The sequence below is a fragment of the Chenopodium album genome, chromosome 17 (genome assembly GCF_948465745.1).
Source record: "Chenopodium album chromosome 17, dcCheAlbu1.1, whole genome shotgun sequence".
Classification (NCBI taxonomy): domain Eukaryota; kingdom Viridiplantae; phylum Streptophyta; class Magnoliopsida; order Caryophyllales; family Amaranthaceae; genus Chenopodium; species Chenopodium album.
Genome location: NC_137850.1, coordinates 28,627,207 through 28,699,295, shown reverse-complemented (window position 1 = coordinate 28,699,295; position 72,089 = coordinate 28,627,207). Strand labels below are relative to the sequence as shown.

The following is a 72,089-nucleotide window of genomic DNA, read 5'->3' as shown; positions in this document are numbered from 1 at the left end:
AAGAGCCAAGGGGCAAAAAGGGAGTACTTGTAGGGTGTGATGATGGGGTTAAAGGTTATAGGATTTGGTCTCCATCGAAAAGAAGAGTTATACTTAGTAGAATTGTAGTCTTTGATGAAAATTCTATGTTTAACTCTAATGTTCAGTCCATAGTCCATAGTTGTATCAGATAGTGGTAGTGTTGACAAACAGGTGGAGCAGCAAGTCACTCATGATGAGAGTAATAAGGTACTGGAAAAAGATGTTCAACACGAAAATACTAAAGCACCAAAATCATCAACACCAAAATTGAAAAGCCTAGTCTAGCTCTGGAACGTTTTAAAAGAGCGAATTTTGGGAAACCTCCCGATAGATTTGGTTCTGAAGAGATGGTGGCTTATTCACTATAGGTTGCCGAAGAGGTGAATGTCGAAGCAGTTACATGTCCGGAGTCTACCCATTGGCTTGCTGCAATGGGAGATGAGATGGAGTCACTTCATAAGAATAAGACTTGGGATCTTGTTCCTAGGCCTTTAAGGAGAAAAATTGTTACTTGTAAATGGGTTTTCAAAAAAAAAAGGAAGGGATGACCCCTGCGCAGGGGATTAAGTATAAGGCTTGAGTAGTTGCAAGAGGGTTTACACAAAGAGAGGGGTAGACTACAATGAGATCTTCTCACCTGTGGTCAAATACAATTCCATCAGGGTGCTGCTAACAATGGTTGCACATCAGGATTTGGAGTTTGAGCAACTAGATGTGAAAACAGCTTTTCTACATGGAGAGTTGGAAGAGGATATATACATGACCCAACCCGATGGTTTCCAAGTTCCAGAAAAAGATCATATTTGCAAGTTGAAGAAGTCTTTGTACGGGATAAAGCAGTCTCCTAGGCAATGGTACAAGAGGTTTGATAGCTACATGATAGAGCTAGGCTACAACAGGAATCCGTATGATTGTTGTGTATACTACAACAAGTTCACAGATGGGTCGTACATCTACTTAGTTCTGTATGTAGATGATATGTTGATAGCAGCGGAGAACAAGTCTGATATTCAGAAATTGAAGGGTCTTCTCAGAGTTTGAAATAAAGGATTTGGGTGCGGCTCGAAACATATTGGGCATGGAGATTTATAGGGATATGGCTCAAAAGAAACTTTTCTTATCGCAAAAAGGCTACATTGAGAAATTATTGTCGAAGTTTGGCATGTCAACAACGAAGCCTATAGATACTCCAAGCGCGGCCAATTGTCACTTATCAGTTGCTTTTGCACCAAAGTCCGCTGAGGAGAAGGAGTACATGTCTCGGGTTCCCTATGCTAGTGCAGTAGGGAGTTTGATGTATGCTATGGTTTGCACTATGCCGGATCTTGCACAAGCAGTCAGTGTTGTCAAGAGGTTCATGATTGATCCTGGTAAGGAGCATTTACAGGTTCGTTACCTAAGAGGTACGTATGAAGTTGGTCTCATTTATGGTAATGGTGTGGCGTGTTTAGTTACAGGCTATTCAGATTCTGATTATGCTGGGAATGTTGATGGTAGAAGGTCTATGACTGGTTATGTGTTCACTCTTGGTGGTTTAGTTGTTAGTTGGAAAGCTACTCTCCGGCCTTCAGTAACTTTATCTACTATTGAAGCAAAGTACATGGCCTTGACAGAAGCGGCCAACGAGGGAATCTGGTTAAAGGGACTAGTTAGTGATCTAAGTCTACATCATGATCAAACGGTAGTATATTGTGACAGTTTGAGTGCTATATGTTGGCTAAGGATCAAGTGCATCATGAGAGAATTAAACACATTGATGTCAGGTATCATTTTCTACGAAGTGAGACGAGAATTAAGGTGAAAGTCTGCTTATAATCCTGTTGATATGTTCACCAAGCCGGTTCCGCGAAGAAAGTTTAAACATTGTTTGAACTTGCTCAATATTTGATTGTAATCTGGAGCTCAACGGAGCTAATCTGGAGTCCTACGGGGAAAATCTGGTTTGGTTGTCTTTCGGGACAAGTCTGGTTGCAGGAAGAGCCTGGGCATTGTAATTAATGCGTCTGGTTATCTAGTTTTGTGAGAGGATTCAAGTCAAGGTGGAGATTTGTTGAAATAATGCCTTGTATCGGGTTTAGGAGGAGCGAGCTATAGCTCGGTAGTTTCGGAAGCATATGGAGTTGTGACGAAATTGGAGCTATAGCTCCTATGCGAGTGAGCTATAGCACACGAAGATAGATTGGTTCGACTACGCCCAGTGATAGCTCGCTTTGTAGCTCGTGAAGGTCGAAGGTGAGCTAGGGGCCGAGCGATAGCTCACTCGATGGTGAGCAAGAGCTCTCCGTTTGTGCACAGTGGAGCCCACACGATTCCTTAGGGTCAAGTCTGGTTGCAGGAAGAGCCTGGGCATTGTAATTAATGCGTCTGGTTATCTAGTTTTGTGAGAGGATTCAAGTCAAGGTGGAGATTTGTTGAAATAATGCCTTGTATCGGGTTTAGGAGGAGCGAGCTATAGCTCGGTAGTTTCGGAAGCATATGGAGTTGTGACGAAATTGGAGCTATAGCTCCTATGCGAGTGAGCTATAGCACACGAAGATAGATTGGTTCGACTACGCCCAGTGATAGCTCGCTTTGTAGCTCGTGAAGGTCGAAGGTGAGCTAGGGGCCGAGCGATAGCTCACTCGATGGTGAGCAAGAGCTCTCCGTTTGTGCACAGTGGAGCCCACACGATTCCTTAGGGTTTCGTGAGTCTTTTTTATGCATTTATCTATCTTATTTGGGGTAGCTATATATAAACCTAGTTAGGGTTTATTCATAGTTTAGTCAGGTGATAATTTACATTATCAAATATGTAATCTGGAATTCCTCATGATCAATAAAGCTTTTCTCTCGCTTGCCCGTGGACGTAGCGAACACACTGTTGGTGAACCACGTAAATCTGTGTGTTATTTATTCTTGTTTTGCATTCGTTAACTTGTTCTTTCTCACATCCGTTATAACAAGTACTCCCACCTTCGGTGAAAAAAAAAATTGCATAAATACACAATATTAGGATGTCAAGTCCTAAAACAGTAATTATATCAAACCTATTGATTTTATTGGATTGTATAACTATACCACATCCTAATTAGATTTGGGCAATGTGACAACTGATTAATTCATATACATGTTTGAGAATTAGAGAATTTTGAGAAATAAGAAAAATCCTGAATTCACAGTCTACTATAGAAAATATCTGTCCCAGAGGCTGAAGGGCTTCCTCCTCAAGTTCTATACATAGTCTCTTTAACTGGCAGTCTACTATTAGCTAATGTAACAAACATTTGCTGTCATAACAGTCAGTGCAGTGATACAATGATCACTTGTCTGTTACTAAATACTCAGTAGGAGCCTTACACTAATATACTCCAAAGTGTTGAAGGTAGATGAGCCTTCACTTACTTGGTTGCTCTACAAAATCACTCACATTCCATATTCAGAGAACAATTGATAACACTTCAGAACACGCACCCCTGGCGGACTTGTAATCCATGAAACTATGTAGCACCTCAGCATAAAAAATTCTCAACAGATAAAAATTAACACTCCTAGTGTTTCTCTTTAAGCAAAAATAAAAAATCATACAATAAAATTGAAAATGAAAGAAATCAAAATATTAAAGCTGTATGCCACACCAGAGTACCATTGATAGGAAGAAAACTGCCATCATGTCAAATCTATGACATGTCACAATTGGGATGTCAAGGAAATTGAGGAATAACTAAAACCTTCACTTATTACCAAAGGCATTTCTTCTTCCACTATGAAGTCTTCATTTAAATGTCACCAACTTCGGTATATGCAAATTAATGCTGGTTTTTGCGGTTAACATATTTTTCATTCCTGGCTTGATGACAAACAGACCTTACCTTATCAATATAAGCTCTTCATCCATGTGGGAAAACCATGAGTCTAAAGATGTTTCAGAATAAACTCTACCAGATAGGGAACTATTCTCCATGTCATTAAATTAATCACCCCTTTTTAGAATTTAAAACATAAACTATATTCGAAAATAAGTTGCAAGAAATTTAGATCCCTCACATCATGTCTCTTGCCTTCTCATCCCCTAATCTACGACTCTCCCTCCTCTGTCTATTAAAAACCTCCCATCCATATACATTGTAAGAAGCCACACAAAAAGGGATTACAACCAGTGGCGGATCTTGACAATTTTTCTAAGAGGGGGCCAAAGTATTAATTATACAAATACCATAATACTTATATAGTAAAGTATATTATTACCTTAGTATTATTAATTATTATACAAATACCATAAAAATAAAATAATCATTGATATAATTCTATTTCAATAAGAAATTAACCTTTGACACTACTTCCATAACTCAAAACTTCAAATGGTGGATAGATAAAACCGTATTATTTGTTATGAGACTTATGACTAATAAATAAAATTCAAATAATAGCTAAGTTCATAAACTAAGACAAAAAAGTCTGGCACAACAAAAAAATTGAAGAGGATCTAATAATTCAAGGCATTGGAATTTTGGATAAAAATAATGCATAAATAGAATAACAAAAGGAGATAACTAAAAGGGTAATATTGTAATTTTGTGTAGTGCAAATAGCTACAGTAGTAATAACGTGTGAATCATTTGCTTTGGAATTTGTGAAAGAAAGATAAAGTGAAAAAGTCATATACTATAGTATCACTAGTATGACATATACTCCTAGTAAGCTTGGAGTTTGGTACTAACTTTTTTAGGTGACTTTTGGGATTTTACTGGACATTGAATATAGAAACAAATTTGGGCCAAAATTTGAGTGGGGGCCAAGCCCTTGCCCGCCCCTTCAAAGGTTCGCCCCTGATTACAACACTTCAAGCCTCCTTATCGGAGCCTCACTTGGTCTCCTTCTTACATTACTAAATCATCTTAACCGATTCTCTCTCATCTTGTACTCAATCAATGTAACCCCCTACTTTCTTCCAAAAGACAACCCTTGTGATTTTTGAGTCTATTTATCCTTAATTGCAACAACCTTTAATTGACATATCCATTCACAGGGTAAAACCAATCATCGCATCTAAACTAAGCACTATGCAGATTTCACTCCAGGGGGAGCGTAAGGATATCAAAGGCAAAGTATCAACTTCATTGATTATTAATAATGGAAAGGTGTATCATGCACTTCCACTATGAGACAAAAACACCCTTAGTAACATGCAATATATACTGCTCAGCATTTATCCATTTGTAAAGATGGAAAACTTTTCATTTGGAGATGTTTGGTTAGCTAAATTTCTTGAAAGCAAGAGAAGATTGAGCTCCTCCAAAAGGACACTACATCTTTTACCACATCTAAATAACCTATAAGTTGATCCGTTACAATTTGTTCCGAAGATATAAAAATTATTGCCAAATCCTAAAGCAATAGGTAAGTTTTTCAAAAAATTGTATACTAACACAACAATAATGGTGGAAGGAATGTATCTATCATTATCCATCCATCCCTCCCATTCCATTCTCATCAAATCATCATATCCGACCACATTGGCAAATTGTCAGTGATTGCAAACAAACAATTACGCGAAATAGACCAACTCATAAAAAATCTACAGAGTTAAGAGCTAGCTAAAAGTGGCTCTTCAGATAAAAAAAACATCTATGGTCAAGTTAAGACTTAAGAGTATCAAGTACAAACATTCAATCAAAATCAAGACTAATTCTATTTCTCTCCCGAAACTAAGGATTGCAAATTAGAATATTAGTTCCATAGATGAATATATTTCAACATTAGAAATAGAGCTAGTACAACCTGTACAACATAGCATTTTCCCTTATAATGCTCATCAAAAAATAAAACAATTTCCTTTATAATGGCTCAAATAAAAATTGGTAAAACCCTTTTATAGTTTTGTTCATACTAATTAATGCCCTTTAATTTATCCAAATCAAAAGGGCATATTTAAATTGACTACCAATTGACAAGAAACACATAACAATTCTTAATAATACTTCAAAACCCAATAAAATTAGACAATATTAACAACTTTTAAAGAGTATTAATTACCTTGAAGCATACTTGCACTTTCCATGACCTGCAAATTCCCAAAAAAAAAAAAAAAAAAAGAAAAAAAAAACGTAGTAAAAAAAATAACAATTCACAAAATTAGAATGTAGCTTTAAAAATTAAGAAAAACAACAAAAAAAAGAAAAAGAAATTACTTGGATCAAGAGCAGTAAGAGCAGCAGTGTTACTAAAGTTGCAAGTCTCTTCACTCATACCATGCTTAAGACAATAATCATTGAAAGCATAAGAAGCCATATCAATAAGATCATTTGGATCATAACAAGGCCCACCATTTTGGATTGGGCCACAGCTAGCACCACCTGGCCCACAAGCCCAATCCAAGGCCTGCTGAAGTGCGGAATCCTCGGCGTTGTTCTTTGCTACACACCATAGCTGCTGCTGCTGTATTACTGCTTTTTCTTCTAATTGGGCCTTAATGGGCCGAAAGGTTACTGCTAGGAGGAGAGAGAGTAAGAGAGAGAAAGTGATGATAAAATTCGCCATCTTTGTTACTTTGAGTTTGAATTCAGGTTTCTGGTTTATTTGTAATTCTTTCTTGTTGAGTAATTTTTTTTTCTTTTTTGTGCTGGGAATGAGCAGTGAGCAGTGACTAGTGGAAAAAGTAACCGTTGAAGTGATGTAGTTTCGGACAGACAAAAGACATTTGATTTCTGAAAATTGTTTTATGGACGGTTCGTGGTTTTTATTTGAAGGGGGTTTCGCACTAGGGGAGACAATTCGGGTCAAGTCGGGTTGGGGTCATATTTCGGGTCAATTTCGGATTATATTTAGAAACTATTAAAAATAGGTTAAAACTTAATATTATCACGATAAATGAAATTTTGGTCAAATCGGGTCAAATTCGTGTTGTTCGGGCCCGGGTAGGTTCGGGTTTCTCTCGGTAACTTCGGGTCGGGTTCGGGTCATGGATTAACGGCCCTAGTTCCTACCTCCTACTACAGTGTTCTTTGAGAGTGGTCGTGGGCTGTGTGAGTAACAGCCTGGATAAATTATTACAGCTTCTTGGTTACTTTTTTCGTTCAAGAATAATTGACACATTTAAAGTTGTTATATTTGTCAATTTTATTAATTTGACCACTGAGATATACGGAGTCCTGCGCATGAAAAACTAGTTTTACTAATCTTAATTTTGGGCTATTAATGTTAAGTATTTCATTTTTGGGGCGGGAAAAATTGTCATTAATAATACAACCTTTGGGCCTTTTTTTTTTTTTTTTTTAATAACACAACCTTTGGATTATACCTGAACAATACAACATTTAAGGGTTCTCAATTTTGAAACAAGACGAAAAACTTGTAACCAGTTAAACAGGTTGGCTATGACACGTGTCATCATATAATTGGTAACTTCTTTTTTTCCCCCTTTTCTCTTTCTTCTTCCTTTCTCTTTCCCTCCATACTTCTGGCTACATTTGTTTTGGGTGTTTTTGTCCCTTGGGAGAGTTACGGCTCGAAGACTAGTCCAACTGCGCCTAAACCTGCAAAACAACGGAGACTCCGGGTGGTTGGAGCTCCGCCTCCGATGATCAAGTTAGAATGTATTTGGAGAAGGTAAAAAGGTGCGGAAAGTAAAAGAGATCTTCTCGGATTCCGAAATCAGGTGTTTTCTCTGATGTGAGAGAATGTAGGGTAGGTGTAATAAATGATTGAATGTGTCCCAAAAATGGGGGATATCTCCCTATTTACAGGGTCATTGGGAAAGGTGCCTTCTCTTAGGTCATTCTGACCTAGATTTGGTGGCTGCGCCGTTTTACAGCGTTCTAGGGAATTGGGCCTTGAAGACCGCAATTCTAGGTATCTAAGGCTGACACGTGTCTGAAAGGAATGGTGTCCTTCGAACAAGTGTATTATTCTGATAGCGAGTTCAGAATTATTAGAAAGCTAATATATTCAGTAAGGTCAAGTGATCGGAATGCCTGGGTGGAGGCCGCTTCTGATCAGTAATATTAATATAATTAATATTACAGCTTAATCTTGACTGAAACATTTGGGTCACACCCAAGCAAATATATGCGAACCAACTCGACGAATTGATTCGGAAGAAATTAATTCGTCGCCTGAGTGTTAAATATTTAGACGTCGGTAATTCGAGCTTAGAGCGTCGAAACCGATCGTCGGAAGTCGAGTCTAAAATGATAAAAGACGAGACGCGCAAAATAATAATAAATCGACCATATTCCCGAAAATACCCCTAGCATCGGTGTGCCCCGAGCATCCGAATGCTAGGGGCAAGACGAGCTAGCACACCGTGCTAGCAGCCCCGGCCAGCCGCGGCTAGGCAAAGCAGCAGCCTCGCCGTGCCACGGCAGCAGCCGCAGCCGCACCAAACCGCAGCAGCAGTTGGTGCAGGCTGGGCTCGGGTCAGGTGCGGGCTGGCTGCGGGCCACGTGCGGGCCGGGCTTGGGCTTTGCTCGGGTCATAGGGCCATGAATAAGGGGAAGCTTGGAATATGGAACTAAGTGGGAGAGGACATGTGGCACAAGGAGAGTATTGAGTGGGGAGCAAGTATGGTCCCCTACTCTCCATGTGGTCCTCACCAACCCATCTCACATGGTAATGCCACTTGTAGATTTATTATTAGTTTGCAATTTTAATTTAATTTAGCTTTAAATTAATTTGTGGAATTTCATGATCCCACATTGATGGGATAGAAATTCCCACTCATACTTTCCTCTATAAATACCAAGCTTGGGATTTGGAGTAAAGTGCTTGAGTGGGAGTTAAAAAGAGCATTCCATAATTTTTGGGAAAACTCTTAAACTCACATAACACTCGGGTTTGGGTCGGACCTTGCTAACCCCAAGGTAGTAGACCTTAAAGTTGTGTTTGCCCATTTGTGGGTGGATACCGTCGGAGGCGCGGCACTTGACGTGCTAGTAGCTTTCAAGTAAGAGCCCCGGGTTTTGGGCGAAGCTCGCTTCGAGGGTAAGATTCGTTATCTTTTCTTTGTGAATATTTATTTATGCTTTGTGATTTTAATTATTGCGAGTGGTTCCTCGGGAAGGGGTTGTTTCCGCGGTGAGTCGGACTCACCAAAGCCAACAGTGGTATCAGAGCCCCGCTCGTTTATTTTTATAATCATGTTTTTCAAGATTTATTTTTGGCTTAATTTCTGGTTTATGTTGCTAATTAGATTAGTAGCTCGGTTTTATTTATTTAATCCCGTTTTTAATGTCGAATTTGGCCCAGAACCCAGATTTTCGCCCAAGACTAGTGAATTTTGGGTGGAAAACGTGTTCTGGAAATGGTTTTATCCTGTTGGGACTGTGATTTTAGCCAAATTCTGACCAGAAATGCCTTTTTCGAGGGGTTTTTCGTTTTTGACGAAAAATTTTAAGTCTTTTCTAACCTTGATATTAATGGCATAAATTGTTGATTATATGGTTGATTATTTGCATAATTTTCTGCACTTTTATGTCCCCTTAAAGCACACTTACTTGGTAGTATTTGATGCTTAAAGGTTGATTTATTTTCACATAATTGCAAACTAATTGCCTTTTAGTGTGAAAATTTTATTTTTGAGGCTTCCTAAATGTTAAAGATTCAATCTTTATTTATGATAAGTGATTGAAACTTTGAAAACCACTAAATTCCATGTTATTTTGAGTTGAACTTTGTTGTTTTAATCATTTTGAGTTGATTAGAAACATAAAGTTTCGATTTTTGTGATAGAAATTTGGTTATCTTCATGTTGGAAGATATAATTTTCAAGGATTCACAAATTTTAGATGTTGGAATTTTCATTTGAACATTAAAGTTCATATTTTTCCAACTTCCCTTTACTTTGTCAAATTCTCAAGTTTAATTTAAATTGATTAAATTGAAAGTGAGAAATTGCCTCAATTTTATTTTGCACCAAGCTAAACCAATTTAATTATAGATGGTTCTTGGAATTATTTTGGTTATTGCACTTTGAAAATTTTATTAAGTTAGACTTGTTTAAAATTTTACTTTGCTTACTAAATTAGTTCTAAAATTAATTTAGAATTAATTATTTTTGTCTCGCGAAAAAGGGATCAAATCCCAAGGTAGTGGCACGCAAAACAAGGCAATGCACCACCATGGCGAGCCGGGCTGCACAGCAGCCCGCATGTGGCTGCCACGGTGGTTGCGCCGCCTAGATGGTGGGCCACACGCGTGGCAGCAGCCACGCACAGCAGCAGCTCACGCGCAGCAGCAGCAGCCACGCGCGGCTGTGCTGTGGCAGCGGCTTGCGGCCGTGTGCCGTGGGCCGTATGTTCGTGGTCTTGGCGTGTGCGTATGCTTGGTGCGGTGAGGTGACTAGCCGTAGTAGGCTTGATGTTAACTATTTTGCCGTTTATTTATTTTAATTAATTTTGTTAATTTTAATTAAAATTTTGGAGGCTAGGCCTCGGGTTTATTAAGCGGCATTGGCAAAATTTCATTTTGACAAGTTTGGGTGCTACCGACTTAATTAATTGGATTAATTAAGGAAATGCGGAATTTAGTGGGAGCTTCAATTATTAATGACGTAATTTACATAATCGGTTAAACAACTTTGACTAGTTTAATTAGGCGTGTTAATCGGATTAACCACCTAGATTAGTTACTAGTGCGCGCGTTGTTTGAATGCTTTTACTTGTTGTTAATTTTGTAAATTGCATGGGCCATTCACAATTAGTGAATGGATGAATGGAATATATTCTCTCTCTCTCACAGGTTTTATGAAATGGCAACTAGTGGGACCCGACTAGGATAGAAAATACGGACTACGTGCCGTTATGTATTTTTGTAAATCTAAATACGGTCTACGCACCGTTAAGTATTTTTGTACTTTAATATTTAGATTATTCCTAGTTATAGACACTAGTTTTTGCATAGTTTGGTTAAGTCTTGAAGACGGCGTATCTTGAAAGACAAAGCCTTGAAATGCAAATGAAGACCTTTTGAAGATATGAAGATTTCAAGGGGTCATGCTAGTTGCCAATATGCATCTATTATTTCGCTTTATATTTTATGGTTATATATATGTGTGTGAAATATTCGTTAGATACATGTTTAGGTTTTCTTGATGTTGCGATGATTAGTTAAGTTCACTTAAATCAACCAACATAGAAATCCTAGGTCCCTAATAATATTGAGTAAAACTTGCCTTTCCAAAACAACACTTACTAACCGGACGATGGTGATGGTAGGCTACGCCAAAGCGAGGTGCCATCACTCCTCTAAGGGGCATAAGGCACACCGGGTGTGCACGTTGGTTTTGGTTTAACTCATCGGTATGAGTGAGGAGTCCTCACATACCGTGGCAAAAGAGACACATCGTCAAAGATGCATTAGATGCGACGATTGTCTAACCAAGAGTGGCTTAGAGCCATTAGCAAGGCAATGCTTACCGAGAAGATTGAGTGTTTAAGACAAGCCAAAGCATGCTTAACCACTCTTTGTTTCTTCGGATCTTGGAATCGCCTTATTTTCACCAAATAGGGACAATTTTTACGTGTAAATAAGACGTTAAATAAGTATTGAAAATTTGCATGAATAAAATTCAATCTTATTTAAGTATTTTTTGAATGGTTTTTCATTAAAATTCTTTCAATTGTAGAATCATGTCTTCAACCTCAAACAACCAGTTTTCATTACGCTCAATTCTCGACAAGGAGAAGTTGAGTGGTACCAATTTCCTTGATCGACAAAGGAATTTGCGCATCGTTCTTATGCAAGAACAGAAAGAGTATGTCCTTGATGAGGAAATGCCTGAGGCTCCCAATGAGGAGGTAACTCAAGCGGCCCTTAACCGATGGCAAGTGGCCGATCGGGATGTCAAGTGCGTAATGCTAGCCACTATGTCTCCTGAACTTCAGAGAACCTTCTTCGAGAAGCAATCGGCCTATGAGATCATTTCTGAGTTACAGAATATGTTTCAAGAACAGGCTCAAACTGAAAGGTTTGAAACCCACAGGCAGATCCTTGAGACTAAGCTCAAGAAAGGAGAGCCAGTCAGCCCACATGTGCTCAAAATGATCGGATTATTTGAGAACATGGGAAGGCTTGATGCGGGGTATTCAACCGAAATGGCTATTGACATCATTCTCCATTCCGTTCACAAAGGCTATGACCAGTTCAAAATGAACTACAACATGCATAGCATGGAGAAAACCCTCACCGAGATTCATGGGATGTTGAAGCAAGCTAAGCAGACTCTCAAGGATGAGGGAAAGCATGATATGCTCATGATTAAGAAGGGTAAGCCGTTTAAAAGGGCAGGCAAAAAGAAGAAGGGCTTCAAGGGGAAAGGGAAGAAGAACTTTCCGCCTAAGCCGAAAGCTACCAAAGACAACAAGGAGAAAAAGGTAGCATCTTCTAAGTCTAATTCCGAGTGCTTTTATTGTAAGAAGAAGGGACATTGGAAGAGAGACTGCCTCAAATTCAAGGAAGATAAGAAGAACGGAACCGTTGCTTCTACATCAGGTATTTACGTTATAGACTTTAACTTCACTAGCTCGGCTTCATGGGTATTAGATACCGGATGTGGCTCACACCTTTGTTCCAATTCACAAGAACTAAGGAACACTAGGAAGCTAGCGAAGGGAGAGATCGAGCTCCGAGTAGGAAATGGAGCAAGGATTGGTGCTATTTCTGTAGGATCTCTCAGTTTGTCTTTGCCCACGGGGCTAGTTTTGGAACTTGACAATGTTTATTGTGTTCCCAACATTACCAAAAACATCATTTCAATTTCGGCGTTGGACGCCAAAGGTTTTGAATTTCGAGTTAAAGACCAAACATGTTCATTTTATCTCGATAATGTTTTATATGGTACGACACATTCAGAAAATGGTCTTTATGTGTTATCTCTAGACAAAGAAATTTATAACGTTAATAATCCTGCAAAGAAAGCTAACACTACACAGTCTAGTCAAACTTACTTGTGGCATTGTCGCCTTGGCCACATTAACATCAAACGCATCAAGAAACTTCTACAAGAAGGTATTCTTGACTCATTTGATTTAGAATCCTTTGAGAATTGCGAAGGATGTTTATTAGGCAAGGTGATAAAGCAACCATTCTCCAAGTTAGGAGAAAGGGCCGGTGACTTATTGGGACTTATACACACCGATGTATGTGGACCAATGAGTACACCCGCAAGAAATGGTTATCGATATTTCATAACCTTCACGGATGACTTTAGTAGATATGGTTATGTCTATCTAATGTCGCACAAATCTGAATCGTTTGATAAATTCAAAAGAATTTCAGAGAGAAGTTGAAAACCAACTCGGCAAGAAAATCAAGGCACTTCGATCGGATCGAGGTGGCGAATATTTGAGCCAAGAGTTTGATGACCATCTGAAAGAACATGGAATACTTTCAGAGTTGACACCTCCGGGAACTCCTTAGTGGAATGGAGTATCTGAAAGGAGGAATCGAACCCTGTTAGACATGGTCCGATCGACTATGGGTCTTAGTGAACTTCCAATCTCTTTCTGGGGACATGCACTTTTAACTGCGGCACTCACACTGAATCGTGCTCCGTCAAAAGCAGTGGAAAAGACTCCATATGAATTATGGACTAATAAACCGCCAAGGTTGTCTTTTCTCAAGATTTGGGGATGCGAAGCATATGTCAAGAAACTCATTTCTGACAAACTTCATCCAAAATCTGATAAGGTTTACTTTGTGGGTTACCCAAAAGAAACCAAAGGGTATTACTTCTACAACAAATCCGAGAACAAAGTGTTTGTTGCTCGTGATGGTGTCTTTTTGGAGAAGGAGCATATCTCCAAAATGACAAGTGGGAGGAAAATCGAACTCGACGAAGTTTGAGAGGACGAGCAACAAGGACAAGTTTACAATCAAAGTGCTTACCAAGCAGCTGTTGACGTTGGTCAAACTGATAATGCAAATGCTCAGTCCATTACCCTACGTAGGTCGACTCGGCCAAGATCTCAACCTGACAGATATCTCGGTGTTGTATTAACCGAAGATCAGGACATCCTAGTAGTGGATGGAGATGAGCCGGCAACCTACAAGCAAGCTATGACGAGCCCTGACTCTGCAAAATGGCAAGAGGCCATGAAATCCGAAATGGACTCCATGTTTGAAAATCAAGTATGGGACTTGGTTGATTTACCTGTAGGTTACACACCTATCGGATGTAAATGGATTTTCAAGATGAAAACCGACAAAGATGGAAATGTATTTATTTACAAAGCAAGGCTGGTAGCAAAAGGTTACAGGCAAATTCACGGCGTTGATTATGATGGAACTTTTTCTCCAGTTGCCATGCTTAAGTCCGTTCGAATTCTTCTAGCGATTGCTGCATATTACAATTATGAAATATGGCAGATGAACGTCAAAACTGCCTTCCTCAATGGGATTTTGGAAGAAACTGTGTATATGACACAACCTGAAGGTTTTGTCGACCAGAATAATCCTAAGAAGGTATGCAAGCTTAAGAAGTCCATTTATGGACTAAAGCAAGCAAGCAGAAGTTGGAATCTGCGATTTGATGAAGCCATCAGTAAGTTTGGTTTTATCAAGAATCCAGATGAGTCTTGTGTCTACAAGAAGGTCAGTGGGAGTGACATCGCCTTCCTAGTCTTATATGTCAATGACATTTTGCTCATTGGAAATAGCATTCCATTGCTGGAGTCTGTAAAGACTTGGCTCGAGAAATGTTTTTCAATGAAAGACTTGGGAGAAGCTCAGTACATATTATGCATCAAGATCTATAGGGATAGATCAAAAAGGATGATTGGAATGAGTCAGAGCACTTATATCGATAAGGTACTGGCTCGATTCCAAATGGAAGGAGCCAAGAGAGGGCACCTACCCATGTCACATGGCGTAACCTTAAGCAAGAAGCAGTGTCCAAAGACACCTGATGAGCGAGAAAGGATGAGTCGAATTCCGTATGCTTCTCTTATCGGATCGATCATGTATGCCATGATATGTACTAGGCTGGATGTATCGTATGCCTTGAGTGCTACGAGCCGATACCAATCAGACCCAGAAGAGGCGCATTGGACTGCGGCCAAGAATATCCTGAAATACCTGAAAAGGAACAAGGATAAATTCCTGGTCTATGGTGGTAAAGATGAATTGGTTGTTGAGGGATATACCGACGCAAGCTTCCAGACAGACAAAGACGACTTCAAGTCGCAATCAGGATACATATTCTGTCTCAATGGAGGAGCGTTTAGTTGGAAGAGTGCAAAGCAAAGCACAACCGCTGATTCTACAACTGAAGCCGTGTACTTGGCAGCATCTGAGGCAGCCAAGGAGGCAGTTTGGATTCGCAAGTTCATTGATGAACTTGGTGTTGTACCCTCGATCAAGGGTCCAATAAACCTCTATTGTGACAACAATGGAGCTATTGCTCAGGCTAGAGAGCCACAAGAACATCAGAAGGTCAAACATGTCCAGAGGCGATTTCATATGATTCGGGAATGGAAGTCAGAAGGTAAAATCAGAATTTGTAAAGTTGGAACGGATGACAATGTAGCCGATCCACTGACTAAACCTCTGTCTCAAGTGAAGCACAACAAACACATTGAGGCAATGGGAATCAAGCATGTTGCGAACTGGTTTTGAATTCCATTTATAGTGTTTTTAATCAGATTTTGAACAATGTTGATGTAAGGCACCATGATGAACCATTCAGTTTTGGAGTAATTAAAATCTTCATGCAATTTAAATCACTCCGTCTTTATTTAATTGTGGTTTATAATTAAATAATGAGTCCATTCGATTTTAATAAATATTCAAAATAGGGTATCAAGTCAATGGCTTGGATAAAGAAACACCTATTAAGTGAATGTTGAATATTTTAATCGAAAATTATCCCTAATCAAGGTCGTATTTTGTGGACAAATAATGACCATAAGAGATTAGTGTGTAGTATGATTTGTAGCACCGTTTCTTGTGCTATGAGGATACAAATCATTTTCATAGGTATTGGTTTAGAACCATACTGGACAGACCTATGAGGATGCTTTAAGAGATTAAAAATCGTCATAAGTATTTTCTCATTATTACTATCGGAACTCTTTCCTTTTGACCATGAGTAGTGGGAGATCTCTTGTTTGAGTACTGATCCATTTTGGTATTCGCCAAACGTCTACCGTAATTGGGGATTATAAAGACGGATATCGGGCGGGTGAGTCCTCTTAGTAAGAGAAGCTACATTACAAGACTGGAAATGTCCCCCTACTAACAATAGGGAACATGTCTTGTTGTTTACAAGGCCTCTCGAAGAGCGAGACTGTGAAAAATGCATGGCCGTGCTCAGATGGATTTTAGAAATCATCTGCTTATTGACAGTCAAACTCGGATTTCGAGAAACACTTCTGGACGTAACAGAGATGACTAGTAATCTTACTCTGTAGTTCATGAAGAGACATGAAGAGACATAGGATAAGGGCTATACACTAAATGCACACTTGTCCGGAAGGACAAGTGGGAGATTGAAAGGAATGGTGTCCTTCGAACAAGTGTATTATTCTGATAGCAGGTTCAGAATTATTAGAAAGCTAATATATTCAGTAAGGTCAAGTGATCGGAATGCCTGGGTGGAGGCCGCTTCTGATCAGTAATATTAATATAATTAATATTACAGCTTAATCTTGACTGAACCCTTCGGGTCACACCCAAGCAAATATATGCGAACCAACTCGACGAATTGATTCGGAAGAAATTAATTCGTCGCCTGAGTGTTAAATATTTAGACGTCGGTAATTCGAGCTTAGAGCGTCGAAACCGATCGTCGGAAGTCGAGTCTAAAATGATAAAAGACGAGACGCGCAAAATAATAATAAATCGACCATATTCCCGAAAATACCCCTAGCATCGGTGTGCCCCGAGCATCCGAATGCTAGGGGCAAGACGAGCTAGCACACCGTGCTAGCAGCCCAGGCCAGCCGCGACTAGGCACAGCAGCAGCAGCCGCGCCGTGCCACAAGCCGTAGCCGCACCAAACCGCAGCAGCAGTCGCACAGCAGCAGTTGGTGCGGGCTGGGCTCGGGTCAGGTGCGGGCTGGCTGCGGGCCACGTGCGGGCTGGTGCGGGCCGGGCTCGGGCTTGGCTCGTGGCTTGGCTCGGGTCATAGGGCCATGAATAAGGGGAAGCTTGGAATATGGGAGTAAGTGGGAGAGGACATGTGGCACAAGGAGAGTATTGAGTGGGGAGCAAGTATGGTCCCCTACTCTCCATGTGGTCCTCACCAACCCATCTCACATGGTAATGCCACTTGTAGATTTATTATTAGTTTGCAATTTTAATTTAATTTAGCTTTAAATTAATTTGTGGAATTTCATGATCCCACATTGATGGGATAGAAATTCCCACTCATACTTTCCTCTATAAATACCAAGCTTGGGATTTGGAGTAAAGTGCTTGAGTGGGAGTTAAAAAGAGCATTCCATAATTTTTGGGAAAACTCTTAAACTCACATAACACTCGGGTTTGGGTCGGACCTTGCTAACCCCAAGGTAGTAGACCTTAAAGTTGTGTTTGCCCATTTGTGGGTGGATACCGTCGGAGGCGCGGCGCTTGACGTGCTAGTAGCTTTCAAGTAAGATCCCCGGGTTTTGGGCGATGCTCGCTTCGAGGGTAAGATTCGTTATCTTTTCTTTGTGAATATTTATTTATGCTTTGTGATTTTAATTATTGCGAGTGGTTCCTCGGGAAAGGGTTGTTTCCGCGGTGAGTCGGACTCACCAAACCCCAACAGTGTCTGCTGATAATTGGCCCAAGTGGACCTGTCCAGGCTTGACACGTGGCCCTCTCTGATTGGTCCACATGTCTAGGGTATTTTTACCCAAAACATTTTCCCCTCACAGGTATCACGTGGCGGGCCACGTGGTGCATGTGACACGCGGCATTCCGGGAGTGGTGAACAGTAAAAAGACCGTTCACCTTCTGGGGGGTGACGGGGAAGCCCCCGTTTTACCCCACTATAAATTGGGTTTTACCCTCCTCTCTTTGCTCTCACTTTACTCATTTTTACCTCTTAGAGAGAGAAAGAGAGAATTCTAGAGAGAGAGAGAGGCTCTGCCCTCGCCTGTAGCGAGTATCGAAGCTTCCGTCTGCGTTTTTGAGGAAAACATTCGGTCACCGTGTGTAGCAGTTTTCAGATTTTCCAGAGTTAAGATAAAGGTAACCGCCTCCACTCTCCTCCAACTTTTTATACTTTTCCCGTTTGTGTACTTAGGCTTCCAAAATAAAAATGGACTCTTCATCGACACACACGGCACCCCCTAGGCCTTTCAGCCGATCTCCTGGTACGGCTAAATCTAGAACCGGGGGTGCCTTTTCTGGACATTCGGACCTGCTTTGTTCATCCCCGAATCCCTCCGTCTCTGTGTCTATGCAGGACACCATGGCCAGAGTCAAACAGACGGCTATCAAGCCTAGGAAGCGGGGCGCTCAGGAAGTGCCCGCTGATAAGATTATTCCGGATGAGGAATATGAGGGTTCGGAGACTAGGATGCTTCCTAGAGATCTTGCTACCATGAGGGGTAGCCACTACTAAAATTCGGCTAAATTGCGACCGTTTTTCTACGACCGTCTGAAAAACGGTCGCAAAATATGAAATTTGAGACCGTTTTATATGCGGTCACAATATTACGACTGCTTTGACAACGGTCGCAAATTTGCGACCGTTTTTAGCCTTTTAGACGGTCGCTAGGATGTTTGAACAATTAAAAATAATTCTAAATTAAATAAATCGTCTGCGACCGTCAAAGACGGTCGTAAATGTCATAATCTGCGACCGTGAAAGAGACGGTCGTAAATGTCATAATCTGCGACCGTCAAAGACGGTCGTAAAATTCATAATCTGCGACCGTCAAAGAGACGGTCGTAAATGTCATAATCTGCGACCGTCAGAAACGGTCATAAAATTCATAATCTGTGACCGTCAAAGACGGTCGCAAAAAGCTTTTTTTTTATAAAAAAAATTCGGGTATATATGCCACCCATCTCACCCCAACCCTAATTTACTAACCCTCACGCCGCTCCTCTTTCTCTTTCCTCTCCTCTCTTCTTTTTCTTTCCTCTCTCCTCTGAATATCTTATTTCTTTCCTCTCTTCTTTCTCTTTCCTCTCCTTCCTTTCTCTTTCCTCATCCTCCATCTCTTTCCTAAGAATTGAAGAATCAGAAGTTGATAAATTCGCTGCTCGTGTGAAATATTTTTCCTCTACGCTTCTCTTTCAAGCTTCGCTTATGGTGTTGATGCCGACGCTTGCTCTCTCCTCCGCGCTGCTCGTCACGACTGCACACTCGAGCCACCGTCACGACCTCCACCGTCACAAGAACGAACCTAAAACAAGTCAAGGTTTTCTAGATCTGATATTTAAATTAGGTAGATTGTAGATCTACTTTTATTGTTTCTAATTATTTCTGATTATGTATAATTGTTATATTGTAATTTTAGTTTATAAAATTTGAAAAATTTTCATTATTGTTTCATTTCGAATTTATGGGTGATATTTTGTATTTTGTATAATTGTTTCATTTCGAATTTATGGGTAATTTTCTGTATTTTGTATAATTGTTTTATTTCAAATTTTGTGGGTTTTTTTTTCAATTTTTGATAATTTTGTTGCCGGTGGTGGTGGGTAAGGGTGGTTTTGGGTGGGCGGTGTTTGGTGGGTAAAGGTAGTTTCGGGTGAAAGGCAGCTGGTGGTTGTGGGTTGAGGGTTTTTCGGGTGAGAGGCAGTTGGTGGTTGTGTGTTGAGGTTGTTTCGGTGAGAGCAGGTGGGTTGAGGTGAAGTGGCGATGGTGGTTGTTTGGGTGGGCGGCGATGGTGGGTCAGTGTTTTTTAGGGTGGTGGTGGTGGTTTGGGTGGGAAGTGATGGTGGTGGGTAGTAGCGTTGGGTACAGTTGGTTTGGGTGGTGGGATAACTGGCTGTGGGGTACAGGATGTGGGTTGGTTTTTTTCTTTTTTTTTTTAAAAACTTTTTAGCGATCGCCTTTGGCCGTCGTTAATTCTCAAAATTACGACTGCTTATAAAAACGGCCGTAAAATTTAATATTTGCAACCGTTTCCCTTGCGGTCGTTGAAAATATTAAAAACAGTCGCAATAAATCTACGACCGTCAAACAGTCGTAATAATTTTTTTTGCGACCTAGGAAATAACGACCACTCCTTTACGACCGTTTTTGCTATTTTCTGCGACCGTTAGAGGCGGTCGCAAAAACCTTAATTTTTAGTAGTGGGCTTCCGAGCATTTGCGGATGCTCATCCGGTTGGGGAAGGCTGGAGAATAGAAGTTCCACCTGCTAAGGCAACGATTAACTGGGAGGACAACATTGAAAACGCCGACAGCTGCTTCGCCTGTTATGAAGCCGTGATTAGAGCTGGCCTTCACTTTCCCCTCAACAGGGGTATTAAGAAAATTTTGAAGGGGTATGATTTAAGAGTCTGGAAACTTACCCCAAATTCATGGATTAGTATACTTAGTTACATCGCCGCCTGCAAATTTCAAGATATAGAGCCAAGTTTTGCGGCTTTTGCTCATATGCACTACATGAGCCAGGCACCAAGTAGGTATGGGGCATGGTACACACTAACCACCCATCCGCAGTACCTGATGTCCTTGACAAACCGTCCAAGTGGACCGGCTGGAAGGAGAAGTTTTACTTGATCTCCTTGCCCAAATTAGGACACAACCGATTCCTACGCCGGTACAATAAGGATCCGGCTTTACTTGGGTAGAAATGCGCCTTCCCCGCATTCCATCGAACAAATAATGGAGCCCGGGTTCTGTGAGACTACGACTGAGCCGGATTCTTTGAAGGATGAGGCCTTTCTTTCCGCCTATGGCCTTAGCACCATGTTCCCACAAGGTAAATTCACTGTACATCCGGCAAACTGCCATCTCTATTGATGCACTAACTGTTTTATTGGTTTATTTAACCAACTATTTCCTTGCCTTTTTGCAGAAGAAGCGCTGAACATGGTAGATCCAAGTAAGACGCCTGCTAAATCGGCTGCTCAGCTGAGCAAGGAGCAGCTGCTGGAAAAGAAAGTCACCTTGGAGGCCAAGGATTCTAAGAAGAGTAGGGTAAGACCATTTGCCATGCTTCCTAGCTTTTGTTTTAACTTGATAATTTTCCGGCTATAACCCTTTCTCTTCATTTGCAGAGTAGGAAGAGATCCATTCCCTGCTCCATTACCAAGTTGTTCAAGCGGTCGGGGAATGAACTGATAAAAACCCCGGCTAAGACGGTGAAGAAGAATCCTTCACAATCAACCCCTTCAACCGACCCAGATCATCCTACAACCGGGGGTAAAAGCCCTGCTATGCTGAAGGCTATGAGCGAAAGCTTAGAGCACGCTACTGGGAGATAGCCGGATGCCTCTACGACATCGAAGAGTGGCGAGCCACTCAATGTTGCAGTCGGCGCTGCAACGGCTGAAGGGGGAGAGTCCTCCCAGCTCAGAGCCCAAGGTAAGACTCGTATCGAACTCCCCTGGCCGCATGACTTCATGCGAGCCAAGACTTGAGTCAGCCCCTCTGGAGGTTCGATGAGCAGTCGCCATGAATTGGGTATCGCCTGTGCTGCTTTCTCACCAAGTAATTCTTTTGGTGTAGATGCTCCCTTAGGGCCGCCTGACGTCTAGGAGTTTGCCAAGAGGATGGTGAGGTCTCTGACCAGATCAGATAAGAATTCAGTGCCTGATGTGCAGGCGGTGGACTTTGACAAAATCTAGAGCCTGCTGGCTGAGGTAACTTAGTATTCACTTAGTACTTCATTCTTTCTCCTTTTATATTTTCAGGAAATGCTGAGGGTAGACGGGCTAAGAGTCCCCTTCAGGCGGAAGCAGGACTAGGTAAATGATGTTAAATAGAGGGCCACTCAAGCTTTCAACTCTGCTGAATATAGTAAAATAATGTGTGATGTAGAAATTAAAGCAGTAGAGTTGAAACAGGAGGAGCTGATTAAAAACTTGATGTCTGCTAATGACGCCGCCAACAACCGGGCGTCCAAGCTTGAGCTGGAGCTGAAAAATGCACAGTCAGATCTCAAGGCATTAGAGGGGGCTGATCAGGAAAATGTCAAGCTAAGGGAAGATGTCAGCCAGCCGGGGGTTGAGCTCGTTCAGCTGAGGAAACAACACCGAGAAGAAATTGCCAAGGAGCAAAGCCGACTGGTTGTTGAGAATGAGCGGGACACTGAAGCCCGTCTGAGGATTGCCTGGAGACTGCTCCACCCAACCATTGAGTTTGAGGTGTTCAAGTTGAGATATGATTACGCCACTGCGATGTATGACGCTCAAGTTTTGAATGAGCAGGCTATGCCTCCATTTAAGGCACAGGCCTTAGAGTAGGGCTTTGAGGTTTCAGGTGATGAGGAAGAGTCGGGTGCAGATCAAGCTGATGAAGTCCAAACTGATCCAGTCCCAGCTGTGTAGAACGAAGCGAATCTCTCAGTAGGCCAGGACTAGCCGGAGCAGACTCAACAGCCCTAGTTCAGCCACCCTTGTATTTTCTGCGGCAGTATGCCAACTTATTTTCTCCGGCCTGTGAGCCGAGTATGCTTGTTTTTACCGACTAAGGAGTCGGGTAACAATTTTAATCTTTTTTCTTTCGGATGTATATCCGGTTAACAATATTACCCGACCTTGATCAGCTTTGAATGAAATTTGCCGACTGAGTCGGTTTGCTGAATTTGTTTCAATTTTTGCACTTAAATTTTGCCATTTTGCCTATCTTTTTTATAGCATGCGACATTCAGTATACCGGCTACTCTTGCCCCTGGCGGCTGTGTGATTGGTTTCAGTACTTTCTGTGATTAATTGACTTGGGAACTTTTGATACTTTAAAGAGTATGAGATGTTCCTAAGTCAATCAATCACAGTAGTGATTGCCCCAAACCAAGTACACAGCCATCCACACACCCAATAAGTAGCCGTTTACCCAGCCGGAGAATTAGCTGTACTATAGCCCTTCTCCTCCGTCTGGGATATTCGCAATCCAATTAAACTGTCTTTTGATAAAGCAAGAGGCAAATTGCCGCCTGTCACTTGATGAGGCAGGAGACATATGGTCCGCCTGACAAATGGCCCCCAGACGGCTTAGGGGCCGTTTGGGGTACCTGCAGTCCATTACACTTTATCTGTTTGCCCCATTGGGTGGACTTGTACAATTTCGTTGAATAGTCTAAATCAGAACTTCAGTCATCAACCAGCTGATGTCATTAGACATCCGGTTTTTGAACTTAATCATTCTTTAAACTATTTTGGTCAGACGACTATAAGTTGACTAATTAGGTCGTTCAATCTTTTCCGTCTACATGAATACGTAGAGCACTTGGTTACCCGGATGGGAGATACTTTCTACGACGATTCCACCCGGATGGGCGTCGCTGGACGCCTTTCTCATGTTGGAGCAGACGAATTTATAAAATAAAATAACATCCGACCATTGGCCTTATAGTTTGAACATTAATTTAGCCACTAAGTTTTTTACTTAGTTTAACTCATTCAATTGACCGTCTGTGCATTGCACAGGCGGTATTTGATCATTACGCATGTATATATGCGAGTTAATTAACAGGATTAAAAACAAAAGGAAACTTTTTTCATTGATAGGATTTTCATTTACAAAAATTTACAAATCTCAGAAGTAGTACTTTTTCAAGTTGTCTACATTCCAAGTTTTGGGCAGCCGCCTGCCGTCTGGAGTTTTCAGGTGGTAGGTGCCGTCTCTTACTTTTTCATAGATCCGGTAGGGGCCTTCCCAATTAGGAGTTAGCTTTCCATGCTCATTGACCCTACCGGTTGCCTCCATCTTTCGTAACACAAAATCCCCAACTTTTAAGGGCCGTTTGTGCACTCTTTTGTTGTAGGCACGTGTCATTCTCAGATGGTAAATCTCATGGCGCAAGACGGTATTGCCCCTGCACTCTAGGAGTGAGTCTAATGCTAGCCGCATGGCCTCCCAGTTTGCTTCTTCATCATATAGCATGACTCGTAAAGTCGGCTCGTAATGTTCAATGGGCAAGACGGCTTCAGCACCGTAAACCATGAGAATGGGGTTTCACCGATTGCCCCTTTTTCAATTGTGTGGATGGCCCATAGGACATGAATTAACTCTTCAGCCCATAAGCCACCGGCTCTTTCAATTTTCTTTTTGATGCTGTCTGAGATGAGTTTGTTGAAGGCTTCAACTTGGTCGTTTGCTTGGGGTCGGCTGACTGATGCAAAACAATATGAGATCCCTTGATCTCCCAACCAAGTCTTGAGCTGAGGCGTCTCAAATTGAGGGCCATTATCAAACAACATAGACATATGTACCCCATACCGGGTGATGATGTTCTTCAAGATGAAAGAGATGTCATCCTTTGTCTTGATGTTTTTGACCGCCTCTGCCTCTACCCACTTGGTGAAATAATCCACAACCACCAGAATATAGCGCTTTCCACCTGGTGCAGGCGTATAAGGACCTAGAATGTCCATGCCCCATTTACCAAACAGGCTGGGCTGTGGATTGCTGTCAGGTTAGTTGCCGGCTGATGGATGAGCCTGCCAAATCTTTGGCACTTGTCGCATTTTCTGACCATCTCCATGGCGTTTGCCTCAAGAGTGGGCCAGAAGTAACCTTGCCGCCTGGTCCTGACAGCCATGGATCTACCGCCTATGTGGGAGGCTCAATATCCCGAGTGCAGATCTTTGAGAACTTCTTTCCCCTTTTCTGGGGTAACACACTTCGGCAACGGCTTTAAAAAACCCGCCTTGAAGAGCTCTCCATCTTTCATCTCGAAGTTTGCAGTACGCTTCTTTAATACGGCCGCCTCCTGGGGTGAATCAGGGAGCGTGCCGTCTGTCAAATATGCCCGGATGCCATCCATCCAGGTAGAGCTTCGGTCAAGTATTCCAATGGGTTCTTCATTAGATATACTCCGTTTTCCCATAATTTCCCAGAAGACAGACCGAGGCGTATCACAAGAGGCGGAGGATGCCAATTTTGACAGAGCATCCTCCTGGTCGTTTTCAGACCTGGGCACTTGACTTAGATGAAATTTTTTAAGATTCCGGCCTCAGCTTTGACCGCGTGCAAGTATTTGATCATTGCCGGATGGGTGGCTTCATAATCACCATGGTATTGGCTAATGACCAGCTGAGAATCTGAGCAGGCGTCAATTTTTGTTGCCCCTGCCGCCTTGCACATGCGGATACCGGCTAGTAGGGCTTCATATTCGGCCTCATTGTTTGAGGCCTGGAACTTGAACCGTAGTGCATATTCATATTTATCTCCTTCCGGAGACTGACAGATTATGCCTGCACCACAGCCGTTCATAGTAGAGCTCTCGTCTACATACACTTTCCAAACCTGATCAAGGTTGTCCGGAGCAACCGGCCTTGTCATTTCGACAATGAAGTCGGCAAACGCCTGATCCTTCACTGCCTTTCTTGGTTCGTAGGTGATTTCAAGACTTTGCATTTCAATAGCCCATTTGAGCATTCTGCCGGATGACTCCAAGGTTGTCATTGGCCTCTTGAGGGGTTGATCTGTATAGATCACAACCGGATGTGCTAAGAACTAAGGTTTCAACTTCTTAACAGCCATGTAGAGAGCAAGGCCAAAATTTTCAACCATGGGGTACCGCAGTTTGGCATTTCTAAGCACATGGCTAATAAAATAGAATAGGAGCTGAATACCGTCTCTTTCAGTAAGGAGAACGACACTGAGGGCATGATTTGAGACGGCTAAGTACATGTAAAGCGTCTCCTATGGCAGAGGGCTAACAAGCCTTGACAAAGAGTGTAAATGTTCTTTCAATTTCTAAAAGGCCGCCTCAGTATCACCTCCCCATTCAAATCTAGTCTTCTTCCTGATTGCTTGGAAGAAGTAAAGGCATTTGTCACCTGACCGGCTGAGGAATCTCCCAAGCGCAGCCAGGCAACCGGTAAGCCTCTGAGTTTCCTTAATAGTACGGGGTGACTTCATGTCAATCACTGCCTGTATCTTCTCGGGGTTAGCCTCTATCCCCCTTTGATCAATCAGGAATCCGAGAAACTTCCCAGACTCAACACCAAAAACACACTTCTTGGGATTTAACATGACTTTATGCCGCCTGAGTGTGGTGAATGTTTCTCGGAGATCAGCAAGGTGATTCGTCTATAGTTTGGATTTGACTATCATGTCATCAATATACGCCTCTACATTCCTCCCAATCTAATTAATGAAGACTGTATTAATCATTCGTTGGAAAGTAGCCGGCGCATTCTTCAAGCCAAACGGCATCACTGTATAACAAAATAACCCTTGATCAGTGACGAAGGTCGTCTTCTCTTGATCTTTTTTCCACAGGGGAATCTGGTGGAAGTCGGAGTAGGCATCCATAAAACTCATCAAGGCATGCCCAGCTGTAGAGTCAACCAAACTATCGATCTTTGAAAGCGGGTAACTGTCCTTTGGACATGCCTTGTTCAAGTCAGTGTAGTCTACACACATGCGCCAAGTACCATTCGGCTTCTTTATAAGCACCACGTTCGCAACCTAATCAGGGAAGTTATATAGCCGAATGAACCCGGCGTCTATAGACACCAAATTTTGATCTTACCTTTGTAATTATCATTATTAATTATCTTTTATTATTATAGTTATCGTTTTCTTTGCAAATAATAATTATTAGTTTGCTAATTATTTTTATAAACTTAATGACGCTCGTTTTATTATTTAAAACAAAGAAAACGAGTAATAATAATGATTTTTATTCATAATTCTCAAAATACATGTTATAATTTGTACTTCTAAACTACTAAATTATAAAATATTGAAGTACAACTGACACTACATGCATTTCTACCCTGCTCCACCGAAGTAATTTTTGGGTTTTTACTTATGGATTAACAAGTAAATTAATATGGCCATTAGGAGGACCACTAGCCCCACAATGTACATGAAATACACCCTTATCATCCTCATGTCTTCCTCAAATGTAAAGACAGGCTGATCTTTTTGGTTTTCTTGAAACATGGTGTTTGAGTTTAATGGTGGTTTTTGTTTGATTTTTTCGGGTAAGGAGGAAGATGGAAGAAGATAAGAATTAAGTGGTGAGTGGAGATTTTGGATAAGGGTAATTTCTTTTTATAGTAAAAAGTAAGTATTTTAGACCGTATTTTTGTACGTATATGTATAATAATCGTATTGTATAAAGTACAATATTTTTTGTCTCGCCAGGGGAATACGTCATTTTCCTTATAAGCAAGTATCGTTTAACCCTTTAGAGTATAGTAAGTATATTAATATGTTCACTTAGACTGTTAGAGTACTTTTTTATTTTATCTAGTAATTTTTTGTGATTTGTGCACTACCCTATTATATGACCAGTTTACATAAGCTATAAAGTCCACTACTCTAAAAACTCATGTCCAACCAATATAGGGAAATGACAAACACTCCCACACCTAAATGGGTACTATATGTTGTAGTGCTAAAGGCACCTCCTTTTATGTACGTTTGTTATAATGTCCTTGTCTTTTTGTTCCGTAGTTAATACTTGATCCGATAGATTTAAGTTCGGACCAAACCCATCGATATTTATCTAAGGATAATTCAGTATTGTGTGGATAGGAGTAAAACAGGTTGATAATGACCGGAATATATAAGGAAGCACAGTATATTATTGTTACTTATTGGGGTATAATACGAACTGTAAAGCATATGAATTCATGGAGTGGCAGAAGATAGGAATGCTTGAAGTTTGTATCAATTCGTGAAATGGGAATGAATATGGAGCAAAAGTAGTGGTTTTTAACAATCAGTTACACTCCACTATTGTGAAGCTAGTTTTTAGGATCTTGCTCCCCTGGTTTCATTCGTTACATTCCTTTTTTTTTTCTTTTCCTTTTTTTTTTTGTGTTGTTGTTGGAAGTTCATGCGTGATTGCATGGAACGTACTGACATTCTTTTTTTTTCCTTATTATTATTATTATTATTTATGTTGTATATTTCAGTCTAGTTTGTGTATTCCTTCTTCAATTTTGATAAGCAATTGTCAATAGTGAATTAATGTTACCTTTTTTTTATTCCCCGCGGTTAATATTGTATCCGATAAATTTCAATTTGGACCAATTGTATCAATATTTATCCGACGCTAATTGGGACAACTGCATTTCATACGCGTCATATATTGTATTTCACTATTCAAAACACTATGCAAACACTATTTGGCACTGTTCCAAATAGTAATTTATGTTATGATAATTCACTTTGCCGACGTGAATTTGGCTTCCGTTTTATTTGTTTTTCTGTTGTTTTGATCTAGTTTTGTATCTTTTGTCTTTGTTTTTTACGACTATGATAAATATAAATTTGTGTTTTAGTAGAGTAAAGTAAGATAAGAGTTCACCTTTTTTTTAAGGTCATTCGGTCAAGGGAATATATTTTACTCTTGACCACCTTAAATTTATGTTGTATGACTTAATATTGTATGATATATTTTCACATTGACCATGTCAATCTTATGATTTCATATGATCTACTTTTTTAGTAAGGGTTATTATTTGAAATGCTCGTACGTATAAGGTTTTGTCGTATGTTCAGATATTCTTGGGTAAATTTATATGTACTATCTAATGAGGGCAGGGGTTATTTCTTTTTTTTTAGTTATTCTGAAATTATTTTTGTCCAACCCTATTAGTATTGTAACCTAATGTCTGTGTATTTTTTAGAGTTGACATCTCAGAGCTGACTTTTTTTTTTATTGTATAAGTGTTGTTTTAACACCTTGGTGAGTATAATAGTCACTAATTAAGTGTAGGTACTCTTTTATTATATACCATATTGTGAGTATTATTTTTTTGAGTTATGACACGACTTGGTCATATATATATATATATATATGTATATATATATACTTACCATGGCATTTTAGAACCTTTTTATTATGTGAATATTAGAGTTTATTTTATTACGGTTTTCTTTATTTTATCAGTTTAAGCGTTGCAAAACAGATTAGCAAGTTTGTTACATGTAAAACAAGAAAATTTAATATCAAGATTCTTATTATTACCAAAATCTTGATATTTACCAAAATAATCCTTGAATTTTAATTTATTTACTTTATTTTATTTACAAATTAACCCCTTTATTTTCCTATAAATACCCCCCTAATTCTCAAGTTTTAAACACACCAAAATTCTTACAACTTCTCTCTCTAAAAATTCTCTCTAAAATTCTCCTCTAATCTTTGTTTTAGTTAAAATCTCTCTAATTTAGCTTTATTATTAAGTTATTAGCTTATTAAAAAGCATCTTATAATTAAGTTGCTATTTTTATTTAAGTACTGTTATTATCTTTAATTCCTATAAATAAAAAAACACAAAAATATTTCAAGTTCAAGTATTGTATTATTATTATCTTTGTTAAAAATATTAGTTTAATTACTTAAGTATTCCTATTCTATCTTAAAATAAAAAAAAAAGTTTATTTCTTAAGATTTAGCTTTATTTTTTCAAGATTATTTTCTATAATAAAAAAAAATCAAAAAAAGTTCTTTAGCTTTATTTTTGCATCAATTTCTTTTAATATCTCAAAATTCCAAAAAAAATTACTTAGACTCTTTAATTTCATTTTAACTAAGGAGTGATCATATTTTCATCCTTGATAAACCAAAGAGGTTATCCAAAAAATTGCTACATCTAGCTCAAGGTATTATCTTCAATCTTTTCTTAATTTCCTTAATTATTATTATGATGCTAACTAATATGTTTTTTTTCCATGTGATGTTACCAATAGGGGTAATGATGATATTAGGTGCTAAATTAGCCCTAAATCTTTCATTACTCCACATTAGAAAGCCAAGCCTATTGGTAAGGTGATAGGTTATAAAAAGGGGGGTAATTGCATCTTGCATTGCATCTCTTTCTAATGCATTTTTAAATATGGAAGGTTAATACATTCATGTGTCTGCCTAAAGAATTTTTTTTAAGAATGATTTATTTCTTAAAGTGAGCTTAAAGACCTAATGAATTAAGAGTTTATGTAAAGGTTGTTCAAGAGTAAGGAATTACTTACCACGTCCCAAAGATGGCCTATGAAAGAACCTTTACAACCAGAATCAGTTCCAGTTCTTTAGCTCAAGTGATAGAACTTTTCAAGAGCTTTCCAACCATATCTCACAATAATTTTTTCGATTTTTTTATGATTTTTAATGATTTTTTTTTGGTTCAAGCTATCAAAAAGATGAAATATGCACGTTTTTTCTCTTAATTGCTTTTTTAAAATTTTTATTAATTTCTTTTTAAGAACCTAATGGTGGTATGAAACCTATATTACACTATATTATATATATATATATACTTCTTAACTTATGAAGTTTTAATGAAAAAGTCTTTAATCTTTTTTTAAAAATGATTTTAGAAGTAAGAGTTTTAACAAGCCTTAATTCTAAGTGTTATTTTAAGAAACTTTAATCTTATTTTAAAGATGACTTCAGAAATAAGAGTCTTTAATTCTAAATGTTGTTGTTTTAAAATCTTTAATCTTATTTTTTTTAAGATGACTTCTGAAATAAATGATGTCTTAAGGACTTTAATTTTCTTTTAAGATGACTTAAGAAATATAAGTTTTAACAAGCATTATTTTCTTTTATAATTTTGTGAACCTTCTTATTTCAAACCCTTTTGTGAACAAGAATGAATCATAACTTTGATTGTTTGTTTTTAGGTAATGATAGTTAATATGAGGTTATGACCTCATTTCCAAACATGAGGTTAAGATTAATTATTTAGTTGTATAAGGTTGTAACAATTATCCTTCTCCATGAAAATAAACTTATATCCCATCATAATTACCGATGGATTAATTGACAATCGGATATGATTAAATAGTTTATTGTTCCCTTTTATTTGGAAGTAAGGCCTTGACATGTGTCGTGCTTTATTTGGCCAATTCCATTAAGCCTAAACATATAACCCTTACAACCTTACAAAAATTCCCCTTGAGTGAATTTAAACCCAAAGTGAGATTATATAGTGAACCCTTACAGTTTCACTCAAAAAAATACCTTGACCCACTAAAAAGTCGTCAATCGGGACGCATTTGTTGAATTGTCTTATTCAAAAGACATTTTTGGTGATCACTAATCGAGGTGATTTTCCTCAACCAAGGTGGTTCATTTTACTTTTATGAGTGAATCCGTCAAAGATCACTAAAATCCCACTTACAAAAATGACGTTTATGTAAAGAACCCAAATTAAAAACCCGATGGAATTGGTTATCTAAAACATGGCATTTGTCCGAACTACGAAGGTTTTGATCCGTGAGTGAATTCAAAATCTCACTATGATTGGTACGTAGTGCAACTTTGGTGCTCAAACCTACCTTGTATTAATTATTTTTTTTTTATGTGGTTAATATGTCTTAAAACTTGATTTTTGACAACGCAATAGTAAGAGCCCGTTCCATAGAACGGAAAAGAAGACGAGTTCCAGACGTTCGATTCTCTTAACCTAAACCCCGAACCCCGTGCCTTATTTCTTATTATGGAGTTAGCAGTTGATTTTTATTAAGTTTTAATTTCTTAAAATTGACTGTTCTAAAATCCGTCCTTATTCGGATAAAAATAAGGTGGCGACTCTAAATTTTGTTTATAAGTCTTATCAGACACTTAAGTGGAACCTTTTATAGACTAATTTCTGTCCATTAAAAACCAGGTACCACAGTCTGGCGACTCCATTGGGGACTTTTTTTTTTAAATGTGTAGTGGTTTAAACCTGAATTTGCGTTGTTAAGTGTACTCATGTGGTCATTCATCATTCATCAATTGTCATGAGCATGAGCATTTTTTTTTTCCTTTTCTTTTTTAGGCCGACACCTCTGCCTATTGGTAAGGTCGGATTTAGACAACAAAATTAATGAATTAAGGGCGTAAACCTACATCCGTGCGCTACTGCAATCGGCTCTGTTAGGAACGTCCACCCTCGGTGTTCACAGTTGGAAGTGATACGAGGCCACTTGGTTAATAATTTCCTCAAAATGGATTGACCTTTAGATTAAGAAACATGTGCATCAATACATACATGAAGACTCTACGGTCATTTGTGTTAATGATTCATTTGTGTTGTCATGAAAGTTGTTTTTTTTTCAACAAAAACTTGTTTTAAGTGAATTTTTTTTAGAAAGCTTACTTATGGACCCAACAATAAACTAAGAGTTATCCTTAGACCTTCCCTCATATGATCTCAAGAGAGTTTAACTTTCTAAGACTACTAACACCACATGTGGTGCATTTTAAGCAATGCCAAAATCTCCTTTTAAAACCTTTTCAACTTAAAGAATGGTTTAATCACTATCTATGAATTAATATATGAGTTAATGCTCTTTTCAAAGGAAAGTCTTATACCCCTCAACACCTTGAAGGTTTTCTTAACCATGTTCTTGAAATTGCAGTTTACTTGTTGTTTAGAGACCGAGATATGGATACAGGAGCACAAATGTGTATTGGAGGACAACGTTGGGGTTCTATCCACCAGATCTACTCTAGGAGGTGTGAATCACTAAGTTCTATATATCATCAGCTAAAGTTACAGGGTTTCCTCAAGTCAAAACACAATAACTACATTATGCCGTCTCCTGGGGCTGACATGGGAAAGTATTGTAACTATGGTCATGACTACGGACACAATACAAATGTTTGTAGTGATCCGAGACATGCAGTCCAACAACTCATTGATGATGGGAAAATTCCAATTCCAAGATCGTGGACTCCACCTACTCTACGATTTACCGATGCAGATTAGCCGAATGACTACAGTAATGACTGGCCCTTGTCCATTACCTTGGTATCGGATTGTTACAAGGTCTCAGGAATTTCGGTAAATAGAGAGTCCACATTCAACATCTGCAGCAAAACGATTCTCAAGAAATTAGGGTGTGAAGACGCTCCTTTAAGACCCTCAAAAAAGGTGGTTAGAACAAGCGATCGCACTCTCATGCGGGCAGTTGGGGAAATCATCTTACCATTAGGATATCATGATTGGGTTTGTAATGCTGAGTTTCAAGTAATCGATGACTCGAAAAGCCTCACCTTTACCCTGGGAAGATCATGGTTACAACACATAGGGGCAATTGCCTCTGCACTCCATCAGAAAGTCAGATTTTCAGCCTCGGGTGGCGTAATAACCATTCATGGGGATGCAGTCTTACCGCACACGGCAACCACGGTGTGTAATATGGCGAGCTTTGGGGAAGGTTCGACTTCGAGACCAAAGAAGGAGAATTGTGAAAAATCATTATGGGATTTACTATCAAATTCCTCAATGTATCATGGGGCTTTTTGTGATTATCTCAAAAGAACAATCATAAACGCCTCAACCCCTTTTAGAGATTTGAGGGAAATCTTCAAACTTGATCCGCACCAGGTCAAAGACGATTTGATTAGAAAGGGTTTTATAAATGACTCACTGGATCATGCAATGATATGTCACAACATCAAGTATTATCATGTTCACATTGATGAAGAATCTTCCATTAATATGTGCCCGTGCCATACATTTGTTGATTGGGAATTCGAGGAAGAGGAACTTAAACCTGTAACAATAGATGATTTTTGTAACAACGATTTATATGAAAATTTATGTGGTAAAATTGATGCAATTGTTAAATACAAAGGTGTAAGTTTCACCACAAGTTTCATAATTTGTTATATACCAGTTCCCTATGATATCAAACTTGGTCAGGCTTGGATTTACCAATTTCATCCCCTTATGTTAGTTCAATACCAAAAGACGCCGGCCCAACTTCGTGAATCCTTGACCTTCCATGATGGCTCTAAGATTTTAACTTTAAGGCCTGAATCTCCAAATGATAAAAGCCCGCATCCAAAATTTTCCACTATAGAACGATCCAAGGCCTCTCGCCAAGAAAACACTGCCCCCCATTCTCGTCAAACTAGCCCAGAATTATTGTATGATGTGCCTATCCATGAATCAATGTATTCTCAAAACGTATTTAAAACCTTAGACGATTTTCACTCTTCCTCACAAAAAGGGAAAAATGTCGAACATCACGATATTGATCCAGGACTCACCTTTACAGATAGCGATTTACCCCCTAATCACTATCCTAATGAACCACTGCATATCACTCTTCCACACGGTGTAAGTTATATTAATCACATTTTGGTTGACACCAGATCTGATGTTAATCTTTGTTCCCGAGAATACCTGTACGAGATAGGGTACAATGATTTACATATCATTTACCGCTCCATTCTTCTCAGAGGTTTTGACTAATTACCCAGGGAAGTGACGGGGTCTATAGTCTTACCTTTGGTACATGAGAATGCTCTGTTCAGCATAGAGTTTATGGTAGTGGATTTTCGACTCTCATGCAACTTGTTACTAGGGAGACCATGGCTGCACGGGTGTAAAGCAGTCTCGTCTAGCTTACATCAAAAATTAAGAATGAGAGCGTCATGGGGCATCATCACTATATGTGGTGACTATAGCAGGGGAGCCTATAAAGGAGAAAGCTCGTCACTGTATGGTGGTTGGATAAACACCATAAGCACAGCAGGTTATTGCATAGAAAATAATGAAGCTGTTGAAGTAATAAGGCGCCCACCCTTTGCAAAAAGAACAGTATATTTTTCTATTCCGGAGAATGAACTGGACAAGCCAAATTGGATGCCTAATAAGGCAAAGGCCGATGATATCCGAAGGAGGTTTAATTGGCTTTACGACCAAGATATAGCAGTTCCTTGTGAGGGGGTTGAAACATCTGCAAATAAAGTGGCATCTCTTCGAGAAATCATGGAACCCTACATCTTCCTCGACAACATAGACCTTTTTACAACGGAATAGTGCAGAGTAGTATGTAAAGCATGGGCATCATGGATCTTGGACAAAGAAGATAACCCTTTCTATGTTGCTAAACGGAAAGCTGCTTGGGAAAAGCGACTTTTGACCGGGGAAATAGATGCATGGTAGTGTCATTTTCATTAAAGTTATTTTTGTAAAAGTTTTTTTTTGTTGCGAACTACGAGCGACTTGATCCCTGAAAAAAATGAAAAATTAAAAAAAAAATGAAAAAAATCTTGTAACAGGGTACGTAGGCAGCTCGCTTTGAGTGCAGTCGCAAAAATTTAAAAGTTGGTTTCCTTATTGTGTCGAACTACGATAGGCCTGATTTCCTAAATCACATTACACTCAGCACATTTCCGCACTCAGGAATACGTAGGCAGCCTTCGGGCCCGGCCACTAACAGTTTGTTATTGCTGTAGGATTCACTTATTTATTTATTGATTTATTTATTTATTTTACTTTCCTTCATCATGAGGTGGAAAATAGACGAAAAAGAACATTAATTCATATTTACATAGTGATATAACCATAACAGTAAATTAAAAAAATACATAATGCAAAAGTCAAAAAGGCCCTAATTGAATCTCAGGAGACGGTGGAGCTTCGAACACCTCTGTTTGACCCCAAGTAAACCCTTGGCAATGATCAACTATAAGGCAGACTCCTTGAAGCATGTCTTGAGGGGAATGTCGAATACTAACTTCCCAACCACGAGAGCGCATTAGGAGTAGTATGTCGCATAACTTTTGCTCGGTATTTGTTGGGTAGACATCAAGCCTAGACAGAGATGAGATGAAGCGGTTAACGTCCATCACTACTTCTAATTGTTTCACCTCTAGAGAGCGAGCCTTTTGCAAACCATTTTGCAGTAAATAAAGCGAGAAAAAGGAAAAGCTAGGTCCTCTAAGCCTTGAACCAAAACCAAACTTCCAAACATGCCCGGGTTCTCGCAATATATACCCACCTCTACATCCATCTGAGCCATCCGATAAGGCTGCTAGAGATAGAGTATGAGGATCTTCTTGTGACCAAGGAGTAGTCGACAATGCCTTAGTTAATCTATCTATTATTATGAAGAGACTCCTTTGACCTATTGACCATAAAGTCTCAGGGAGACGAGATACGTAACGCCTATGACGCGGAGGTAGTTTTTGAAGATAATTCTCCTTAGATTCTCGATAGTTTGAAGGACCACCCATCATCATTGTTAAGTGATTGTAGGTTATGAAGTCTGATATACCCAACCAGGGATGATTAACTGAGCTTTGGGGTGGGCCTCTCCCTTGGCGTGAGGAAGTCCCAGAATAAATACTGCGAGGGGTATTGTAAGCCGATATGGCTATTGATCCTTCAGACAATCGAGTGAGTGAAAAGAAACACGTGTCACTCCATAGGAATAGAGTTGATGGGAGATAATTATGCCCCGCGAGAATACAAGACCTTGTTACATCTATGTTTTCAGAAACCTCCTTGCCAATTGACAAATTAGAGATAAATAAGACCAAACAAGTAGGAATATGGGTCTTGTGTAATAGGGAGATATTATGTAATATTTGACTCTTATAGTACCCACGAGCATCCCAAAACAGTAACCTGAGAGATGAGTACATAGGAAGATTAAAAGGGAAATGTGATGGCAGGTTCGGACTCTCTACGAGTTGGCTAGTGAATGGGAGGTTTTGTTGGCTTATAGTAGCTATGATAGGGTAAAACGAGTCTTCAGAGAAACGTAGAAATAGAGACATAGCTAGCACCATTGTATCTGCCACAAATAAGGAAAGTGACTCTGGAGAGTTATTTATCTCGAATACCTGGGGTGGACCAGTCACTAGTGCAAGTTTCACTTAAGGAACTGAAGGTGGGATAGCTGTAGAATTTTGATCATAAGGGAGAGAGAGGTTTTTCCTAGAAAATTGAGATGGATGATCTTCTGGCCGTATTGAACTAAGAATCTCGTTGCGTTCTCTTTCTCGTAACTCTTGGAGGGAGGAGCGCGAAGTGTCAGAGAAGAAGTGAATTAAATCTCTAACGCGTGAGGCATTAGGATCCATAACTTAAACTTAAGCAAAGTAAGCAAAATCTCAAAAGAAAACACTTGAGATTTTAGAGAGAGAAGAAGTTTGGGTGAATAATCCTTGTTCAAGTTTTAGTTTTTTATAAGCCAGTAACCAATGGTGTGTTCAACACGCAAGGAATCTTCGTAGTAGGGTCCAATATTTTTTTTTTAATTTTGAAAAAAAAAACCTTTCTTTTTTTAGAAAAAAGGGGTGTTCATTTTTTTTTTTAAAAAAATCTTTTATTTACTTCTTTTTTTTAGCTTGTTGAAGAAGTTTTTTTTTGTAATGTTCCCTTTTTACCTAGGAAATCCACCTGGACCCGCACAGGATCTAGGCTTGTCCGGCAAACCTCTTTTCACAGTTTACAATCCGATTCAGTAGCCTTCTCACCGGGTCATTCGACGCCAAGGGAAATTCATTCTCCACCACCAAGCGAAATGTTCGAGATTCTTGGCCATGAAAGTTCGCTAAACCCTGATCCATCCAATGATCTTCGAGGAATGATGCGAGCTATCCTTGATCGTCAAGATACTATGGAACAAACAATACAGAGTTTGTTAAGACAGAGTGCAAGTGCTCCTCCTCCTCACCATGATTCAGAGGTAGCTTCACCATTGCATTTAGATGATGGAAATGGTGATAGAGAAGCTCCTACCAAAATTGAGGAAGATATTCTCAGGATCAAGGAAGTACTAAAGGGTATGACCAAAGCATAACCTTGGTTTGATATTCATGGTCTCACCTTATTTCCGAAAGCACGACTGCCACCTAGGTTTAAGATGCCGAATCTCACGAGATTTGATGGTACAGGAAGTCCCACAAATTTCTTAAAATTATACGTAGGGGCTATGAGTCCTTGGGGTGTTGATGAACCTTTAATGGCACAATTGTTTCAGCAATATTTAGATGGGGCTGCCGCTCATTGGTTTCTTAATCTGGAAAATTCAAAGAAAACTTCGTGGGCCGATATTGTGCAAGAATTTTCTAGCCAATACAGATATAATGAAGAGATCGATGTAACAAGGAGGGATTTGGAGACAACTGCACAAAATCCTAATGAGACGTTTTCCGCCTTCATTACTAGATGGAGAAACAAGGCTGCAAAGATGGTGAATAGGCCGAATGAGGAAGAACAATTACAGATGATAGTGAAGAATCTTCTTCCCGTCTATCAAGGACGAATGGCTTTCTAGTATTTTTCGTCATTTAAAGCCCTCATATCAACAGGAACTTTGGTAGAGGATGCCATAAAAAAGGGAGATATCAAAAAGGATGAAGAGAGCAGCGGTAGCACCTCTTACAATCCTAAGTTTGGGGGGGGATAGGAAAACCAATAACAACAACTCAATACCCTCAAAACCAACAAACTTGATACACAATATCGGCGCCGCACCAGCATTCCAACTCAGGCCGCAGAGGAATTTTTCTCCTTTGAACATGACCTATGCTCAAGCTTTCTCCAAACTAAAAAAGGCCAACCTTGTTCAACCTTTAAATCCAAGGCCACCCCCTAGAAACCCTCCTCCCAGTTACAACCCAAACCAACACTGTGAATTCCATCAAGGGCCTGGGCATGACATTGAAAATTGCACAGCATTCAAGCACCGTATTCAAGATCTAGTAGATGGAGGAAGGCTTTCAGTTGGGGCACCCTCTGATAAATTTAAAAATCCACAACCAAGCATCACTAATAATCCTCTCCCCAATCATAAGCCTCTTGTCTTTATAAACACCATATCCACTACCAATAACCAGATTGATCCAACATTACTAATGGTTCGAAATACCCCTCAAATGTATGAGATGCCATTATCCGAGAATTATGTGTGTGTTGTGTATGATCACTCCACTCAGCAAAAGGTCAAGCTAGTGCCATGCAAGGGTTTTGATGTGATCTTCAATAGAGATTCGTTCTCCGATGTCTGCGCCACTATAGGATATGATGGGGCATTTTGCCTAATAGATGATGAAGAGGATGCTCTCTCGTTGTTGTCAATGGCTAAGAAAAATGTTGGGGCACACCTTAGTACCCCTAGTAATTTTCAATGTCCGATCTATCTTGATGATCTTAGTGATGATGAAGATCTATATGTGGCCCATTCGACTCGTGCAGGTCGTCATTTTAAACCTTCATATCTTGAAGATGAGAACCCTGTGGAAGCCTTGAAAAGGAAAGAAAAAGACAGGGAATTAGTAGAGGTGAATAAGGAAGAAGATGATGCTATTAAGCGCATGAAGGAGGTTAATGCAAATGTTTCTATATGGAAGTTACTGACTCATTCACAACCTCATCGGGCCACTGTTCTGAGACATCTCAATGAAGTTTCATTTGATGCATCCATAACACCGGATCAAATGGTAGGACTTATTCATGGAGCCGACCGCACTTTAATGTTTACCGACGATGATCTCCCAAAAAGTGTCAACCATAACAACTCTTTGCACATAACTGTGAAATGTCATGGGCGGACAATACCTCGGGTACTTATTGACAATGGTTCTGCCATCAACGTATGTCCTTATCGAGTTATGACGAAGCTCGGTTATCAAAAAGAAGATTTGACACCTTCAAGACAGGTTGTTAGGGCTTATGACAATGTCAAAAGGGACGTTTTGGGGTCAATTGAGTTACTTCTGGAATATGGACCAGCGGCTAGAAATGTTGAATTTGTGGTAATTGATATTGAAGCGTGCTTTAACCTTTTGCTCGGTAGACCTTGGCTTCATGAGAATAGGGAGGTAGCCTCTACCTTACACCAAAAGGTGAAGTTGCTCACAGATCATGGTGCAGTGACACTTGTAGGTAATCCAGAAGTTATGAATGTTTCTAGTGTTGGAAAATCAGTGCTCCATTTAGATGAAGAAGAGGGTAGTGGATTAGACGGATTCACTATTCATAATATTGGATTTGATTCAAGTAGCTAATGGAAAGAAGAAGAAGAAATGGAGGAATATCCGGAAGAAGACTTAGAGGAAGATCCGAAAGAAGAAACTGAGGAAGATCTAGAAGAAGAGCTTCAAGAAAATGACAATAATTCTAAGGTTAATCCCCAAGGAGCTAGAGGTGGAACAAACTGGTCCAATGAAGATGGGGTAGAAGAGGAGCCTAAAAATTTAAAAGACAGCGATCCTTGTTTTAGAGGAGAATCTTGGACAAGTAATTCCTTTAAACATGATGAGGTATCTCGGAAGAGGTCTAGGGCCGAGGATTTTGATTTTGATTTTGATGTCCTGTGTTATAGAAGGTTGGTATACCCGGAGGAGTTGATTCTTTTCCCTAACTACAGGCATGGAGATCGTTATCTTAATCTTCCTCAGTTTGAGAAGTTCAATGGGTTGGGAGATCTTATTCTCCATTTATACAACTTTGTGAACACCTTATACCCTTTAAATGTTCCAGAAGAACATTTTCCTATGTTGTTTAATAGAAGTCTGGGTGGACCCGCATTATCCTGGTATTATACCTCAGGGGTAACAAGTAAAGGCTCTTGGGGAGAAATAGCTCAAGCATTCAGTGACTGGGCATTTGAATTTCGACAGACTGACACCGAAAAACTGAAGCTAGTGAATATGGAGCAAAGTGACCGGGAATCATTTTCACATCTCTTTTCAAGATGTTCTTACATTCGGGCTCAACTTCGTTTTCCCATAACTGATCGGGAGTTTATGTTGATATTGCTAAGAAAGTTAAATGATTTATATTATCGACATATGGTCTCCATCAAATACGCCGATCTCTCGCACATGGAGAGACATGGTTACGAAATTGATGCCTATCGACTACAGGAAAGAAGGCCTAAGGTGCACCCTCAAGGTGAAAGAGCTAACAGGAGGATATTCACTCGAATCGACGAACCATTGAGTGTGGTGTACGATCGTTTGAGCAAAAAGGGTATTCTTCAGGCAAAAAGCTATGTGTATTCATTAACACCATATGGACCGATATGAGACAATATTGCAGTTATTGTCATCTATATGGGCATAGAACAGATACTTGTTACGACCTTAAATGTGCAATCCAGGATCTTATTGATCGTGGGATCATCACTCCGGCCCATCCTAAGTCTAGCGCACCAGAGACAAGCCCGGCACAGCCACAGGCCTCTCAAGCTGATTTGTTCCTTCAACTACTCGAAGAAGGTTGTATCAAGCCACTACCTCGTCGAGCAGGAGCTGATCCTTTTGGACCAAATCTCAACAAATATTGTCACTATCATCAGTTACATGGTCATGATACTAACGAATGTCACGCCCTCCGTTGGTGTATAAAGCGCACAACTGGAATTTCCTGCCCGAATCAGAAAGTGTCCATAAATTCCCTTTCCCTTTGGACACATGAAGATGATCCCACTCTTTTGATTGCTTGTCACTACTCGGACTACGAGAAAGACTGTTGAAAACCTTGAAGCCTAAGGAATCTCTACATGGGAAAGGAAGCCTCTACAACAGCATGGTGACCTCTATCTTACCCTCCATCAAGAAGGATGAATAAAAGGGGTAGTATGAGCACTGTAAACCAAGCATTTTTTTTTTCTCTTTATGTTTTCTTTTGGTACAAAGAACTACGTTCAACTTGATCCCCTAAAGCACTATTTCATGATCATACACAAAATTGTACTTGCACGCACATTGTTATTGGGGTACGTAGGCAACTCTGATCGAGTGCAGCTGTTTCAAAAAAAAAACCTCCTTCTTCCGTTTTGAACTACGACGGGTCTGATTCTCCAAAAAAAAAAGAGAAGAAAAAATGTGAAAATACAAAAGATCTATCTGGAGATACGTAGGCAGCCTTATGGCACGACCTGAAATAATTAAAAAGTTTTTTTTTTTTTTTGGGAATGAACACCCCACTAACTTATCTAACTTAATAAACGTCCTTTAAATGTTTACCAAAATCTTTTTTTTTCGCATGCATTTTTGCATTTATCGTTTATTTTTTTTTAATTTATTTTCAAAAAAAGGAGGAAATCCTAATCTTCGGTATGTAATGTTTAGGTATCCTTTGCCAACCAATGACCAACCAAACTCGAAAATCTACTCTACCCTCGGATTCCATTCAAGAAATCCAAGATCCAATACCACAAACACTTACTAGAGGACTTCAATTGAATTTGAAAATGGGTTATGTTCCAGGAGCTGGTTTAGAACGAAACGGTGAAGGCATGAGGCACCCAATCCCAATAATCGATAAGCGAAATCGTCATGGTTTGGGCTTCGATGAGAACATGGGTTCTAAGGTTATGAAAAAGAAGTCTCTCACCTTGAATGGGCAATTTGTGTTGCAAAATGACACTGAGCCATTTTATGAGTTTCCTGAACCTTGGTATGACTTGGATAAAGAGAAAATTCTCCCTGGGTTAGAAATTTTCTTTGCAGAAGCAAGGAATGGAGAATTTATTAAGAAATGGCTTGATAAGAAACCAGTATTTAAGAAAGATTTTGATTGGGCTGACCATCTAAAGCAAGGAGTTCTAAGAGGCTTGTTTTCATCAATTTCTGATTATGAAGTCCGATTAGATCTCATTACGCTTATTACTCCAATAAAAACAGAAGTTGAAAACAATATCCGATCCGAAACTCGAGAACAATTCCTTTTTTCCCTAAACTATATCCTTTTCAATCCTCTATCTCAGACGGTTATGAAACCGATAGCTCATCATCTAGCCAATCATCTATCCATACACTGCCTGATATCCCATATTATGAAGATATCGATAAAATTACTTGTAAACATATTTGCGTACAAGAAATTGATCTTGATCATGAAGCATTTTCTAATAATGAACTTTTCAATGAACTTAAATCACGCGTGACACCCATGGAAGAGTCTATAATTGTAAACATAGGTACGGATAATGATGTAAAAGAAGTCAAGATAGGATCCTCCCTTTCCCTCGATGAACAAAATGCATTTATTATTTTACTTAAAGAATATGTGGATGTGTTTGCATGGTCTTATGCTGATATGCCTGGTGTCGATCGTAGCATTGCTGAACATCGTATACCACTCTATCCCGATAGCAAGCCAAAGCAACAAAAGCTTCGTAGAATGAAACCGGAAGTTAGTCTCAAAGTTAAGGAGGAAATTCAAAAGCAGCTTGATGCCAACTTCATCAAACCAATTAAGCATCCGGAATGGCTGGCGAATGTGGTGGTAGTGCCCAAAAAAGATGGAAGGGTAAGAGTGTGCATTGATTTTAGGGATTTAAATTCAGCATCACCAAAAGACTATTTTCCTTTGCCCCACATTAATGTTCTGGTTGATAACACTGCTGGACATGCCATGTTCTCATTCATGGACGGATTCTCGGGATATAATCAGGTACTTATGTCAGAAGAGGACATGTCCAAAACTTCTTTTATTACCCCATGAGGAACCTTTTGTTATAGAGCAATGCCCTTTGGATTAAAGAATGCTGGGGCAACCTATCAACGGGTTGCAACGACGATTTTGCATGACCTCATCCACGATATTGTGGAGGTTTATGTTGATGACATGATTGTCAAAAGTCATGATCGTGAGATGCACCTTGATGGTTTAAAATCATTCTTCGATAGAATTAGGAAATACAATCTGAGATTGAATCCTCAGAAATGTGTATTTGGAGTAACTTCGGGAAAACTTCTAGGCTTCGTCATAAGTCAAGACGGAATTAAGGTTGATTCTGACAAGGTAAAGGCCATACAAGAGCTTCCTCCGCCAAGGACGGAAAAGGAGATTCGGGGATTTCTTGGTAGAATTCAATATATTAGTAGGTTTCACAGGCTAAAGTCGTATCACCTAATCAAAAGTATTACCTAAATCCTCTAACTAAAGTAGATAGGGAAGTAGGGTCGAATCCACAGGGAAACTGGTCTTTCTACTCCTAATTAATTAATATAGTCTAAATTATCAAGGTAACCAAATTGTTGTTATAATATGAAACTATACTACGAAGATTAAGTTTAAGGCGAAAATCAGATATAAGAAGGCCTAGGGTCACAGGTTCACCAATAATTAATATTCCGGGATAAAACATAACAATCAATCAATCAACATTGCACAAATAACATGATTAACAGGCTCTTGCAATTTATTAACCAGCATAGATCTAACAGGCTCTCGCAATTTACTAGATCTAAGTTCCTATTGAAAATAGCCTTTAATATCAAATTAACATCTGCTCGATTCATCAATTCAATATTGCTAAACATTCACAGTCAAATTACATCTGCTCGATTCATAATCTAATTGCAAAGAATTAAACAATTCAATAAGAAATTACCATGCAACATCAATAATCAATAATAACAAATTATCCCTTCATATTAATTATGGATCCCCATAAACCCTAGAAAAAGAACTACTCACACATAATTAAATCTAAACTAATCAAAGCAATAAAATAAAACATGATAGAAGGAATAAAATAAATAACTGAGATTAAGAGAAAAGAAATCGTTACCAAAGTAATCAGAATAAAGAGTTGAGTAAAGAACAAAGTATATAGTGTAGAGAGAGAAAATAAGCTTAAGTAGAGAGAGAAAATCTAAGAGAAAGAATTACAAAAGTAAAGGAAGAATAACGAAGTGTCAAAAAAAAGAAGATCCTCAACTTGCTTAACAAAAACATATTTATAATAAGCAAGAATCCTAAACTAAAACAAACTAAACGATGCTTAAAAGATCTATCAGAGACACGCGCCCGACCGGGCGCCACACCGCCCGACCGGGCGCGCCTTTTTGTTGCGATATAAGTCTTCTTTGCCCGATCGGGCGCGCCATCGGGCGGACCATCGGGCGGACCACCGGGCGGACCACCGGGCGGACCATCGGGCGGACCACCGGGCAGACCACCGGGCGGACCACCGGGCGGACCATCGTTGGGCCGCTTGGACTCCTCGTTTAGGCTCGTAACTTGGCCCAAACCAAATATCCTCTTTGGGGCTTTAATCATTCGGTCCAAATGCCTCGTCTTCACACAAGTCGAGCCCTTATTCACCGGTTTGATTACTCTAACCGATCTTGGGCTACGAAAGATGGCCGTGCTCCTCCAATGCTCGTAGTTGCTCCATAAAATCCCGGGAAAGTACTCCAAAGGTGCAATTCCCTACAAAACTCAACCAAAACTACGAAAACACTAGAAAACACATATTAGTAATAAAAATGGCTCTAAAGAGCCAAAAACACTACTAATAATGACCAAGGGACGGGGGTAAAATACTACATAAATTAGACATATCAAACTCCCCCAAGCCAAACCTTTGCTGGTCCCTAAGCAAAGAGCTCATCAATGAACATATAAAACATGCCTCAACCCAATAATCAAATCAAGCACAAACGATTCAAAGCAAATCTAATGAGCATGCTTGAATATCAATCAATCTCATTCATCCAATCACTCTTCCTCCCCAACAATTGTCAAATAGAGCAAACCACACGAGCATATAGAATTCAAGACTAGTGCTCACACACTCAACTCTCATTTATGTGGCGAGTAAAAGATGTACTCGATCGCTCTCCAACCACCTTTTTATGTGAACAATGCCCTCCCAAACTCACACACTCGTGTGTTTAAAAAGATAAGCACTCAACCTAATAGTCGACTCGGAATATGTCAATTCATAATTTGCATTGATAAACAACACTTTCACATCCACACAACTCTATGCACAAGGTCAAAAGGTCTTTTAAAGCTTGTAATGTAAGGCTAGGGTAAAGGGTAGGATAAATTTGGGAATATGTGAGAGAAAAGCCTTGCTAAAAGGGAGCCATATCCTAATAAACCCATGACCAAATATAATGATCATACACATCTCCAACAAAACTAACTCCAACACAAATCCACCAAATACTACTCCAAACAACATAAATAATCCCAACATTTACAATTTCACTCATAAAAATATGACAATGTAGAACTTGAGTGAATAAACAAACTTTGAACTCATTCTTTTTTCAAACTTGATACTTTTTTTTTTCTTTTGAATTTTTCTTGGGCAACTTTCATATAGATAATTTGAACATATAACAATTTTTTTTCTTTTGCTTTTTTTTTTCTTTTTATTCCACATTGGAAATTTCAACTTTGAAACACAAATTCTTATTTTTTCCAATCACAAAAATCAAAGAACAAATTACTCTTCTTATACCTCCACATTGTGCAAATAATGCGCACACTACAAATCCCTCACCTCACTAACTATAGCTCCCCCAAGCCAAGCTTGGGACTAGTAACCAATGGGGCTAAAAAGCTTGTAATGTGGCTAAATAAACAATAAAAGGGCACAAGCAACAACATGGGTAGCAAGAAGGGAACAAATGTTATAACAAATGTATCTAATATCGTCTGAAGGCTACCTAAAAGAATGAACGCCTTCGTCCTCCTCATGTGCATAATAGGTGAGTCATGAAATACTACTCATAGTTGCAAACCAATACTCAAATTCATTGACATACCAGGAACTAAACACACATTCCTAACCAAATCAACTAGTCAAGCACTATATTCACAAGTAGTTGGACAAAATTGACGCATGTTTAGGCATCCAAGCAATTAAACTTCAAATCATGACCAACAAGTCCACAATGCTTATCATCAATAACCAAGAATCAAAACAAATTTTCTCAAGTATGGGGGCATAGAGAAGCATGATTTACAATTCATTGGAACGTATTTTTGGATTTTTTACTTTTTCAATTTTTTTGTATTTTTCTTATAGGAAAGCAATAAAACTACACTAGGAAAGCAGTAAAACTACACTAAAAAGAGAGAGAGAGTGAAAGATATACCATATGAACACGAGAACCTCCCCCCAAGCTAAATCAGACAATGTCCTCATTGTCTTAAGGGGAAGCAAGTAGTCAAGGTGACTACTCTTCATCATCACCACATTAATGTCACCAAAGCCTCAAGATTGCAATGCATCTCTTTGGAACAAAATTGGGCAAGAAAGAAACAAAGTGTTAGTGGAAAAAAAGATAAAAATTGAGTCAGGTGCACTATTCTGATCATAACTTTTGATGTATAATTGATAATTCAATGATTCCAATTGCATTGGAAAGTAGACTTGAAGAGCTTTCCAACGATAGGTCACACGCATAAATCCGATAAGAAACACAAAAGTTATGGCCTGTCAAAGTTAAGCAGTTTTGCCGATCCGCTCTCGCGCCCGGTCGGGCATCACTCCGCCCGGTAGGGCGCCACACCGCCCGGTAGGGCGGTATAAACCCTCTAAATTCTCTTCGTTCTCGCGCCCGGTCGGGCGCCATACCGCCCGGTCGGGCGGTCGAAATGTCCGTACTCGTCAACTCTCGCGCCTGGTCGGGCGGTCATTCGCCCGGTCGGGCAAAATTGTCAATTTTTCACCCTTGCTCTCGCGCCCGGTCGGGCGGTCCTTCGCCCGGTCGGGCCCGAAGCAATGTTTGGTACGAGAGACTCCTTCTCTTTTTTTTCCAAATTTGACTAACTCTTTTCCTTCTAACCTGTACAACTCAATAAACTCATTAAACTCTCTCCTCTCTCCTCTCACAAGAAATAGAAAGAAGACTAAAAAAAACAAGAAAAATACGGGTTGCCTCCCACAAAGCGCTGGTTTATTTAGGTCCCGCACGACCCTCTTACCACATGTCAGGAAGTTAAGCCCCTTGGCCTATCGCCTGGTCGGGTGGTTCTTCACCTGGTTGAGCAATTTTTAAACCACGACTCGGCTGCCTAACACGCCCTGTAAGGCGCCAATTCACCTTATTGGGTGGATCCTCATTGGCTTGAACTGGTGGTTCTTTGCTCTTGTTCGATTGAGAACCCTTTTTGACCATTGGTTGCCTCGATTTATCACTTTGTTGAGCTATTACAACACGATCTGGTGGAACTCTCACTATAGGCTCAGTTTCCGCAACTTGTGTACTCATTTCCACCTTCTCATCTTCAAAACCAAGACCTTCACAGTATAAGGCTTTCTCTATTGCGTCCACTTCCTCTTTCCATTGGTTAGTTGTACCTGTAGAAGATGCAACACACGATACCGCCTCCAAGGGATCTTTAACAAAAGCTTGGGGCTTATTAGAACAATTACCAACCACATCAATTTTATAACACTTCTCCTCTAGCATGGGGCTTTTAGGGGTATTATTCAAATTAAAAACAATTTTATCATCCCCTACTGATAGTGTCAATTTACCACATTTCACATCTATAATTGCTCCAGCAGTATTAAGGAAGGGTCTACCCAAGATAATTGGGGTATGCAAATCCTCAGCCATATCAAGAACAACAAAATCCACAGGTATATAAAATTTACCTACTCTAACAGGGACGTCTTCTAGAATGCCTATGGGGTATTTAGAAGAACGATCAGCCATTTGCAGAGTAATATTAGTAGACTTTAATTTACCCATTTTTAGCTTTAAACACACAGATAATGGCATGACACTAACACTAGCGCCCAAATCACACAATGCATTATCAATCATTAAATTGCCAATATGACAAGGGATAGAAAAACTACCGGGATCTTTTAGTTTGGGTGGAGATTTATTTTGTAGTACGGCACTGCATTCAGCAGTAAAAGCGACAGTCTCTACCTCACTAATAGACCTTTTCCTAGTCAATATTTCTTTCATGAATTTTGCATATGAAGGTATTTGCGTGATTAATTCTGTAAAGGGAACTGTTACCTGCAAATCCTTCACCATGTCAAGGAACTTACCAAACTGCTTATCCACCTTGGTTTTCAAATTTCGATTTGGGAATGGTAGTTTGATAATTGGTTGTTGCACATCATTACTCATGTCTTGAGTTACAACCTTCCCTGGAGTTTTACCCTGCAATATAACATCAGAAATATTAGTACTACCCTTTAGCCCTGCAGGGCTAGGATTAATATCCCTTGGTATAAAGGAATCAGGATTAGCAATTTCTGTTGAAACAGGTTCATCTTCTTTGGGCATAGGAGGCCCATCATAGTGTGAACCACTCCTGAGGGTAATTGCAAACGCCTGATCTGTGGGTTGTACTGGTTGCGATGGTAGGGCTCCTTGTGGGCGAACCTGAAGAGCAGCGGCTAACTGTGCAATTTGAGTATCTATGACTTTATTGTGGGCTACAATCGAGTCAATTTGTGAGTCTCTACTCTCCATATGCTTTTGCATACTAGTTAACATCGCTCTAATTTCTGATAAAGCTGGGTCAGAAGGTGGTGGAGGAGTTTGCGGTTGGTTTTTCTGGCCAGCATTGGGATGGTAATATTTCTGCTGAGGTGGTGGTGCTGGTTGTTGTGGAGGTGGAGGTGTGGGATTTTGCACATTACTGCTCCTATAGGAAAGGTAAGGATGGTTCCGATACCCGGGATTATTATAGGTGTTGGAGTATGGGTTATTTTGCTTGATGGACTGAAAAGCATTGACCTGCTCCATAGAACTCCTACACTCATGTTCCCAATGACCTACAATTCCACAATTTTCACAGAAAGCATCATTAGCATTATTATCAATTGCAGAAACATTTGTTATTTTAGAATTAGCAGTAGTAAGGTTGTCCAATTTCTGACAAATAGAGGTTAATTGAGATTGCAAAAAGGATACAGAATCGACGTGGTGTTTTCCCTTGTTTGCAAAACCTCTAGGATTCCCATATTGGGAATTATGGATCGCCATATCTTCAATAACCTGACCTGCATCATCAACATTGAGGTTCATAAACCTCCCATTAGCTGCAGAATCCAAAATTGCTCTAGAAGAATTTCCGATCCCATTGTAGAAAGCTTGTATCAACTGCCACTGTGCTAAGTTATGATGAGGGCACTCTCTCTGCAGGTCTTTGAATCTCTCCCAAGCTTCATATAGTGACTCATCTGGCTCTTGGGCGAAATTTTGAATTGCGCTTCTCAATAGAGCTGTTTTCTCTGCAGGGTAATACTTGTTATAAAAATTCAAAACAAGAGTCTCCCAATTAGTAATGCCAAGTGCAGTTCTATTTAAACCATTAAACCACAGTTTAGCTTTTCCACATAAAGAGAAAGGAAAGAGAATCTCCCTTATTTGGTCTTGCGTGACCCCAGCTTGCCTTATAGTGTTACAATATTGACAGTAGTCAGCAATGTGTAGATTTGGGTCTTCACCCTTAGCTCCACTAAATTGCTTCCTTTCTATCATCGTGATGAACTGGGGCTTGATCTCGAATTGAACTCCCTCAAGATCTGGCGTAGGAGAAAGGTGGGGAAAATGCGCCAAAGATGGCTGAGAATAGTCGCTGAGCTTTTTAGGTGGATTTTCTCCCATCTCTAATTCTGATTCTGAAGAAGTGTCTGGATCACTAGAATTAGATGAAGGGTCTCTAGGAATTTCACCACCAGAACTCGCCAGTATTTGCTTGTATAAATTCTTTTGCCTATGGAAAGAGCGCTCGATCTCAGGATCGAAAGGAATGTAGCCTGATCTGGAACACCTGGGCATAAACAAAGAACTAGACAACAGATATGAGAACTGTCCCAAAAAACTTATGTTCTCCGGGACGAAGGAAAATAATCTAGACTACAAAAACAATTAGAAATAAAAAATATAACCGTTTCCCCGGCAACGGCGCCAAATTTTGACAGGCTAAAGTCGTATCACCTAATCAAAAGTATTACCTAAATCCTCTAACTAAAGTAGATAGGGAAGTAGGGTCGAATCCACAGGGAAACTGGTCTTTCTACTCCTAATTAATTAATATAGTCTAAATTATCAAGGTAACCAAATTGTTGTTATAATATGAAACTATACTACGAAGATTAAGTTTAAGGCGAAAATCAGATATAAGAAGGCCTAGGGTCACAGGTTCACCAATAATTAATATTCCGGGATAAAACATAACAATCAATCAATCAACATTGCACAAATAACATGATTAACAGGCTCTCGCAATTTATTAACCAGCATAGATCTAACAGGCTCTCGCAATTTACTAGATCTAAGTTCCTATTGAAAATAGCCTTTAATATCAAATTAACATCTGCTCGATTCATCAATTCAATATTGCTAAACATTCACAGTCAAATTACATCTGCTCGATTCATAATCTAATTGCAAAGAATTAAACAATTCAATAAGAAATTACCATGCAACATCAATAATCAATAATAACAAATTATCCCTTCATATTAATTATGGATCCCCATAAACCCTAGAAAAAGAACTACTCACACATAATTAAATCTAAACTAATCAAAGCAATAAAATAAAACATGATAGAAGGAATAAAATAAATAACTGAGATTAAGAGAAAAGAAATCGTTACCAAAGTAATCAGAATAAAGAGTTGAGTAAAGAACAAAGTATATAGTGTAGAGAGAGAAAATAAGCTTAAGTAGAGAGAGAAAATCTAAGAGAAAGAATTACAAAAGTAAAGGAAGAATAACGAAGTGTCAAAAAAAAGAAGATCCTCAACTTGCTTAACAAAAACATATTTATAATAAGCAAGAATCCTAAACTAAAACAAACTAAACGATGCTTAAAAGATCTATCAGAGACACGCGCCCGACCGGGCGCCACACCGCCCGACCGGGCGCGCCTTTTTGTTGCGATATAAGTCTTCTTTGCCCGATCGGGCGCGCCATCGGGCGGACCATCGGGCGGACCACCGGGCGGACCACCAGGCGGACCATCGGGCGGACCACCGGGCAGACCACCGGGCGGACCACCGGGCAGACCACCGGGCGGACCACCGGGCGGACCACCGGGCAGACCACCGGGCGGACCATCGTTGGGCCGCTTGGACTCCTCGTTTAGGCTCGTAACTTGGCCCAAACCAAATATCCTCTTTGGGGCTTTAATCATTCGGTCCAAATGCCTCGTCTTCACACAAGTCGAGCCCTTATTCACCGGTTTGATTACTCTAACCGATCTTGGGCTACGAAAGATGGCCGTGCTCCTCCAATGCTCGTAGTTGCTCCATAAAATCCCGGGAAAGTACTCCAAAGGTGCAATTCCCTACAAAACTCAACCAAAACTACGAAAACACTAGAAAACACATATTAGTAATAAAAATGGCTCTAAAGAGCCAAAAACACTACTAATAATGACCAAGGGACGGGGGTAAAATACTACATAAATTAGACATATCAAGGTTCAAATCGCAATTGACAACCCGGTGTGAACCTATATTCAAGTTACTTAAGAAAAATGTTCCTACAAAATGCAATGACGAATGTCAAGCCTCATTTGATTCAATGAAAGAATACCTCTCGAATCCTCCGATTTTAATGCCGCCGAAACCGGGGCAGCCCTTGATATTATATCTTACTATTACGGAAACAGCCATGGGAGCTCTTTTGGCACAATACCAAGAGGGTACAAGGAAGGAAATAGCTATCTACTACCTCAGTAAAAAGTTCCTTGAGTATGAAACTAGATACACTCCTTTAGAAAGAGCTTGTATTGCCCTTATTTACGCAACAAAGAAGCTTCGACATTATTTGCAAGCACATACTACTAATCTGGTTTCGAGGTTAGATCCAATCAAGTACATTTTTGAGAAGCCAATCTTGAGTGAAAGAATAGCAAGGTGGCATGCGATATTGTCAGAATTTGACATTCAGTGTGTGAATCAAAAGTTTGTCAAAAGGAGGGCTATATCTGAAGCTTTGGCTGATGGACCTATATCGGGTGATGAATTTGATGATGATTTTCCAGATGAACATATTTTCTGTCTTAGTACGTCACAATGGAAGATGTATTTTGATGGAGCCTCAAATAGAAGGGGCAATGGTGCAGGAGTATTATTGATCGATCCTTATGGAGTACATATTCCCTTCGCTGTGAAGCTTAGTTTCCTAACGACGAATAACACGGCTGAATATGAAGCCTGCATCTATGGAATCAAAGCGACATTAGCAACTGGTGCAAAAAATCTCACAGTATACGGTGATTCTTATCTCATAATTTCCCAGACTATTGGAGCTTGGAAAGTTCGGGACGAAAGGTTGCAAATGTACACGGAGTATCTTCAACAATTTATCCCATTCTTTGAAGAAATAGAGTTCAAACATCTTCCTCGCGAACAAAACAGTTTCACCGATGCTTTGGCAGATATGGCAGTAGATTTAACTTGGGACGATGATGTTGAGGTACAGTCGGTAACAATTGTAGAAAAAGAAATTCTAGTGGTTGATTTTAAACCAACAATTGCTTTATTAACCCAAGAAGATGATGAGGATGCTTGGTATACTAATGTTAAAAAGTATTTAATCGATGGAGAATATCCTGAAGGAAGTCACAAGAAGGATCAATTGGCTATTCGAAGGCTAGCCTCTCATTTCACAATATTGAAAGGTTTGTTGTATCATAAGAGTTTTGATGGAAATTTGCAATTATGCATCGATGGGGAGCAGACACAAAGGATCATGGAAGAGGTACATGGGGGAGAATGTGGGCCTCACATGAATGGACGAATGCTTGCTCGGAAGATTCTGCGAGCAGGGTATTATTGGACCACTTTGGAAAGTGATTGCATCCATTTCGTACGAACCTGCAAAAAATGTCAGCTATTTGCAAACCTTAATCATATGCCGCCAGTTAGCCTGAATAATTTTACTTCTCCATGGCCTTTTTCCAGCTGGGGCATAGATATCATTGGGCAAATACATCCGAAATCTTCGAACGGGCATCAATATATATTGGTTGCTGTCGATTATTTTTCGAAATGGGTGGAGGCATCATCATATTCGAAACTAGGGGCAAAACAAGTTTCAAAATTTGTAATCAATAACATTATATGTCGGTATGGGGTACCTTTTGAAATTATTTCCGACAATGGTTCGCAATTTGAAGGCCATCTCAAAGAAACCCTTGAGAAGTACAAAATCAGACATCACCAATCATCACCATATTGTCCTCAAACCAATGGAGCTGTTGAAGCAGCTAACAAAACCATCAAGACGATAATCGCCAAGATGACAGATAGGGCTCGAGAATGGCCCGATGAACTTCCTTATGCACTTTGGGGATACAGAATTTCCATTCGAACACCAACTGGGACTACTCCATATTCTTTGGTATATGGAATGGATCCGCTTCTTCCAATCGAAACGGAGATTCAATTGCTTCGTGTAATGAATGAAAACGAGATATATGAAGAACAATGGTTTAAAGAACGATATGATGAACTTTCTTTGGCAAGTGAACGAAGGTTACAAGCCCTTCACAACATTCAAATTTATCAGCGACGCATTGCTCGGGCTTTTAATAAAAAGGTCAGGGAAAGGAATATCCAAAAGGGAGATCTGGTACTTAAGGAAAATCGAGCACCGATTCATGATCCACGTGGAAAGTTCAAGCCCAACTGGTCAAGTCCCTTCCTGGTCAAACATCATACACCAATAGCACAGTAAAATTGATGGATCTTGATGGAAATGAATTTGTTCATTTCACCAACCTTGATTAGTTAAAAAAGTATTATGCTTGATTAGTACGGTGTTGTATTTTTGGGATTCGCAAAAAATAAAAAACGTGAATCTCCTACTAGCTCTAGATAGTTATGTGTATCATGATAAAGTTTAGATTTCATGCATGTTTGCATTGCATGCTTAAGGGTCATGTAGAAATATTCATTATTATTAAAAGATCATGATCAAGGAAATACTTAACAAAATATGATTGCAACAAAATTTTTTTTTTTATTATTTGATCATAACACAAACTCTCTCGGTTTTTGGCGAGATTACATCCATTTTTAACCATGGATACAACAACCACATACACCATACCCAAGAGACCAATGCCTTCGGATACGATTTCTTCTTTTGGAATTGAAAATACATAAGCAAGGGAAACACAAAATACAAATTCTGAAGTACAAATAACGAAATCCCTCTAAGGATTTATTCAAGCATCACCCTCGAGGTCCTCCAACAACCATGTTGTATAGGACGCGGTTGGAACATCATCTTCGAGGACTGAAAGTGCTGGAAGCATTCGTGCAAATTGCCATACACGAGATGACGCCCTAAGAGCTTCCACACTACCAATTTCATAAGTGGTACAAGGTACCACTGGGAGCTCATGGAGCTCTAGGAGTCGTTGGAGTTGGCCCGCTTGTCTCAAGCATCTCCAAGGAAGATAGAATGTGACGCGACACAATCTTGGAAGTTGAACACCTCTACACCTGCTAGTGCTAATTGTTGTGGAATTTATGTTGAGAAATGAAATGATCTATTCCACATCAGCTACGGCAAAGACGTCTACCAATCCACCATGATTGCAACATTGATGAAATATAGGAAAAAAGCCTCTCTCCCGAATATGTCGGGTTTGGTAAGGAGTTTGAAAAGGTGGTCTAGACAGCTTGAATTTATCGCATAACCAAAGTTGAAGCACAATTGGACACCCTTTAACAAAACCACCTGGATTTTGTTTCAGATGGTCAAGCCCCATCATAAGTTCCCCTAGGATAAGAGGCCCTAAACGGTTCCCTGACTCAATATGTGACAACAAAGAAAGGCAACGAACATGACAGGAAAATAATGATTCCTTGAGTAAAACAAGGCCGAGCAATAAAAGGATGCAAGCTCTTTCTTGGCACTTTTTGAAATCCTCATTGTTGGCAAATTCCCAATGAGATAAAGAGAAGGTTTCAAGGAAGTTCTCTAAAATTAAAATGTCAAGCAGGCGATAATTGCTTTCCATATTTAATGGTATACCTAGCAAATCCCTCATAACCGCATTAATTGCCCTTGGGTCAACAGGTGTAATCACACGGCCTTCTTTATGAAGGCCAAGTAAACCCTCCACTTCTTCTAGAAGAGGAGTCATTTCCGTCTCTCCAAAGCGGAAAACATGGCGTTCTTCATCCCAAAATTCAACAGCAGCATGAATCATATCATACCGAGGTTAAATAACTAGGATAGGGGTGATGGTTCTAGTAAAGACACTTGTATAAGGGGAAAGATGAGGTGGAGAAATGTCTTCTTTCACCCCTTTTAGTTGGAGCTTTCTAGCTCCACTGATTTCATTGAATTCTTGAAACATGGCATTCATTTTTTTCTTAGCAATTTGAGGAGAGAATAAATAAGACTTGATAAGCTTGAAAGAAGAAGAAGGGAGTTGATTTGGTGTAGAAAAAAATGAATACCACCTTTTTTTTATATAGGGGTGGTGGTGGTGGTAATAGAGCCAGGGAGAAAAGGCCGAAGGAGTTGACTTTTCCGAAAACTCAGTACAAACCACCTGCTGTTTTTGCATCCGAAATCCATAAACTGTGTTTTTTTTTTCCAAGAATGATTGTTATTTTTTCTTCAAGCTCGTGCAAATCGGAGTTTTAATCTTCTGCAAGGTTAAACCAGTTTTTCAACTACACCCAAGCCAACATTTGTGTTGCAACTGAGTGAGAATTTCACTCTATTTTTTTTTTTCTTTCAGCCAGTTTTTCAACTGCACCTAAGCCAACATTTGTGTTGCAATTGAGTGAGAATTTCACTCTATTATTCAGCCAGTTTTTCAACTGCACCCAAGCCAACATTTGTGTTGCAATTGAGTGAGAATTTCACTCTATTTTGTAGCCAGTTTTTCAACTGCACTCAGGCCGATGTTTAAATGAAGATCAATTAGGATTTCTCTCATTTTATTTTATTTTTTAACATACATCAAAATTTTGTGTCTTTTCTCAAACATTGATTATCATTTTATTTAAACTCAATCAATGTGGGGCAATCTGTAGACACCAAATTTTAATCTTACCTTTGTAATTATCATTATTAATTATCTTTTATTATTATAGCTATCGTTTTCTTTGCAAATAATTATTATTATTTTGCTAATTATTTTTATAAACTTAATGACGCTCGTTTTATTATTTAAAACAAAGAAAATGAGTAATAATAATGATTTTTATTCATAATTCCCAAAATACATGTTATAATTTGGACTTCTAAACTACTAAATTACAAAATATTGAAGTACAACTGACACTACATGCATTTCTACCCTGCTCCACCGATGTAATTTTCGGGTTTTTACTTATGGATTAACAAGTAAATTAATATGACCATTAGGAGGACCACTAGCCCCACAATGTACATGAAATACACCCTTATCATCCTCATGTCTTCCTCAAATGTAAAGACAGGTTGATCTTCTTGGTTTTCTTGAAACATGGTGTTTGAGTTTAATGGTGGTTTTTGTTTGATTTTTTCGGGTAAGGAGGAAGATGGAAGAAGATAAGAATTAAGTGGAGAGTGGAGATTTTGGATAAGGGTAATTTCTTTTTATGAAGTAAGTATTTTAGACCGTATTTTTGTACGTATATGTATAATAATCGTATTGTATAAAGTACAATATTTTTTGTCTCGCCAGGGGAATACGTCATTTTCCTTATAAGCAAGTATCGTTTAACCCTTTAGAGTATAGTAAGTATATTAATATGTTCACTTAGACTGTTAGAGTACTTTTTTATTTTATCTAGTAATTTTTTGTGATTTGTGCACTACCCTATTATATGACCAGTTTACATAAGCTATAAAGTCCACTACTCTAAAGACTCATGTCCAACCAATATAGGGAAATGACAAACACTCCCACACCTAAATGGGTACTATATGTTGTAGTGCTAAAGGCACCTCCTTTTATGTACGTTTGAAATAATGTCCTTGTCTTTTTGTGCAGTCATTGGTGTCATGGCCGACTTCCTCATGGAAGTGACAGTATTTATTCTTGTTCCGCGATTGGACAGAAGTCTTCATCGGATTCGGCTTCTCAATGGTTAGCCGGTCCTTTATCTCCATGAAGATGGAGTGGCAGTCTTTATTGAATTCGTACCGAGAGACGTACGACTTGAATTCTTTCTTTTTCTTTTTGGACAGCTGATGAGGCTCATCAACCGCCCAAACTTCTTTTCACTTTTTTCTCTCTTCGGCTTTCAGAGCCGGCTGAGTAGATCGACTCTCTTTTGGCTTGTCAGACTTCTTAGAGTCCAACTGATGGCCGAACGAGCAAAGGTCGGTAGCTTGAATAAAGCTCTCCGCCTCTTGAAAGGTGAAAACCCTCTTTTGGACAAGGTCGAACTTAAAGGTCGACCCATCCTTCAGACCCTTGAAGAAGTCTGTATAGGCTACCTCATCAGACAGCCCCTGAATCTAGATTCTCACCAGATTGAACCATCTGACATAGGAGTGGAGACCTTCTCTCTCTCCCTACCGTATGGTGCTCAAGTCAAGACTTGTTTTCTTGGCAGGGATGTTCATCGAGAAGTTGGAGGCAAACAGGAAAGCAAGCTTCCTGAAGCAATCAATGCACCTGGCTGGCAGGTTGCCGAACCATTGTTGGGCTATGCCCTTCAAGGTATCCGGGAAGCATCTGCACCACATAACATCCTCCAACCCGTGCATGTGCATAAGGTTGGAGTAGGCCATGAGGTGGTCCTCAGGGTTGGAGGTACCATCATAGGCACCAACCAACACATTCTTAACCTTGGCCGACTGTGCCGCCTCGGTTATCTCCTTGAGAACGCAGAAGTTTGTTCACCAAGTTTACGCAGACGGAGCTGCCAGTCCAAGGGTTGGACATTATATGCCGCCTGTCCTCCAAAGAGGGTCGGCTGCATAAAGTGAGGGGTGTATGGCCCATATGCCATCTGAGGAACATACGGGGCATTCCCAGTCATCTGATGGCCAGAATGGACGGACTTGCCACCTATATGGCTCCCATGCAAGGATTGAGTATTCCTTGCAAATGTATTATTGAAGCTGTCAGGAAAGCTTGATGTAGAAGCTGACACACACAGTTGCTGATTTTGATTCTGCTCAATAATATGTCGAGCATCGGTGAAGGTCTTCTTACTGCCATCCAGCTGAACAGCTCGAATGACCTTCCTAGTGCCCGTGTGGGGTAGAAGGATTTTAGTCCAGTTAAGGGCAGGCGTAGTCTTCTCCTTGGGATGTGGAGTAGGCTGCCTGTCTCTAACTGACTTCTTCCTCGCAGCTCGAGGAGATTTTTTGGTCGACTGACTCTTGCTTGAGCCGACCGTCTTCTTTTCGATCAGGTCCTTGATCTCACCCTTGAAACTTGACATGAATTTCATGAGCTCGTCTCGGGTTACTGGAGCCTGACCTCCGGTGATACCAGGCGGTGGTCCAGCAGACCTGCTGGTACCGGCTTTGTTGTTTACTCGCTCCAGTTTATCCCTGGAACGAATGTGTTTAGCAATGAGTGACCCGTCAGAGGCCACATATGTTTCGACATCCACATCGTGATCGTCTTCCTGGTCTGTAAAGACCTCCCCGTCAACCGTAGGACGGCTGGGGTCTGGCGGTGGTATAGACTCTTGAACCGTCTTTGAGGTACTCTCCCCATAGACGGCGCCTAATGTTTTGGGTGTTTTTATCCCTTGGGAGAGTTACGGCTCGAAGACTAGTCCAACTGCGCCTATACCTGCAAAACAACGGAGACTCCGGGTGGTTGGAGCTCCACCTCCGACGATCAAGTTAGAACGTTTTTGGAGAAGGTAAAAAGGTGCGGAAAGTAAAGGAAATCTTCTTGGATTCCGAGATCAGGTGTTTTCTCTTATGTGAGAGAATGTAGAGTAGGTGTAATAAATGATTGAATGTGTCCCAAAAATAGGGGATATCTCCCTATTTATAGGGTCATTGGGAAAGGTGTCCTCTCTTAGGTCATTCTGGCCTAAATTTGGTGGGCTGCGCCGTTTTACGGCATTCTATGGAATTGGGCCTTGAAGGCCGCAATTCTAGCAGGTATCTAAGGCTGACACATGTCTGCTGATAATTGGCTCAGGTGGACCTGTCCAGGCTTGACACGTGGCCCTCTCTGATTGGTCCACATGTCTGGGGTATTTTTACCCAAAACAACCTTCCCCTCCCCGCTCGCTGCACCTGCTTTTTTCCGGCCACCCCCTTCCCCGCATCCCTGCCCTAGCCCATCTCCCTTCCCCGCATCCCCTGCCCCTGCGAGCTCGCCACTATCCCCTCTCTGTCGAAACCCAGATAAAACCTACCACCTCGCCGCTTTCTTCCTTAGCTTTCTCTTTCTCCCTCCAATTGATGTTGAATTGTTGATTTGCGATTGTTGCTGCTAATGTTGATTTGCGATTGGTGTTGATATTGATTTAATTTGGATTACCAATTGATGTGTGATTTTATTGCTGAATGGGGGTGGCAGATTGGTGGTAATTGGTGATGTTGGATGTGATTTGGTGTGTAATTAGGGAATTGGTGATGCGATGTTGGTATTGTTGGTGCGAGGAGAGGGAATAGCCAGTGGTGGCTGCTGTTCGTGAGGGAGAAAAGAGTTGTGGTTGGGTGAGGTGGGGAGTTTCGGCTCGTTGGTGGGGTGTGTGGCAATTTTTGGTGGTGGTGGTTGGCTGTAGTGGTCGGGAAGGGTGGAAATGGGGCTGCAGACGGGTAGGGGTGGAATCTAGGCTGGTTGGTGGGTTGTGTGGGAGCTTTTGGTGGTGGTGGTTGGCTGCAGTGATGGTGGTGATGGAGAGAGGGGGTGGAGCAGTGGTGGAGTTTGAGGAAGAAGAGAGAAAATTTAAAAAAAAAAAAACAAAAACAAAAAAAAAATATTTAAGTTGATCATATAACGACATATAGCATGGTTAACTTGCTTATCCGGTTACATCCGGTTTTGTCTTGTTTAAAATTAGGACCCCTAAAGGATGTTTTATTTAGGTATAATCCAAAGGTTGTATTATTAAAAAAAAAAGGCCCAAAGGTTGTATTATTAATGACAATTTTTCCTTTTGAGGCGTTTTCTTCTGACCGGTCAACAAAACTCAACAATCCTATTATAATAAGTTATTTGAAACGTATCAAGCCTTGATTGATCCAAACAATTAAAAATAATTTTTAAAATATAAAATAAATTAAAACCACCCCACCCCACTACCGATGTCATCCCTCTGCAACCTCTCATCCAAAACCATCCTTTCCTCACCTACCAGAAATCGACTCCTCCCTCAGCCTCGTCCAAAAACCCGCCCAGCCACCCTAAAAGCCACCCCCTCTCTCTAAAACTACGGTTTGAAATCACCTTGAAACTTAACCTATGTCCAAATTCCAAAACAACCTTGAAAGTAGTGGTTTCGGAGGAAGGAGGTACAACTATGGTGATTTTGACAAAGGGGGTGGGGTTAAGGTGGTTTCAAGGGAAGGAGATGGTGGGGTTGTGGTTGTTTCGAGAGAAGGGAGGAATGAAATGGTTGTTTCAGGGGAAAGGGATGGGGTGAGAGTAGTTTCAAGGTAAGAGGGTGGGGTTGCAAGTGGTTTTCAAGGAAAGGTGGTGGTTTTTGGTTGGGCTAGGGAGGAGAAGGTGGTTATTGGTGAAGTTGGGGAGAAAGAAGATGGTTACTAGTGAAGCCGAGGAGGGAGAAGATGGTTACTGGCAGTGGTAGATCTAAGATTTTCGAGTTGGTGAGTCACCATCATTTATTGATCACATATGAAAGTACAAAAAAAAAAAAAATTGGGGTCTAGTTCAATTCATAATTGTTTTCAATCCAAAATTACATTTAAAAAAAATTATATAATAACCAAATCGATTTCAATCCAAAAATAGGACACAAATATTCATACTACAACTAAAAAGTACTTAAAAAATTGCATCTAATAAGTCGAAGTTACTACCAAAAAAAAAAAACAAATAATACCTATTCACTACTTTTAATAGTAGTAAAAAAAAAAAAAAGTACAATGACCTTAGAGACCGGTTGTTTAATATAAGTCGTCTCTTTGACCCATTACTATTAAGAATAGTAAAAATGACCTTAGAGACCGGTTGTTTAACTAGCATCTAAGACAATGGTCATTTTTTTTAAAAAAAAAAAAACCGATCTCTTCGATTTTTTTTATTTTAAAATTCAACTTCATTTTTTTGGGCTGGTGATGCACGTGCACCAATGTAGCTATGCCCCTGTTTACTAACGAAGCTGGGGAGGGAGAGGGATGGTGCTACGGTGGGAGGTTGCTGGGGATTTTTTTTTTTCATTTTTGTTTTATATTATTTTATTTTTTGGATCAATTAGCATTTGATAAGTGTCATTTTTTTAACCCTTTCATCAGTTCACCAATCATCGACCAATAGAAAGAAAACGCCCCAAGTTCTGATCATTCTTGAATAATTGAAAAATTGGGATTATTTAGCCCAAAGTTGAGATTAAAAACCAATTTTTCTTAAGATATATGTGTATATAGTTAAACATTACAGTAGTAATTATGTTAAATATTGATATTATAAATTATTACATTGAAACCTATTCCGTTGATTTATTTTTTTAATGTATTACTCCCTTAATTCCAAAATGAAGTTTTTGTTTGTACCTTTTTCAGCCGTCTTATGTGCGGCTGAACAGCAAAGTAATCCTTATTGAGTAATTCTTGTAATACTAACTGAGTAAGCATTATAACACTGACGAAATAACCCCTATAATACGGACCGGTAACCCCTATAATACGAATCGAATAACATTAATGAAGAAACTCTCGTGTTGGCTGGTCACACCGTGTAACAAGCCACATATAATTGTGTACTTTTTATGATCAAAATTTTAAATTTTGACCAAAGATTCTTTACTTACATTAAAATATATGAGAATAGTACAAGTTTATCATTTTATGCAGTAAAAAACAACTCCTGTTTATCGAGATGGTAAATTTGTAAATAAACAACAAAAAAATGTGTTAGTGGGACTACCATGAACAATACATATTTTTGGTAAAATCGTTAATGGTGTAATCAGTTATAACCTGAATGGTGTAAAATTTTGGTCAATAGACAAACCATGTTAATTGAAAAAATCAACTAAATTGCCCCTTATGTATAGTCATGTAAAATCATGTAAGACCCCGACACATTTAAGACGGATGTGACCCATTTTGGCCATTTAGCAATCCACTTTATTAATGGGGCTCTAAAATCGGATGAACATAGCCTGATAGCCCTGCCTACTTGCCAAGTGCCTCCTCTTCTTGCTCCCTTCTCTCTCTCAGTTCTCCATTGAAGCGCTCCAAACAACACATTTCACACTCTCCATTAGGTAAGTTGTTTGTTTTAGTAATCATCATATCAATTTCACAATTTAGGGTTTATCTTTGATCTTATTTAACTTAATTGTTAATGCAGTAAGTGTAGGGTTCGAAAATCTCAGCTATAAGTTCTAAATACGAAGATTATGAATGATGATAACCAGCGATAATGTTGCTAGAAATTTGATAATTGAATCACATATCCCTAAAATTATGTAATTTTTTGGGCCTTGTTTGATAATTGAATCAAATTTGGTTCCTATAGTGATATGCCCTTTGGTTTTGATATGCTATTTCGATAATGTTTCTTGAGTTCTGTAAGTTTCTATAGTGAGATTGTTATTGTTATTGTTATGATTTGAGCTCAAACTATTGTCATTGTTGAACCAATGTTTGTCTCAAGATATGTGTTTTTTTTGCTGTGTTATGTTGAACCCTTTTGAAAGAATTTGAATTTGATTTGCATGTTGAATTTTCTTTTTTAATGTTTGTTATGCTGGTTTGGCTTTTGGCCTCAATTTCGACATCCTGTTGCGAAGCGGATTATTGATTTACCAAATTCCATTCTAGACTTTGGCTATTTGTGAACGTTGTTTGCGGAATTGCGGATCTTATTAACCCGTTTGGAACTTTGGATATTTTTATCCAGGTTGAATTAGTAGATTTCAACTGAAAATACATATTTTCCTACCCAATGCCTACCCAAGGTGGCAGGGGTTCTAGTGGCGGCGTTTTAGGTGGGGTTGGGGGGTGAGTGGGTGACCGTTGAGATGTACACACATTCCTCAGTTACTTGTGCAATAACAGAGATTTAGTTTATTTAGCAATTTGATTTGGAGTGCAACAATTTGCTGCTGCACAATTGATTATAACCAATACAATTAAAGTAGTCCTCTTTGTTGTGATCTATTATAATACGGAGTTAATAGATGGAAAATTTGTGGGAAACTACCTTATATTAAAATGTTGTATTAAAATGCCTTATAAAGCATAAATTTGTCAGATTTCGAGAGTTTGACCATTTTCGGGCTTTCTCATTTTGTTTTTTGCCCCTTTTTTTTTCCCCTCCATTTATATCCAAAATGTTCATCTTCCTTAGAATTTTTTCTTCTCTCTTTTCAATACCCTCATGTTCTCATGTCTCCTTAAATTACCCACCAAAACCTCATTTTTCTCTCATTTCTTCTTGAAGAAGACCAAACCATAAAAAAAAACTTGTCCAAAATTTCACCCCCGGGATTGTGTGAGGGTTTCAAACTAATTGTTTTGCAAACCCTTATGAAATTATTGCTCATTTATGATGAAGTGAATAAGAATTGAATCTTCTTCAGGGTTTGATGTTCTTTTGAGAATATTGCGTGAGATAAGGATTGTCTCTTCTTCAGAGTTTGATGTTGGTGTCTGCCATAGATGAGCTTTCAAAAGGTTATTTTTTTAATTTTTATTTTTTCATGTATTAAGCTGAGAGAAGAGAGAAAGAAGGTAAGGGATTGTTTTAAAGGAACTAAGTAGAGGAATTTGCCATTATTTAAAGGGAAAGTGAGAATAAAAGGTGCAACTCGGTGCCTCTATTGTGAATTGTGATAGCAAATAGTAATCATCAACTTCTGTGTTATGGAAAGAAAAAGAAAGAAAAAAGGAAAAAAAAAAAAAAAAAAAAAAAATGAAAAGTCAATGCCAGGAAATAGTTATAACTCCTGTAATTCGGGAAAAGGTACCTTAATACAACGTTTTGTGCTTTATTAGGTAGTTTTTTACAACAAATTTTTTATAAGGTAGTTTTTAAAACCGATTATATAAGGTATGATTAATTTCCACTAATTTTATAATATAATAACTTTAGGCTCTCATTGTGTTCCTCTGTAAATGTTGCCCAGTAAAAGGAAGAATACACCTTTCTGGGTTGTATTTTCAGGTAATTAGTCTCTACATGTAGCTAGCTTCCAGATAGGCCCTAGCCTATAGCTCAACAGATAACATTTTTGCTGTCTTAAAGTTTAGGTGACTTTAGGAAGGAAAAAAAAAAAAAACTCAAAAAGAAGTCAATAATGAATGAATGGGTAGTGAAGGAAGGAAGCGACTATATGGGGTTACAAAGTATGAACTTCTTTATATAATATCTTATACAAGGAACTTAAGTTCATTACAACCTAATAAGCAATCTGAAGAACTATTGACATACAGCTGCTAAATTTGGACTTATCCTAATGATAAACTATGGTATATTGGTATAAATTACAGAACATAAAGAAGTTATGGTTTTTGGTTGATGGGATTTTTCCCCCCCCCTGCTCTTGTACTGATTTTTAGTCGGAAACTTTTGAGGTTTTTCATTTCCTTGTCAAGCTTGCATTCATATAATCTCAGTTTCCCTTTAATGGTATCAAAATGGCAGCTTGAAAATATGTACAAGTTGATGGTAAGCGTTGATGATGGGTAGTTTTATATTTTCTATAAGTTTACCTTAATTGAGGCATATATACTATGTGCTTCCATTTTCTTATTTGAGTAGAAAGTTAATTCACAATTGTTGCTGATTGAGTATAAGTTTGACCAGAGCACATTAGTTTCTGTTGTAACTTGTTCATTAGTTTGTGCTTATCTAGAAACAATGTTCATCAAAGTACAACTGCCTTGGAATGTGATCATTCCTTGTGAGCATATGGATGTCAAAGGATTGATGCTGCAGAAGTCGGTCATACTTCGGTTGATGGAAGATTTTGCAGCCAAGAAGGCAACAAAGGAGCTTGGCTATCTGCTTGCGGTCACAACTCTGGACAACATAGGAGAGGGAAGAGTCAGGCAGCAATCTGGGGATGTTCTTTTTCCTGTTACCTTCAGCTGTCTCACTTTCAAGATTTTCCGTGGAGAGGTTTTGGAAGGAACTGTCCACAAGGTCTTGAGGCATGGGGTGTTCTTGAGATCTGGACCCATTGAGACCATATTTCTCTCTGCTCAGAAGATGCCTGGCTATCAACATGTTCCCGGTGAAAATCCTATGTTCATAAGTGAGAAGCAGACGAAGATCGAGAAAGATGTGGTGGTGCGCTTTTGTGTCATCGGGACTAAATGGGTGGAGACTGAAAGGGAATTTCAGGCTGTGGTTGGTTTGGAGGGAGACTTTCTTGGACCTGTCTGATCTTTTAACTTGTTGCGTATTCTGCCTGATCTTGTGAATCCTAATATCTGGGTATTATGTTTGCAAACTTAATTTCTAACTGTAGTCGGATGTATATAATTTCTAACCATTGATTTCGGAAGTATTAGGGTAATGCGCTGTGGATTGTTATTAACCTGCCGATGGGCTGTATGTAAGCATCTTTAAAGAGCATCTATAGAATTCAGCTTGGATTTGCTTACATATCTTCTTTTTATTGCTTAGTCTCGAAAGAGGTTTTGGTCTTTGAACTGCTATGCCTATCAGGTCTCGGCAAGGAGCAGGTCTTTTGAATCACAATGCAGGAAGGAGTTTTAAAAACAGTTCCTTGCAATTGTTTAATTTTTCTTTTTCAGTCCTTGCAAAGTTGTGTAGCCAAGTACGACTATACAATACAGTGATATCAAATTCACAAATTCTCAATTTTTATTTTTCATCTTGTGATTATTATTAAATCAACGATAGAGGTGAAAATAATTTGGATTAAAATCGAACCAAACCGAATTAGTGATTCGGTTTGGATTTATTTGAAATTTAGATTGGATATTGGTTTGGAAAAATTAAAAAATATGGATTATGGTTTGGATTCTGTTTGGAATTTTAAAAATCAAAAACCGAATTACAAACCGAAATTTCAATCTATTTTATTAAGCCTATTTTCTTTTACAAAGCATCTCAACCAGTCAACCCATTTGCCCTTTCATGTATAAACCAAAATAAGGCCCTAATTCTCAATTCTCCTTTCTCAATATCTCTCTCACAAAGAATGTAGTTAACAAGAAAAAGTTCAACGATTGTAGGAATTTTTTAGGTGAAGTACGGGTTTCGGGATTAATGTTGCAAAAGAATGGAACAAATTTCAGTTTGGATTGGATTCTAATTAGTAAAACCGAATTAATTCGGTTTGGTTTGGATTGGATCGAATCTTAATTTGGTTTGGATTCGATTTGAGAAATCCAAAACCGAATTAATTCGGATTGGATTCGATTTTGGCTATAATCCAAACCGCAAACCGAACTTTCACCCCGATCAACGAGCGTAGAAGCGCATGCGTGCAATCTGCGCATGAATATAAAGAAAACTGGTTATTTTCTAAAAAGCTAAAGACAATCGATGTAAATTTACCTGATATGATAACGTATGAAATTGAGTCACCTAAATTTGATGTGAGAATGTGACTTTAATTTCAAGGTTTTGATTTTGTTTGTGGATATGATATCATATGTGGGATAGTTTCATCAAACTTTTTTTTATCAAATTACATTAAGGTAGTTATTACTTTTATTTTATCTACAGAACTATATAAAGAGAAAGGACTTCTTCGTCGATAAATTTTGCTTTTCCTAAAATACCCTTTTACTTTGTAAAAATTACACTATTACACACAATTAAAAACTAATTTTTAAAAACATTATCCTATCATAACTACCCATAAACATAATCCATTATTTAAATATTATAAAAAAAACACTGTCATATCATAATTACCCACAAAATAGTAAAAGATATTAGTAAAAAATAATGATAACTGCTCATAAAGTCATAAGTTAAACCGCATTTGAATAGATTAATTGTACATTTAAAAAAAAAATAAAAAAAAAAAAGCAGTTTCAATCACCAATATTTAACTCTTTTTTGGGACAAGATGGTGAAAACACTCTTGGGTATGATAAACTTGCAAGAAATAATACGAATGGAATATTAGAGCGGAATTCTTAATAGTTGGCTTATTAGTTATTAGCAATATATAACTTGCCTTTTTATCCAATAGTATTTGTATCTTTATCCATCAATAAAAAATTGATGAAGTTTTCAAATTTTAAAAGAAAAAATAATTGTAGCACAATTTAAATTTGTAAGTAGTTACAAATATCAATCATGTAAATTTAATTTTCTTTTTTAATTGTTGATAAAAAGAATATGCAATTGATTTTTTTCTATAAAAATAGTTATAACTATTACTAATGAATAGTACTGTCAAAACGGTTTGACAGTTCGGTTTCGGTTCGGTTTGAAATCGGTTCGGTATTTAATCGGGTCGGTTTGGAATCGGTTTAATTGTCTCACGGGTCGGTTTTGGTTCGGTTTAAATAGTTATCGGTTCGATTCGGTTTCGGTTTATTCTTAAGCGGTTTTAATTCGGTTCGGGTTGTAAACAGTCCGGGTAGTAAACGGTTCGGTGCAGACGGGTTGCGGTTTGTTAACGGTGCGGTGTAAACGGTTTTTATCCAGCTTCAAACAGTTTCGGGTTGGAAACGGTTTCGGGTTAGAAACAGTTCGGTTCTTTTTTTGTTCAGTTTATAACTGGTTCGGTTCTTTTTCGGTACAGTTTTTAACTGGTTCGATTCAGTTTATAACTGGTTCGGTTCTTCGATGGTTTAAGTGTTTAACCACTTTAACGTTATTCATATCGGTTCCATTTCAAGTTTACTAAATTACGGTTCGGGTCGGTTTTCGATTACAAAAAATAAATTGTTTATCGAGTTGTTTGGATTCGGGCAGTTAAATGGTTTTGGTTTGAAATTTGATAGTACTTGCTAACCTTTTGCGTTCAAAAGTTTTATATAAAGTCGCGAATCATTTCATATTTAGGCATCATATTATAAACAAATTCTCATTGATTTTATAAATACATATTATGTTCTGTTTCAAGTTTAGTCATACTGATCTTACTAGTTATATTCCCGTCAAAAAAAAAAGTTTGTAAACAGTTCGATTTAATTATATTCCCGTCAAAAAAAAAAAAAAAATCCATTTAATTATATAAAAAAGTTTGTAAATGGTTCGATTTAGAAGCGGTTTGGTTCATAAACGGTTCGGTTTACAATCAGTACGGTTTTTAAATGGTTCGGTGCAAACAGGTAGCAATTTGCTAACAGTTCGGTGTAAGCGGTTTTTTTGCCAGTTTAAACGGTTTCGGGTTGGAACCGGTTTCGAGTTAGATACGGTTCGGTTCTTTTTCGGTTCGGTTTTCTTTCAGTTCGGTTTATATTTGGTTCGGTTTGTTAACGGGTTCGGTTTTTATTCGGTTTAACATTATTCGGGTCGATTCGGTTTCGGGTTTACTAAAATACGGTTCGGGTCGGTTTTCGGTTTCAAAAAAATCGGTTTTTAATCGGTTCGGTTCTCATTTGGGTCGGTCGGTTTCGGGCAGTTAAACGGTTTCGGTTTGAAATTTGACAGCACTACTAATGAAATATAATCTTTTCTTATTAATGCGTGTGTTGTTAGCTTGTATAAATAAAATACCACATTTCTTGGCAGTTTTTTTTTTAATAATTTTTTTTCCTTAAATTTTTTTTGTGATTTTTTAAATTTTATTTATGTATTTTTGTTTAAACTACAATTTTTATCAGCCATCAAGTGTGGTCACATCATGTGACCACTTGTAAAAGAGCAAAGTAACCCTTATTAGGGGTCAGATCCGAACCGGACCTGAACGAGGTTGGATCGGAATTGGATTGGACCAGTTTACGAGGACCGACAGTAGACTTGTAACTACCTGTCTGGGTCTGGTCCGGTTCAGGTACAGTTTTCGGTTCAGGTATTTTATGTACACCCTAGGGGGCCTAGTTAGGGGTGAATCGATCCAGACCAGACTGGACCTGAACCAGGTTGGACCAGGACTGGATTGGACTGGTTTTCACGGACCGAAAAAAGACCTAAATTTTACGATCCAGGTCCGGTCCGATTCATGTCCGGTTTCTGGTCCGGGTTTTCTTTGTACACCCCTACCTATAATATTGACTGAATAACCTCTGTAATACTGACCAAATAATCCCTATAACACTGAACGAGTAACCCTTGTAATACTGACGAATTAACCTTTGTAAGTTTGTAACACTGATTGAGTAACCCCTATAACACTAAACGAGTAACCCCCCATGATGGCTAAGCACATGGTGTGGCCAACCACATATAACAATTTGTGCTATGTTATCATTTTATGCAATTAACTAGATTGGAAGAAATAAAAAAGTGACCCTTAGTAATAATTTGGTAAATTAGATAACTCTGGTGATAATTTGGTAAATTAGATAAAAACCTTAGTGACAATTTGTTAAAACAAAAAAGTTAAACTTAGGCAACATTTGAGCGCTTTTTTTTTTTTTTTTTTTTGGTAAGCTCCTCAAAAGTCCAATTAAATTATTCTTATAATTTTATTTTTAATTCATTATTTTCATTTATTTTTCTCATATGGGAGAAATCTTTGGAAAAACCATGGAGAAAGCTCTCCTTTATGAGAATTGATGGAGAGACTATACTTATGTATTAGAAATTTCAACATTCCCTAGTCTAGAGGAAATTCAATTTGGTTCAGAACAAACTTAAAAATTACAAATTCAAAGCTCACTTTATTTGCCAAATTAATTTCGGTTTCATTAAGTAAAGGGGAGATAATACACATACAACTATTGTATGTGGACCAAACATACAACGCCAATAAGAATTTGACAACTCACCATTAGCTTAAAAAATGAGATGGAAAACTAGGCAGGAAAAAAAATTGATTTTTGGCGCAATCTATCATAAGTAGGCGGGATAAAATTCATTAGTGCCAAACAATTTTGTTATTATTTTTACGTTACTAAAAACATATTTTACGTTAATAATTTTTTTTTTTACGTTACTAATAAATACAATTTTGTTACTAGAGATAATACTGTCTTAGTCAGCATCATTTATGAAGAGAGATGTTTTTTTTATATGAATCGAATAATACTTCATTTGACGATATTTTACGAACTAAAAATCAAAAAATCATTATAAAATAACCAATAAAATTATTTTTTAATGATCTTTCTATAGACATACATATCGATATATTTTCAAAAATGTTATGAAGTTAAACAATTTTAACCTTACTATAGTTTGTGATTTTGTGAATAAGTGTTAGTAATTAGTCTATATGGTTACTTAAAAAAATTCAAACATGCCAATAACGTACATATTTTAATTTTTATTGTAAAATAACCGTATAAAATTAAATAGGTGTTAGATACAATTATCAAGTGTGGTACAGATTAATTAATACATTGGTGGGTTTAATTCATTCGTTGAAGGATTATAATCAAATAATTAAGATTTAAATGAAATCAAGAAAGGTTACACACAATTATGATCACTTATTGCTAAATAATCTCATGTGTTTATAACTTATCTCATTAAACATAATCTTGCATTGTTAAATACCAGTTTTTGCAGGTGATTACATATTCGAAAGTGTTATTAATTAATTAATGATTTTTTTATTTGATAATAACATAAGATACATAGTTTCGGATACTATTTTTCTAAGGAAAAATTGCCTTGATTAATCTCAACTTTGCTTCATCCGTCAATATTAATCCCTATTTTCGTTTATTTTTTAATAATCTCAATTTTGTACCCAATCCGCTCCCATTGAACCCAAATGACTTGCAACCGATTAAGCAGGTTAACGTTTGTGTGTTGGTTTTTTTTTTTTTTTTTTTTTTTTTTTGCACATGTTTCAATATTTAACTGGTTCAAAAAAAGAGAAAAAAAAAGAAAAAATGTAAAAAAATCCTTATTACTAACCCAACCACCACACCACCACCAGCACCTCCGACGCACTAGCCCCTGCCCCACCTTTGACGCACTAGCCCCTGCCCCACCGGAAAAGCGTTTCCCCACCAAAAAAACAACCCCCTCTCCCCAAAAATGACCCCCAAAATTGGCCACAAATGGCCGAAATTGGCCGGTTTTGGGGTTGAGTGGTTGATTTCAACCCTTTACCGGTCGATTTCGTGGCCATAGAAGGGAAAGGGGTTTCGTTTTGGATAGTTTAGGGCTGCAGGATTTGGAGGTGGGTGAGTTCCGGTGGTCGGGGCTGGGGAGAGGGGATGGGTTGCGCTGTTCGGGGTCAGGGAGAGCCGAAGAGGGGATGTGTAACCACCAGAGTGGTGGCCGCATCCGTGACCACCGGAACTCACCCAGCAGTGGCCGCATCAACCGCCCACCAGAAGTAACAGAAGCCAGAAGTGAATGGTGGTCGAAAATGGACTGGGAAGGGGCCAGAGGAGGCAAGGGC

At 38.9% G+C, this 72,089-nt stretch overlaps 2 protein-coding genes, 1 non-coding gene and 1 pseudogene across 5 annotated transcripts in view; 3 read left to right on the top strand and 1 right to left on the bottom strand.

Annotated features, from left to right (window-relative positions):
• LOC145587748 (PLASMODESMATA CALLOSE-BINDING PROTEIN 5-like) overlaps window positions 1-6,665 on the bottom strand; it is a 10,023-nt gene extending 3,358 nt beyond the window's left edge. The window contains exons 1-2 of the mRNA XM_081644437.1: window positions 6,189-6,665; window positions 6,034-6,061 (exon numbers count right to left, since the gene is read on the bottom strand). Coding sequence (XP_081500563.1) covers window positions 6,034-6,061; window positions 6,189-6,537 — 377 coding nt within the window. The 5' untranslated portion in view covers window positions 6,538-6,665. The remainder of the gene's footprint in view (window positions 1-6,033; window positions 6,062-6,188) is intronic.
• Window positions 6,666-38,332: 31,667 nt separating this feature from the next.
• LOC145588793 (uncharacterized) lies at window positions 38,333-39,820 on the top strand. The gene has a single exon (XM_081645397.1). It carries the CDS (start codon window positions 38,333-38,335, stop codon window positions 39,818-39,820), a length of 1,488 nt encoding a protein of 495 aa, XP_081501523.1.
• A 9,838-nt stretch (window positions 39,821-49,658) lies between these two features.
• On the top strand, window positions 49,659-49,765 carry LOC145590347 (small nucleolar RNA R71). The gene has a single exon (XR_014101970.1). It is a non-coding gene; the product is annotated as a small nucleolar RNA R71 (small nucleolar RNA).
• Window positions 49,766-62,752: 12,987 nt separating this feature from the next.
• LOC145587747 (DNA-directed RNA polymerase V subunit 7 pseudogene) lies at window positions 62,753-66,239 on the top strand (annotated as a pseudogene). Of its 2 annotated transcripts, none has more exons than XR_014101415.1 (2): window positions 62,753-62,891; window positions 65,487-66,239. The product of XR_014101415.1 is annotated as a DNA-directed RNA polymerase V subunit 7 pseudogene, transcript variant X1 (transcript). The 2 variants fall into 2 exon arrangements; XR_014101417.1 differs by having other exon boundaries at window positions 62,759-62,891; window positions 65,472-66,239.
• Window positions 66,240-72,089: the final 5,850 nt, after the last annotated feature.

Coding starts and splice junctions, on each gene's coding strand:
- LOC145588793 (XM_081645397.1), top strand. CDS start 38,333: ATGACCTATGCTCAAGCTTTCTCCAAACTAAAAAAGGCCAACCTTGTT.